The sequence below is a fragment of the Camellia sinensis genome, chromosome 4 (assembly GCF_055761805.1).
Source record: "Camellia sinensis isolate YWXY chromosome 4, ASM5576180v1, whole genome shotgun sequence".
Taxonomy (NCBI): domain Eukaryota; kingdom Viridiplantae; phylum Streptophyta; class Magnoliopsida; order Ericales; family Theaceae; genus Camellia; species Camellia sinensis.
Window position 1 is genome coordinate 137,672,805 of NC_138964.1, and position 60,948 is coordinate 137,733,752.

The 60,948-nt window shown below is 33.8% G+C and overlaps 4 protein-coding genes across 4 annotated transcripts; 2 read left to right on the forward strand and 2 right to left on the reverse strand.

Annotated features, from left to right (window-relative positions):
• The first annotated feature begins 32,532 nt into the window (after positions 1–32,532).
• Positions 32,533–42,953, forward strand: LOC114316200 (argininosuccinate synthase, chloroplastic). The gene is made up of 10 exons (XM_082922530.1): positions 32,533–32,867; positions 33,309–33,367; positions 33,532–33,613; positions 34,207–34,348; positions 34,800–34,848; positions 35,045–35,227; positions 40,566–40,640; positions 40,762–40,947; positions 41,886–41,974; positions 42,078–42,953. The coding sequence occupies exons 1-10, from the start codon at positions 32,801–32,803 to the stop codon at positions 42,622–42,624; spliced, it is 1,479 nt and encodes a 492-aa protein (XP_082778656.1). The 5' UTR covers positions 32,533–32,800; the 3' UTR covers positions 42,625–42,953.
• LOC145823175 (uncharacterized) lies at positions 36,480–37,470 on the forward strand. Its single transcript, XM_082922531.1, has one exon. The coding sequence runs from the start codon at positions 36,611–36,613 to the stop codon at positions 37,346–37,348; it is 738 nt and encodes a 245-aa protein (XP_082778657.1). The 5' UTR covers positions 36,480–36,610; the 3' UTR covers positions 37,349–37,470.
• A 667-nt stretch (positions 42,954–43,620) lies between the features above and the next one.
• LOC114316192 (putative inactive leucine-rich repeat receptor-like protein kinase At3g03770) lies at positions 43,621–49,641 on the reverse strand. Its single transcript, XM_082922532.1, has 7 exons — positions 47,450–49,641; positions 47,007–47,140; positions 46,178–46,421; positions 45,770–45,981; positions 45,645–45,670; positions 45,101–45,212; positions 43,621–44,223 (listed from the first exon to the last, which is right to left on the reverse strand). Exons 1-7 carry the CDS (start codon positions 48,798–48,800, stop codon positions 43,996–43,998), a joined length of 2,307 nt encoding a protein of 768 aa, XP_082778658.1. The 5' UTR covers positions 48,801–49,641; the 3' UTR covers positions 43,621–43,995.
• An 8,516-nt stretch (positions 49,642–58,157) lies between these two features.
• Positions 58,158–60,270, reverse strand: LOC114316188 (transcription termination factor MTERF15, mitochondrial). The gene has a single exon (XM_028262851.2). It carries the CDS (start codon positions 60,083–60,085, stop codon positions 58,709–58,711), a length of 1,377 nt encoding a protein of 458 aa, XP_028118652.2. The 5' UTR covers positions 60,086–60,270; the 3' UTR covers positions 58,158–58,708.
• Positions 60,271–60,948: the final 678 nt, after the last annotated feature.

Consider the following 60,948-nt stretch of genomic DNA (forward strand, 5'->3'; position numbering starts at 1 on the left):
TCACTAGATAAATTACATTGACACCCATCACATTTTAGAAATTACAATCTCCTCCCTAAGGTTTAAAGTAGCATCACCAATTGCCACATCGATTAGTATTAGTTCGAAAAAAAATTAATTGAAAAAAAAAATTAATTGGTAAAAAAATTATTTGAAAAAAAAAATTAATTGAAAAAAAAAATTGTTAGTAAATTTTTTTAATTTCTGTTTAAAAACCAACGTAAACTCATTTTTTGAATTTACGTTTTTTTCTCAAATTTACAAACTGAGACAACAATTTATAAACTAAAAAAATTATCAAACAAGTTTTTATAACAGTTTTTAAAATTTTTGTAAATATAAATTGAAAACAGAAAATGAAATAGTTACCAAACAAGCCTCAGATGGTGAAGATGTCATAAAATTAACAAATAATTAAATAAGTTATCAACGTAAGAAATAACTTATCAAAAGATTCTTAGGCTATGTGTGGTTTGATTTTTAGAAAAGTTTTTTAAAAAATTAAAAATTAATTTGGTTAAGAAATAAAAAAATAAAAAATAATTATCATTTAAGGGTGAAAAATAATTATCATTTTAACTTTTAGGCAGGTTATATACATACGTGTGACTGTTTCAATTTAATTTGTAAAAAATTATTTCTAGCCACTCAAAAGATAAAAATTATATAATAATGATAATTATTTTTTATTTTTTATTTCTTAACCAAATTAATTTTTAATTTTTAATTTTTTTTTCTAAAACTCAAACCATACATAGCCTAAGATTTTTTTGATAAGTCATTTCTTACGTTGGTAACTTATTTAATTATTTGTTAATTTTATGATATTTTTACCATCTAAAGTCCATTCGATAACCATTTCGTTTTCAGTTTTCAATTTATATTTACAAAAAAATTAAAAATTGTCATAAAAACTTGTTTGATAATTTTTTTGGTTTATAAATGGTTGTCTCAGTTTGTAAATATGAGAAAAAAAACATAAATTCAAAAAATGAGTTCACGTTGGTTTTTAAACAGGAATTCAAAAATTTTACTAACAATTTTTTTTTTCCAGTTAATTTTTTTTTTCAATGAATTTTTTTTCCAACTAATACTAACCGAGTGGGCAATTGGTAATGCTACTTTAAACCTTAAAGAGGGGATTGCAGTTTCTAAAATGTGAGGGGTGTCAATGTAATTTACCTAGTGAGGGCAAAATTGGTATTAAAAAAAATTAAATTGTTGTGGGAGGAATCTGTAATGAAACTTTAAACCTCAGGGAGGCAGATGCAATTTTCAAAAGGTGAGGGAGGGAACTGTAATAAACATAAACCTCAAAGGGTGTCAGTGTAATTTACCCAACTTTTAAATACTAGGATTTCATTGATGAAAATAAAAGATCAGTACATTCATAAAAAAAAAAGGAAAAGAAAAGAAAAAAATAATAATAATAATAATTTTTTTTTTCATTCTTCTACATAATCGAGGGGACTCTCTTACCCCATTACTAATATTTGTAAGACTAGGCCTTTACAATCAAATCACAACAAAATTGTTAAGCAACCTAGCCTACCCCTTTTCAATCCCTCTTAATTGAAGAGCCACAGACAGTGTTGATGCACTTGCCAAGCATACTCTCAGCTCTCATCGAAAATTCCGTAGCACCTCTAACGCACTAACAACCTAGGTCCTTTCAATCCCACGTGCTGGCTCAGAATCCTCACAGGGACCTCTTCGTAAGTGAGTGGGTCGTGGAAGTCCACCATCCCATTCGTAGGGATGATCTTTCTGGCCGGTGGGGCTACTAAGAAAATGTCCCGCTGGTGGAAGAGGTTGGTGTAATTGTCGGCCAAGGCTGGTGGTAAAGGGTCGACCTCGTACATGGCCCCAGCAAATTCCCGGACAACTCTTACAAGTCCCATGTATTTGTCATCTTCCCTTCGATGCTTCCACTCGCAAGGTATGATTGGTTCTAGCCTCACATACACCCTAAGTCCAACTGGAAATGCCACTTCTGGCTCCACATTTCCTGAGTCCGCCTCGTCTTCTTCAAAGGCATATTCTATAGAGGAGATGGGGTCCGACTCCATCTCGCTCTCTTCTCCTTCGGACTCTTCAGAGGGAAGGACGGCTAAGGGTTCCACAAAATTTATTTCCTCATCATCCTCCTTGTTCACCTCTTCCATCAATTCTTCTTCCAGCTCCTCTTCCTTTGGTAAAGACTCGGAAATCTCCGCCCATATTTCTGGATCGCTTTCAGGGTCCAAGAGCCAGTCATCATTGTGTGGTGGGTTCGACATCCTACAGAGGAAATACGACATTATTATACTTTTGGTAAGGCTTTAGATCATAAATGTTTTTAATTGAAGCGTAGTAAGAGACGTGTGCTTAAGTCTACCCAAGGTCTCAAGGGTGTCTAGACCTAAGCTCCGATACCATGTTGTGACGCCCCAAATTCTAAGGACATCATAATAAGATTTAGAACTTAAAATCAATGTTGCCACCAATATCACTAACATCCATTAATTAACAACCCAAAAATTGAAAGTTTTCAAATTACAATTCTAATAAAACTTCAAACTTAGTCTCAGTACAAAAAAAAAAAAAAAAAAACACAAATATAATAGGAAACTAGAGAAAAACTAGGAAACTTAGAAAATGGTTCGTGGAACTTGGGAACTCTTGAAGTTAACTAAGGCTGAATGTCGCCTTGCAAGGCCTCGATGTTTCCTTCATTTTCTTCGGTACCTGGCATAAAATGCCAGGGCAACGAGAATGCCAATGAACGACAAGCTCAATAATATACTACAACCCGAAAATACCTGCCCCGATAATAATACTCACAATTAATGAATAATGCGTAGTAACAGAATAACATGTAGCATTTAAAAAGCAGAACAGGAATGTCATCGGTTGAAATAATAACAGTAGATAAATAAATAAATAAAACAATGGCAAACGGAAGCAGTATTTTATCATAACGAAAATGTCCACTTTTCTTTTTAAATTCTCATAGATTTAGTTTATCAGATAAGTTTAAGTAACTCCCCGTGTAACACTATTTCCACTTAACCGCTAAGCAATGGCCACGGGCAATTCTGACTCCCCCTTGGTCAAATATTCAAATGTTACTTGTTGTAACTACCAATGATGCCCACACACTAGGGTTACGTACCTAAGTCGTGACATCACGGTCTGCCCCAAGGGAACGGTCTATGTTGTGACACCCACACCACCAACCTTATATCGCCTACACCGATAAGAGCCGAAATGCCTTCCCGTGCCATGCTAGGGTTTGCAACTCATTGGTGCAAGTTTCTGAACCGGGCTCACCGCATCACTTTTAAATTTTTAATGTATCGTCGGTTCAATTTCGTGTTTCTTTACTTCGTCGAATTCACATTTTTATGCATGTGCGAGTTTTAGTTTGAGAACCACAGTGACATAATGTTTATATAGCACAACACAATCATATATGGCAACCAAAATAAATGTGATAGAATGTCTTAGGAATCATCACAAAATTTCTTAAAAATTTGCACACTTCCTCTTTCAGCACTGTATAGTCAGACAAAAAAAATATGAAACCCATACCAAACGAAGTTCAACCATTATAATATTTTAACTAGTGCTAGTTCATCAAGTTAGTAAAATATTTTGAGAAGAATACCAGGGCTAAAAACGATTTTAAAATAGAGAAATAAATTTTGGAAGAAAACTGGTTTTCTAGGACAGTGAGTTACATTAACCTCCAGCACAAGTGTTCTTTGTTTGAAAAATAAAAAGAGGCCTCAAACGGTGTCGAAAGGAGGCATGGTCAGAACGGCTTGCTAAATATTTGAGTTTAGGACATATTTCCAGAAGAGTTTGAAGACTGAAAACCAGTGGAAGATGGTCAAATAATTTTTATAAGAAAACTAAACAAATTCTGTCACATATTGGAAAAATTGGCATTTCTCTCTCAATGCTTAATAAAAAATTATGAAACCAGCAGCATTTGAAAGGTAACTTAAAAATTTAACTTTTCCGATTTGAATCACTTGAAAATTCATTCTGTGGAATAAACGGTGACCTGGTAAAGTCAGCATTGTTGTTGCCTCAAAACAGCAATGAAGTTAAAAATATATTCAGGCCATGAAACGTTGTCAAATAATTTTCTTCAATATTCTAGCACCATGAAAACATGTTAAACTAACTCCAGTAGTTTCAAATTTTATGAAAGTGTCCTCGTGAGTTTGTTTAGGGTTTATTCAAAACGGATTAAAAATCTATTTTGCTGAAAGTTCATTAGTTTGCGAAAAACATACTTTGTATTCACCACGAATCACATGCAAGGCTAAAAAAAATGTTTCTTACTATTATTTCCATGTCAAACTCTAATCCTTCATATTTACTTTCATTGGTGGTAACAGAAAATAATATTTATGAAGAGTAAACACAAATTCATAAGCATGCAAGATTAATTCAACAATGAATAATATTTGAACACGTAAGGAGCAAAATTAGTAGCTAAACCATCTAATCCATACTTGTAAGAAAGACAGAAATCACATAATCATAAGATTATCATTCTATCCAAATGTAACATGCATTGAGCATTTGTTTATTATCAATACACACTCTTGCATATTTTTAATGTATAGATTTAGTTAAGAAAAACATCTAAGGAAGGATAGGGGTTGAGTATTTTTACCTCAATGAAGTAAAAAAAAAAATCCCAAGTATTGAGCCTTTCTTCTCCTCTCTTCTCTCCTTTGCCTCTTGCTTTATCTCATTCTCTTTCTCTTTCTTTTGCTCAGTTACGTGTATGTAATGGAAGGCTGAATAGTGCTCCTAGTTATAGGAGTTTGAGGAGCTATTTTATTATTATTATTTTTACTTTATTTCTATTTTAGCATAAGAACTATCATCTATAAGAGAAGCTTATAGCATGTTTGCATGCTATGGCGGTCTTGACAGAGAGGCTTGGAATTGCCATCTATGAGTGTAGGCTTTGGAGTGTAGTAAGCAAGCTTTGGCATGCATTGGCATGCTTGCTTAGCAGGGCCGAATTTCTCTGCCCAAAAATAAATTATGATTTCTTTTTTTTTTTCTTCTTTTTGTACAAAAATAAAAATCAATGAATATATATAACCTAGTCACTAGATATTTTGCTCCCTACTATTTTCTTACTAACTTAGTTATTATTTGTTTAACTCATTTAGTTTCCACAACTGTATTTAGATACAAAAAAAATTATCACATAAAGATAAATAATTTTATTTGAAGGAATCTAATATTGATATCAACCATGATGCTATTAACATTATAATTCGATAATTTAATAATCTCTGTTAATTGACTTAATATTATTATTAATCAAACTAATTAGTTGTCTAAAAATTCAGGTTCTTACAACCTATCCCCCTTAAATAATTTCGAACACGTACCTTTATCTTCAAACAACTGAGGGTAATTGGCTCGTATTGCATCATCTCTTTCCCAAGTAGACTCCTCCACTCCTCGATGCTGCCACAACTCGCACCAAGTGGATTACTTTGCCTCTTAAGTTCTTTTCTCATCGATCCATAATCTTTATAGGCCTTTCCTTAAAGCTTGCATCTTCATTGAGATCAATCTCTCCCCAGTTGATAACATAGGAAGGATGTAGAGGGTACATATGTTGTGTTTTGACTATGACTTCTGATAGTCTTACTATAGAGAACATCTTGGTAGTAAATGAATTTCCTGATGTATTTCTAACCGAATTGCCTGGGGAGTTAATTGATAGAGAAATTGAGTTTACTATTGATGTTGTACCTGAAACACAACCAATTTCCAAAACCCCATATAGAATGTCAACTTCTAAGTTGAAAGAATTAAAAAGCCAACTTCAAGACTTGTTAGAGAAGAAGTTTGTCCGATCGAGCACTTCACCTTGGGGTGCTCTAGTTTTATTTGTTAAAAAAAAAGACGAATCTTTGAGGCTGTGTATAGACTATCGGGAGTTGAACAAAGTGACTATCATTAATAAATACCCACTACCTCAAATAGATGACTTATTTGACCAACTACAGGGAGCCCAAGTCTTTTCAAAAATTGACCTTAGATCCGAATACCACCAATTGAAAGTTAAAGCTGAAAATATAGAGAAAACCGCCTTCGAGACTAGATATGGGCACTATGAGTTCCTGGTGATGCCGTTTGGGATAACTAATGAACCTGCAGCTTTTATGGACCTAATGTATAGGGTGTTTAAACAATTTCTTGATGAATTTATCATTGTGTTTATTGATGATATCTTGATTTACTCCAAAAGCAGGGAAGAACATGAACATCACCTGAGAACTACTTTATAGATGTTGAGAGAAAAGAAGTTGTGTGCAAAATTGTCCAAATGTGAATTCTGGCTTGACAGCGTAGCATTTTTGGGACATGTGATTGACAAGGATGGTATATCAGTGGACCTACAAAAAATTGAAGCCATTGTAGACTGGCCAAGGCCAAACAATGTGTCTGAAGTTAGAAGTTTCCTGGGGCTTGCAGGCTATTATCGCAGATTTGTGAAAGATTTCTCCAAACTTGCCTTGCCACTCATTCAACTGACTCAAAAAAATGTACCATTTGATTAGAATGATCAATGGGAGTCAGCCTTTCAAGACCTGAAAACTAGACTGGTAACTGCACTAATTTTGACCTTGCCTAATTTAACCAATGGGTTTCAGATTTACAGTGATGCTTCCTACAAAGGTTTAGGATGTGTACTAATGCAAAATGGTAAGGTGATGGCTTATGCTTCTCGACAACTCCAACCACGTGAAAAGAACTATCCGACACATGACTTTGAACTAGCAGCTGTGGTGTTTGCCTTGAAAATTTGGCGACACTATTTCTATGGTGTGACTTGCAAGATGTCTACTGACCATAAAAGCTTGAAATACTTCTTCACCTAAGAGGAACTGAACATGAGACAGAGGCGATGGCTTGAATTGATCAAGGATTATGACTTGCAGATTTTATACCATCCGGGGAAAGCTAATACAGTGGCAGATGCCTTGAGCCGAAAATCTACTGGAAATTTGTCTTGTTTGCACACCGGTCAAAGAGAGTTATTATGTGACTTGGAAAAGAATGAGATTGAAATTATATTGCGTGAACAGGGCGGGATCTTGGCTGCCATTTTTGCTCAACCTGCAATCATTGAAGAGATTAGAGAGAAACAACTGCTAGATGAATTTTTGAAAAAGATTGTGGATGAAATAGACTCAAAATCGAAGCCAGGATTTGTGTTAGAGAACAATGTGTTGAAATTCTAGAATAGACTTTGTGTTCCTGATTGTTTGGATTTGAGAAAACGTGTTATGACTGAAACCCACTCCTCTAAATTTTCTATGCATCCAGGGAATACAAAGATGTACCATGACTTGAAACAAAATTTTTGGTGGCCGGGAATGAAGAAAAGCATTGCTCATTTTGTGGCTCGATGTTTACAATGCCAACAAGTTAAAGCTGAATATTAACGACCTGCTAGATTGCTACAGCCGCTTTCAATACCGGAATGAAAATGGGAGCACATTACTATGGACTTCATTGTGGGATTGCCTCGTTCTTCTCGAGGTATGGATTCTATTTGGGTCATGGTTGATCGTTTGACTAAATCTGCTCATTTCCTACTTGTGAAAGCTTTTTATAATGCGGATAAGCTAGCTAACCTATATGTAAATGAGACTATGAGATTACACGATGTGCCAGTGTCTATTGTATCTGACAGAGATCCTAAGTTCACTTCAAGATTTTGGCAGAGTCTACAGCAAGCTCTGGGGACTGAATTGAGACAAAGCAGTGTTTATCACCCACAGACAGATGGTCAATCTGAACGAACCATTCAAACATTGGAAGACTTGTAATGGATGTGTGCCCTAGATTTCCAAGGCAGTTGGGAAACCTACTTACCATTGGCCCAATTTGTGTATAACAATAGCTACTATTCGAGTATCAGTGGAGCTCGACTTTTTCCGCGCCCCCTTTTGGAAGGTGAAATAAGCCCTACAGTACGGATTCCCGTGGTTCTGAATCTAATCTCACAAGTGCAATATGAAATTGATAAACACCAAAGAGTCCAAATCCAACAAATCTTTTGGAAAATTGATTTTAAATCAAAAATGCCAAAATTAGACTGCTTTGCCAGATACAGAGTAGCCACCTAAATATTTTTGGGAAATTTAGGAAACCCATAACTCATGCCAAAGGCCACGTGTCTGTCATCACCAAGATTGTCTCAACTCAAGAACTTAGGTACGAGAGGGGAAGGTCATGAATGCATTTGAGCACCCTCATTCGTCTGATCAAAGATCGACCTGTACTAATTATGATATATTCTTATTTACATTATATGCTCTTATTCCGATTTGTTAGGCTAGCATTACTACGTGATGCGCACAAACACAAGTATAGACTAACTTTGCAAAAATTGGAACATTTTGAATCATGTTTGTTTTGAAAATTGTTTCGAATATGTATCATTTGAAAAAGTGATCGCATATGGACATTTACTCAAATTATTCCAATTCAAGCAATAAGCCGTCATCCACAGGCATTCAAGTAGTTTAGCATTTAAGTAATTAGCCTTATGGCAAGATGCTAGACATGGCAACATCAACATTCATGCAATTATGCTAAGACGAGTAAAGGCTCACCTAGTACTCTAAGCCAAAACAAACAAAAGTGTTAGAAAATGCATGATCCTAACTTTATGCAATATGACTAATGTAACGCATGCAATATGCAATTAATAGGCTTGGCTACTAATATGGCATATGGATCAATTAAATAGCATGCGGTCTAAGTACGTATTCAAAGAAGTATTTAAACGATAATGCAAGTTAGAATGATGAACCGAGCCTCAGTGCATGCAATACAAATGGATGCAAACATGAAGTATGCTGAACAAAACGTGATGTCCCTAAACTAACCATTATAAGCTAGTAAATAAAAAGGAGAAAGACGTGGGGTTGGAAGACATACACATTATTACATTGCGTTCTCACGAAGGAGAGTCCAAATAAACTAATTAGCTAACTAACTAATTAAAGCTAAACTAATTATTACAAAACAAATTAAATAAACTAGCTAAGCTACTTAACTAATTATTACAACAAATTAATTAACTAACTAGTTAATTAACTAATTAAATAATTACAACGCAAGTGCATTTAAAATAAGTAATTAAACTAAACAACTAACCACTACGCCTCAGGAAACGAGGGATGTTCATGCACATGCTCGGTTTTCACCCGAAAAGACCACCATATTGCTTCCGAAGAGCCTCTATTGCACAATAGAACACTTACGCTTCTGCCCACTTCCAAAATAACTTTACCCTGCCAAAGGAATACACTGCTGAATTTTGCATCAGTGGCCGGCCGGCCAGTGATGAAGGTTGCCGGGCACCAGTGATGGCCGACCGGGCATCAAAAGTGGTCTGCTCTGCAACAGAGGACATACAGAGCATATACAGGGTATTTTCAAGGGTTTGTTTGCACAACTCATCCCTTTTTTTCATGAACAAATCAAAGGAGTAGCAAGTTTGGTTCACAAACCATTAATGGATACAATTTCATTGCATGATGGCTCATGAAACCAAGTGTGCAAGTTCAATAAATGCAACAAAACAAGATTCATGCCATCTCCCTATCATGGAAGATCAAAGGAAGTAGTGACCTTGGAGACTTAAATCATTTCATCACTAGTGAGCATGAAATGGTTCAAGCTTCCATGTGTTCAATTAACGCCCGATTGAACACAACCAAATTTTTATCTTTCACCATTTTAGTCCCATGTTTTAATTACTCCATTTGAACTTACCAACCATTCCTTAATTCATTGAGTCCAATGGTGAAGTTAAGTCCTCTAATGGAGTGAAGTACCAAACCAAGAGTTAACTTAAGACATGAAAGAGATGTCATGTTGTTGATAATGAACCCCTAAAAGGGATTAAACCATTAAGCATGACAACCTCAATCTCATGCTTAAAAGAATAAGAAGCTTGAAATAACTCTCAAAGCAAAACAAAAGCCAAGAAAGGAGGGAGGTTGCAGAGATTATTAGTGCTGAAAATGAGTGAGAAAATCATAAATAAATGCTATCAACTCAAATAAGATGGCGTCATAAGGCCTAGAACACCAAACTCATAAGAACTATTACACTACAAGCATGCAAAACAAAGCTCAAATGCAACCAATAGCCCAAAACAGTGCTAAAATAGTCTAAAAATAGTCCTAAAACATGTTGGAATTAAGACAAAAATAGCTAGATTAATATGCTAAAACATAGCACAAGCTAGGCTAGCAAGCAAGACACAAAGAGGGGAGGCTAACCCCTCCAATTTTGGACTTCAAAACATGATTTTAGCCACTAAAATAACTCTGCAAAATAGTGTTTGAAAGTTCAAAAAAAGATAGTACAAAGGTGGGAAACACAATGGAAAAGGCCTTGAGAGAAAAGTATAGAGAAAGGCGAATCACCCCTCCACCCTTTAAGGCCTTAAACCACAAGTTTCAGCTCAAAAATACAAAGTTTTTACAGTCCAAAAACAACCTAAAAACATTACAAAAATGTGCTGGAATGAAGAAAAAAGTTACAAATAATAAGCTAAAGCATAGAGCAATTTAAGCAAGTAAACAAGCCAAAGGAGAGGTGGTTAACACCTCTATTTTTGGAACTTCAAAACCACTTTTTTTAACCTCTGAAAACCTCTGAAAATCGGTGGTAAAAAGCTCAAAAAAAGTTGATGAAGAGATAGGAAACACAAGTGGAAAGGCTTAGAAAACAAGGTTCAAAGAATGGTAGTTAACCCTTCTACCTTTAATAGTCTTAAACCACAAGCTTCAGCATAAAAATAGATGAAAAACACTTCAAAATCAGCAAGAAAATACAAAAAAGAAGTGGTGTAGAGTTGGTACAAAAGCAAGAGAAGGTATACCTCTTGAAGAGGAATGAACCCTTAAGTCATCAACCAACAATTTCACACTCTCAAGTGCTTCAAGAGCTCAAATTCAAACTCAAATCACCTCAGCAAGAAGCTCTCTAGGTTTGGTTTAGAGTGTTTGGGCAAAGGCTATGCAAGTTGCAAAATAGAGAGAGAATTGTAGAGAGAGAGGATATTTTCCAAAATTATCTCCTTACTCCTAAATGTTTCTAACCTTCAAAGTAAAAGAGAAGTCCTCTATATATAGAAAACATGAGCCTTAGTCGAAAATATCTAAAAAGGGATAGCTGGAACTTTGTGGAAACAGCTAGAAAAAAATATATGGGTTTTACACTAGTAGTGGGCACATGACCAGCCGGCCACAAGTGTGCATTGCCGGCCATCTGCCGACTATGAAAAATCTACTTCCAGGTTTGACTTCAAATGGGCATATCTCCTTCATCTGGACTCAATTTTAGGTCATTCTTGAGTCTAAATTGAAGCCCCGGAAGTCTACTTTCTAATGGTGGTAGCCTCACATATAAATTTTAAGTGTTCAAATAGATATGTCTATTTTAGTAAACGTTTCTCAGTTTTGTCTTAATCGGATTGATACCTAACTTCAAACAGCCATATCTCCCTCATCTAGACTCGGCTTTAGGAGATTCTTGAGTCCAAATTGAAGCCCCAGAAGTCAAATTTCTAATGGTGGTGGCCTCATAACTAACGTTTAAGTGTACAAAGAGATAGGCCTTATAGCGATTCCGGGTTTTACCCCTTATTGTACAGTAATCCGGACTTGGTTCCGTGGATGTTAGCAGTTGTTTATATCTTGTTTACATCCTTTCGTACTTGGTATTTGAGTTATAGGATGTGTTGGGCGTGTTCTGAACAGGTAGGTTGAGGTTTGGTCTCAAGTGTAGTTGCCCAGGTTTTTGGTGTTACGCTCGAGCGGATCATTCTGCACTCGAGCGGAGTTTGGTTTTTGGTTGTCCGCTCAAGCGGGCCTTCTTGCACTCAAGCGGGATTTACACATTCCCAGTATCTCGTGTCCCTGTAAAACTTCTACAGGTGTATTTTTCACGCTCGAGTGGGTCACGCTCGAGCGGGTAGTGCTTTGTCTGTGAAAGTTCTAGGAGGGGGAAATCTACGCTCGAGCGGACTGGTTTTCGCGCTTGAGCGGATGCATTTTATTCTTGTGTCTTGGCGCTCGAGCTGGACTTTTTGACCTCAAGCGTGGTCAGATTTTCGTGCTTGACGCTCGAGCGTCCTATTCTCCGCTCGAGCGGGTCATACGTATATCAGAGGGCAGCTGGGCATTTTTGAATCACTTTTTACACTTTCTCTCTCTCTCTTACTTTCCCAAAATCATTTTTGAGAGCCTCTGTCTCTAGAATCTCCCTTCTCTCTAGGGTTTGATCTAGCTAGAGTGTTCCACTACCTTGTTGTCTTTGCAAAAGGTGTGTTGATCGTCGAGGGCTACATTTTGATCTGAAAAGGTTGGATTTTGGAGCACTTTGAATTTCTTCTTTTTCTCCGTTTGAGCTCTAACTTCGAGGTAGGGATATCCTACTCCTCTTTATGAGCTTTGTCTTTAAATTTTAGTATTTTGATATGTTGGGGGTTGTTGGGTAATTTTGAGAAAGTTTGGTCTTTGTGTAATTTTACAAAAGATGGGGTTTTATTTATATAAGCCTATATGCATGTTTAGCATGGAGAAATGAGATAAATGTTGGGTTATTGATAGAAATGGAACCTTAGGGTTGTTTTGTTAATTATGGGAAATGCCCTAATTACATTAATGAACTAATTTGTGAAATTAATTTTGAGAAATGAGAAGTTGAATTGAGAATGTTGAAATTGGGAACGTATGGGACTAGAGGGTGTAGTTGGATTATTTATCACTCACCTAGTTGAAATGTTGATATTTTATCCATTTGGTGCATTTATTTTCTGTTTAGAAATAACTGCTTTGGGTTAGCAGTGGAGGATAGTCTTGATTGTTGTAAACAATGCATGATGATTCGGCAAATTAAAACTAATCAATTGAGTATGCTATCGAGATAGCGGTTGGAATAATACCTTAACTTTATGTATTGATTGATTATGTATATGATCTATGTTTATATACATTGTGTGTGGGAGGAGATAGGAGATGTACTCCACGGTTTAGGGAAAGATAGGGGATTGACCTCTAAATCAGATTTTGTGTGACATTGATATAGCACTACAATGTGTATCAAGTGTGAATTATGGAAGTGTTTGAATTGATTTGATATAGCCCTAAAATGTATATCGTTATCAATTGTGGAGTATAGAAGTGTTTCTATGTGTTATTGATACATCACTAAAATGTGTATCCATCATGAATTTCGAAGGTGTTTTAAAGATGAGTCTTAATCTCATTAAGTTATTTGGCTAGGTTCTAAGTCTTGTTTTCAAACTCAAAGTTGAGAAAGAAATGGGAAATGAAATGTAATATAGACTTAAATGTCATGATACTGTAACGTGTTATAAGTGGACACGTAAGTGTGGACCATCTATCGAATGCTGTTATTTTAGTCATTGTTTATAGTTGGTTTAGTATATCTCTACTAGGCTGTGGCTCACCCGATATGGGGCATCATTTTCAGGTACTGGTAGCATGCCACCTCCAAGGACATAGCTGGGGAGGCTTGAGACTGTTGGGCTGTTTTGTGTTTTTGATTGTAGTACATGTATATCAAGCAAGGGCTTTCTTTGTATAGAGTTAGTACTCTCTTTTTGTAACCAAGTGTTGACTTGGAAAGTTATAAGCCCATAGGGCATTTACTTTTGATGTCAACATGTAATACATTTTGTAAAGACTACTCTGATGGAATAGATTTATGCCTTTTTCTCTTATGTTTAAGCATGCTATTGTTGGATGATTCAGGGGTTTATTTTGAAGGCGTTACAGGCCTAATTTAGTGAAGGCTGCTCAATTCTCTCATAACGGTTTGAAGCCCAACTTCTCCCTAACTAGTTTTCTTCTCTCTCCTCTAATTTTCTTCAACTCCAAACCTATAAATAAGATGTTTAAAAAGATTTTTTAAAGAGTTCACCTCCCTTCCATTTATTTCCACTTTGTCCTTGCTCGGTTTACCGAAAAGTGCAACATTTAAATGAAATGCGAGCCACAGAATATCGTAGAAACATTTTCAAAAATATTTTGAAAGAGAGGGTTTTAAGGTCTAAAATAGTTTTGGTCCAAAATAGGGTGCAAGGTTGGGATTTAGAAGCTCTTCTTGCTAAAGAAATTGAGTGATTGGACATCGTATCTTTCATCATCGAGTGATCAACCAGTGGCGCCCATGTCTTAAGAGCAGTCAAAAATGGGGTGTCTATAATCAGCATGGCTCCTTATGAAGCTTTGTATGGTAGAAAGTGTCGTTCTCTAATTTGTTGGGCCGAGGTAGGTGACAAACCATTGTTGGGACCGGAACTTGTGCAAGAAACAATTAAAAATATGAAATTGATTCAACAGAGATTGAAAACTGCACAAAGTCGCCAAAAGAGTTATGCGGACGTCCGAAGAAGAGATCGAGAATATGAAATCGGGGATCAGGTATTTATCAAAGTAACTCCTATGAAAGGCTAGCGGTTTGGTGTAAAGGACAAGCTAGCACCAAGATATGTTGGGCCATATGAGATTTTAGAGAAGATCAATCCAGTGACGTATCGGGTAGTCTTACCGCCAGTCATGGAGCATATGTATAATGTTTTTCACGTATCTATGCTTCGAGAGTATTTGAAAGATCCATTTCATGTGATTGAACCAACTCATGTGCTTCTAAAAGATGATTTTACCTATGAAGAACGACCAATTCAGATTGTGAATCGCCAGATTAAAAGATTGAGGAACAAAAAAATCCCATTGGTGAAAATGGATTGGCGGAACCACGGAGGGACATATGCAACATGGGAGACCGAAGAAGCCATAATGAAGAGATACCCTGAATTATTTTCGTTGGATCCGGTGTTCTTCCAAAACGAAGGTAATCCGAGTTTGGAGGACCAAACTCTTTATAGGGGGGAAGACTGTAATAACCCCGATCTGTGATTAGCTTAAAACATATGATTAAGAGTGATTAATAAGTAATTAAGATGAAATGTTGAATTAATTGCATGTGTATTGCATTGTTGGTGTTTAAATTTGTTCATGGTAGGAATATTTGTCTGTATTTCTGTTTTGTTTTGCGAATTGAAGGCCTTATCGGCATCCGATCACGAAATTGACTACGGTTATGTGTTATTTGAAATTTTAAAATTTTATGGTAGGTTGAATTGAAATTCGATTCAGAACGAATTAAATTAGAATAATTAATGTCAATGTGATTAACCTAAGTCAAGTTTAATTAAGCCTCTTTAATTGAGCCTATATAAGGCTACTTTGACTCCATTAGTTCATTTAGCACCTTCATTTCCTACTCTTTAAGCTCAAAAACGTGGGAGAGAGAGAGAGAGGTAGAAGAAAATTGAGACCAAAAGCTAGGAAATGGGGAATTGCTAGGAATTGTTGAAAAATTACAAAGAATTTGGGAGTTTAAGCTTCTGCACTTGCGCAATTAAGACCCTAGGTAAGAATTTTGTCCTTGAACTTTGTAATCAAGACTTCAATACATGAATTCTAGAGAATTAAGCTAAGATATGCAAGAATTGAGCTAATGAATTAGAAAGGAGGATCATTTCATGCATGCATGCATGCATAATTCATGGATTTTGAGTTTTAATTCCAACAATTTCATACATGCAAGAGCTTATCTCTGTTAGACTATGATAACTCACCATGGTTTTATACACAAACACTTCATTTGTACATGTTTTGGAAGGTTTGAATTCTTGACAACACATGCATGATATGTATACATATCATCAAGTTTGGTTTTGAAGAATTCACTCACTTTTGGGCCTTGATTTTGTGTATTGAACCTTAATTCATAATGTTTTATAAGTTTTCAAGTGTTTTCTCAAGTTTTTGGCCCAAAAGATCATGATTTGCAGCTTTGAATTTGAGTTTCAGACTTGGTAGAGCAATTTGGAAATTCCAGATTATGCCTCTCCGCTCATGCGACAGATCCTGCGCTCGACCGACCACTTTGTGTTTTGCACCTCTGCTCGAGCGACCTAAAGTTGGCTCGAGCATAAATTGCATGCTCCCAGAAGTTTCCATGTTTTGCAGATCACTCGAGCGACTGTCAAGCGTGCGTCGAGTGGGAAAATTAAGCAACTAGTACTTTTGTAAAAATTACAGACCGCTCGAGCGCGGTAAGTTGCGCTTGAGTGACCACTCACATTTTTGGACCTCTGCTCGAGCAAAGGCAGTTGTGCTTAAGCGAGGCCCCTGTTTTCAGCAAATTTGGCTAAGTGTTAAACAATATGTTTTGACATCCTTATTGCATCCTAGGCATTCCCCCAAGATTAAGACATAATAATAAGGATAAAGAGTTAGAAACACACTAAGAATGAATGTATTGGGTTAAGTTATATCCGGGTGTGTGTTTCAAGAATGTATCTGTTATGTTTGTGTAGGTCACGCACCATAAGTTCATTGAATTATCTGCTCTGTCTGTCTGCTTCTGAAGCCAACTGTGAGTAATAACTTAGTAAAGCTATGTTCAACTTTATTTATTTTCTGCATGATGTAATAAGATCTATTTTCTGAACTGCTATATGGAATGCTATTTGTGAATCATGAATAAATGTTCATTTTTTTGAAATATATTCGTGGCATCTATAGTTCACGAGGCCCTCGTCCAGGGGTAACAATACCGTGGCTGATATGCACATGGCCCTCGCCCGAGGGTAACAATACTATGGCTGGTATGCATGTGGTGAGTAACAATACTATGGCCTATGTTTATGTGGCCCTTGCCCGGGGGTAACAATAGCGAGGCCTATGTTCACGTGGCTCTCGCCTGGGGGTAACAATACTATGGCTACTTGTGCACAAGATGTGGACCTATGTGGTCGTCGGTACTGACTATGCAAATTTGATATGATAAGATAGCTAAATGGATGTACCACATATAACTGCTATAATCTATGGTTAAGTATGTGAAACTGAATTTGTTTCTGATTCGAAATCTACTATGGGACATCATTCATTAAATTCTTTACTCTGTTATTATTCACTGGGCTTCCGTTCACTATTTATATTATGTATGTAGGTGATCAAGTGCGTGACCAGGCCTAAGCTGCTGTCTGGAGTTTTGGTGTGTCAGCCACCTTTTTGTGCCTCTTGAGGAGGTTATAGATTAAGTCAAGCCTTGTGGCCATGTTTTCTAAACGTTTAAGACTTTCTTTTCTGTTGATGTATGAGCAAACTTTTGTTTATCTGTATATGGGGCTCAGTTCCCTTTTTGCTCCATCTGTAATGAATGTAACATAAGACGACTTTATTTTTGACGTCACATATTTGTATATAATGTTTTAAATTTATGTCCCATATACGTCAGCACAGCTCTATGGACAACGTGTTTTATATATTTGCTTCTGCAGCCCCTAATTATATGTTATTCTGTTCAGAGGCCTTTGGTAATCCAAGAATTACTGGCCGGTTACGATGCTAAGCCTATGGGGGCGGGTTTGGGCTGTGACAAAAAGGCTTAATGAACATATAGAATTTGATGAGAAAGGACATTTTGTTAAACCTAACCCAAGGGTCAAAAGTCTTTAGTAAATTTGATTGTAAGTTGGGATATTGGCAATTATAATTAACAGAAGAGGCAAAACCATTGACTGCTTTCAGTACTCCAAGAGGACATTATCATTGGAATGTAATGCCATTTGGATTAAATACTACACCACACATCTTTTAAAGATGGATAGATTCTATTTTTAACGAACTTAAAGATTTTTGTGTATTATATATAGATGACATTTTTATTTTTCCCAAATCAATGGAAGAACACAAGAATCATCTTAGGCAATTATGTAATAAATTCCAAAAATATGGAATTATTCTCTCTCCTAAAAAGATAGAGGTAGAGAAAGAAGAAAGAGTTCTTAGGATTAATCTTTACATCAACAGGATTAAAATTACAAGCACATATTATTTCAAAAGTAAAAGAATTTCCAGATGAATTAACTGAAGTAAAACAACTTCAAAGTTTTTTAGAAATTGTTAACTATGGGAGAAATTACATCAAAAATCTAGCAAAATTAGAACTTCCCTTATTAGCAAAATTAAGAAAGATGCACAATTTTGCTGGTCAAAAGAGTATACTAATTTAATTAAACAAATTAAAGAAAGTATTACAGTCACGCCTACAATTTATCTACCTAAAAAATGATATAAACTTATACTTGAAGTGGATGACTCATATTTATGTTGGGGATGTGTATTAAAAGCAATAACTTCTCAATTCTAGACCGAGTCCGAAGAAACAAATAGTTATGGAATTAAAAATAGGAAGAAACCTATTTCCATAAAAACTCAGAAACATGAATTAATATGCGGGTATAATTCTGGAAAATTTAAACCTGTTGAAACAAGATATATTATTTTTGAAAAAGAATTTTTATCAATAAAACTTGCTTTAAAAGGTTCTGCATATATCTTGCTCCGAAATGCTTTATTGTTAAAACAGACAGTCAAGCAATATAAGATTTTTTAGTTAACAAGAAAAATATTGAAGAAGGCCGCCAACTTCGATGGTATAATGAAATTGCTACATAAACTTTTGAAGTTGAACATTTGAAAGGATTTAATAATTTCTTGCAGATTTTTTTAAGCAGAAATCACTAAACTAGTGTTTTCTCTTTTCAACCATGAACAAGGGTAAACAGCTCGCTAAGTTCAATAAAAAATAGGTGACAGTTGCCAAAAAGCAATTCCCAAAACAAAAAAAAAGTTTATGTTGTTTTTTTAGGTAGACAACTTGGAATTTACACAAATTGGAAAGATTGCAATGCGCAAGTGGTGAGTTTCCCTAGAGTTTGCTATCAAGCATATGACAATATGACAAAAGCTAAAAAGGCTTTCTATAGTGGTCCATCAATGCCTATTTTTCAACAGCAGCAAACCAATCCAGTCCCTTTTGAATTTCAGAAATCTAAACCAGATGAATTTGAAATTAAAGACTTTTTTAATCCTGGTATTCTTAAAAAACTTTATAATGAATTAAATGGTGTGTGGAAAACCCACACTTCCTAAAACAAAAAAAGGTTTTAGATTACATATGTCTAACTTATCATTTCAATTAGTGGAACAAACCACTAAAATCAATGAGTTACAAAAACTTTGTTTCCAACTCATTAAACAAATGAATTGGGATCAAGATTTTAAATTTGAAAAAACAAATATTTTCTTCAAATTTCTGAATTCATAAACCATGAATATTCAAACCCTTCTTTTGAAACAATTAGAAGAATTTGTCTTGTCCAAAAAGTAAGAACAATTATTCCCTAAGAAATTTTTAAACTCATTAAAGATGAAGTAGAAGACCAATGTAAAAGAATTAAACAAATTCTTTCCAAATCAATTAATAAGATTAATTTACAAGATTGTTAGGTTTTATTTCTTGGCAATCCCGTTTGACAAAACTCCTTTTAGTTGTATTAATTTTCGTACTTTTATTTCAGTGAGGCTATGAGTATTTAGATGCAAATCCAACCCGAATTGTGCCTTTCAGAGAAGTTTGTGATGCTAATGCTTTCAAGATTGCCACTTCGCTGATTATGACAGGGATCGAGCTACCCGGTCAGCTCGCGGGGGTCCAGGGAGCAGCGCCCCTTGGCAAGTCCGGGGCAGCGCCCTCGAAGCAAAATGCAAAAATGCATTCCAAGTTGTCTGTCCGCTCGAGCGGACTTTACCCCGCTCGAGCGGAGAATCCCTGGTTCCAGAAGTTTTGGTTGCCTATAAAAGTACTGAGCTGTGTGATTTCGAGCTCGAGCGGGTTCTCTAGCGCTCGAGCGGACCTCTGTTATATCACATGCATATTTTGCTGAAGCTGCTCGAGCGGGCTGTTGGGCGCTCGAGCGGAGATCACGGGACAGATTCTATAAATTTGCATGTTGGGTCAGATTTTAGGATTACTACTCTAGATCTTCTTTTTGGGTTCTAGGGTTTATATCTGGGGATACTTTGTGAGTTTTCTTTGATGTTTTGATTGAGTATTCAACTCATGTTTTAAAGAGTATACATCAAAGGTTTTGTTTGTTCTATAAAAGAGAGAGTTGTTCTTCGGCGAATTCTGAAGAATTTGAGCCTGAAGCTTTGGTGGATTCCGGGGTGGCTCATCGTAAAGACAATTCCGAGGTGAAGAGGGGTTGGAAGAGGCACATAGAGATTGATTCAATTAGGTATGGATTCGCTAGGTAATTGAGAGTATACCTGTGTAATTCCTTTAAATCTTCTTAGTGGATTGTTTTATGGCTGTTGCCCGTGGTTTTTTAATCGCAGTTAGAGGTGTCCAATTGTGGTTTTTTCACGTTAAAATCGTTGTGTTGATTTGTCTTGATTGTTTGATTGGGATTGCTATATTCTGCTTAAAATTGATACATAATCACAAATCAACATCTAGGGGATTTCTAGAGTTTTCAAAGATGATATTCCAAAAATCACATTATTTTTAGATATCCAAGAATGGTTCTTTGAAGATAATGATTGGAGGGTCTCTAAAGAAATTGACTGGGGAATAACTAATCAAGTTATTCTTTAAAGTTCTTATCTTGTACAATGGAAAGATTTTCCAAAGATGATCAAGGCAATGCTCTCAAAAGTTATGAAAAATTACAAATGAAGCAAATATTTCACTTTTTGGATTGCCAGCACCATTGGATGGCATGAAAAAGAAAAATTCTATTAGCCATATCAAATTTGGTACCTAAAAAAGACTGAAGAATCAGAATTAGCTCATGAAGGACCATTAATAAATTCAAAGGGAGGTCATTAGTCCTCATGAACTAATTAATGTCTTATGTCCTTAGCATTATTGGGCAGACAACCTAATATTATTGTCTCAAGTGGCACAAAACATAAAAGGTTACAGTGAATTGCCTTTCATGGTAACTGATGGAAGAAGATTATTTGTTACTATGGAACCAATTTTATATACAAGAACTCTTACACAACAGAGTGAAGCAGAAGATTTTCTTAACAATCTGGCAAAAAGAAATTTGCTAGATCTTCCTTTAGATTTGGCAATGCAAGCTGATGAAGTGGAAGCTTTCAGAACATAGGAATGGAGTCAACCACAAGATTCTCCATTATCCAAAGATAGTGTCTTGATGCACAATCTAGATAATATGATGGAAGCATAGTGGGCCTATGAAGATAGATTGCAGATATACCGAACCGACCGCATCCTTATCTAGCACACGTGGTAGCATCTACAGCAAAAATAAAAAGATAAGAGTAACCAAATCTTATCCAAAATAGTATCTCTTTTTCAAAAACGAGGGAAGGGAATTGCATGTGCAATACATGTATGGAATAGAAAGTCATTGTAGTTATTATTTTTTAGACTTTTTGTATTCCATTGTATTTATTATGTTAGGACTTTTTATATTCTAGCTTCATAGACTTGTGAAAAAGCAATGAAGAATACGGTTAGCTTAGAAGACTTTTAGTCTTTAGCTTTTGTTTGTATCTACAAGTTGTATTCTATAAATTGGCCTAAAGCCAATGTAATGAATCATTGTAAATTCTCAGAAACTTTCTCATCTTTTGCTTACATATTTCTACTTCCACCATTATTAGTTGTAGTTAGAAAACATATCTACTAAATATTTGGTATCAGAACCTACGCAATGAACTTGGTGAAGAGCTTCATAACAAGATCAAGTTCTATGTAAGTATACTCTTTTAGATTGTATCTCCTTTTGTGGTATTTTTTTTGTTTCACTATTAGCTATCAAAAAACTCATACTCTTGTTAATCTTCAAAGCCCATATACCCACAGACTGTTAACCCAAAATCGCCAATTGAAGGCTCTTAGGATGTTAGTCATTTAGGGACACGATCTTAGGCACCTGAAGAAAAACAATAAGGTTTTAAGTACCATTGATAGTCTAATATGGCAAACAATACTCAAGAAAATATTAGATGTATAGCTAGGCTAGAATCTGAATTTGTTCATAGTATGCACATAGATAAGAGAAATAGTAATAACCTACTGGCTATAACCTCTACTGTTAACGGTATGTGTGATTTATTTTCCTCCTACTTTGAAAATACAGAAAAAAACACAAAAGCATAATCATATGTATATAGATAAGAAATTAGATGTTTTGCATCAGACTTTAGTAAATGTGGAACAAGATGTTAGAAATCTTGGTAATATAATTAATATAGATTTAAATGAAAAAACAAAAAACCAAATGGAAAATCTAATAACAAAAATAGGTTTTCTAAGTGAACATAATGAAGGTTAGGATCCTCATGAGGATACCTCAATACCTCGTCTATTTTATGGAAATGATGAAATAAACGTCATTGAAAATTCAATTTCTTCTTATAAAAAAGAAGAATATGAAATCTAGTTGAAGTCATCGACTATTGGAAAAAGCTTTACGCCGATCTAATATTAACTATTGAAGAACGCAACAGGTTGATTACTCAAATTCAAAACTTATATTTAGAAAATGAAAATTTGTTTACTCATTTCGAATATCAAGTTTTTATAGATGATGAATTTGATGATGACTCATCTTCTCATTTTATCAACGCAACCAGCGTGGTGATTAAAGAAGAACAGACCTCAGAATCTGAAATTTCAGACTTTGAAATTTCTGATGAAGAAACCAAACCTGCAGCTACAGGTAAAGGTAAAAGAAAAATAGATGAACCATTAGATCCAGAAGAATTTGAAGAAAAACCAAAATTTCATGAGTTCATAAAAACTACCGAACAAACGGTACCAGATACATCCACTAATGAAACTAAACCTAGTAATCATAAACCATCTTACCAAAGAAAAGATGATTTAAAAAAAAATCTAGTAACCCAACACGGTACTTATCTGTATTTATGTTGCTTTTAAAGATCAATTAAAAACAATTGATGATTGGGCACAATCCATGTCTATTTTAATAACCAATAATAAGTCGACATGGACAAAAGAAAGATTCTTAGATTATATTGCAGCAACATTACAAGGAAGTTGTTTGCAATGGCTAAGACAATGGGAAAAATCTAATTTTGGAAAAAACTAGAAAATAGTTCTTTATCAAACTTTTTAAGTTTTGATAAGATGTTAAGTGATTTTGTCACCATAATTAAAGAAAATATGTGTGGCTATTCTGGATAAATTAATTTGCAGGAAGATGCAAATTACGCTCTATCCAAACTAGAACTATGTAATATTTGTCAATTTGAAGAGTATGTGACATTATTCCAAAAATATTACTATGTTCTAGATCCTCCACAAAACACCTATTGGTTAGATCAGTTTTTCATAAACTCCCAAACCCATGGGATGAATTAACTCTTAAAAAATATCCAAATTTTTTAGAAAAATTAGAAAAGAGTGATAATCTTGGATTTAGAATAAACTTTGTCTGGAGATTGATAACAAATCAGTGCTTAACGATACAAGCAAAGAAACAAGTGAAAAATTAGATCACTAATTCTACAAAAGAAAAAAATTGTTGTAACCAAATTTCACGAGAAAATTGGAAAATTGGTTGCACATCGTCTTATAAAAGAAAGGGTAAAATTAAGAAGAAGAAATTTAAGTGGAAACCTTGGAAAAAGAAAAAAAATTCTAAACATAAAAAATATGTTAAGAAAAGAAAAACAACTTCTTCAAAAACATCTAACAAGAAAAAAACTTGTAAATGTTATATTTGTCATGAAGAATGACATTATGCACCTCAGTGTCCTAAAAAAGGAACAAGTGCTAAAAAAATGATAAAAGTTCTTGAAGAACAAGACTTTGAAGTTTGTTTTGGTGAAGAAATGTTAGATACAGAAGAAATACTTTATGAAATTTCAAGTGAAGAATATTCATCAGGTGAAGATGAAGAATACATCTTTATGATGAATACAATTACAAAAAATCCTAAGGAAGAATAAAAAACCCTTCGATTAGGAGATTGTATAGGTGAAGAAATTATCTTTTCCAAAAAACAATTGGCCAGGTATGAAAAACTTCAAGGAACTCGAAAATAAGAAATTTATGAAATTTCAAAATTCAAACTTGGTCAGTAAGAATATTTGAGCAACATGCTGGAAACACCAAGGCTCAATTTACCAATGAAGGAAATGTCAATATAACCTTATTCGACAAAAAGAAAATTGCTAGATGGAAAAAGAATAATCTTGAATTAAGATATATTCAAATAGGATTAATTAAAGTAAAAATCATTGCTTTGTTTAGACAAGGTACTGATACACCTATTTTAGCAGTCTTACTCGATAAAAGATTTCATGATCCAATAAGAGCAATTATTAGAGAAGTACAATCTAATTTAGTAAACATAATAGTTTGGTTTAATATAAAACCAAATTTCTTTGTGTCAATCAATGATCCGAATATAGAAAATGTTGTTAGGTTCATCCAAAAACAGAAAATATAGAAATGAAAAAAGATTCCTTTGATCTCGCAATTCAATGAAAAACTATCCATGAATTAATAAGGCTACCTGAAATATCAATTAAACCAATTGATACAAAAATAGTTGACATGTGGGAACCAAAACCATATGAGACAACAATTCAACCAAAGCTCATAAATTGGTCAGATTTAGAAATTCCAAGAAATTGGTTAACTTCTGAACTAACAGAAGAAAGAACAAGAAAATCAGTTAGCAATGTTGAAATACAGGCATATAGCAATAATCTGTATATAACAAATAACAAATTAAAACAACCAGCACAAAATTTATTAGCTGATTGGGAAAAATTCAATAAACTAAAAATTGCACATTATATTAATAGTAGTAGTTCTCAAATAGAACCTATTGGTATTAAGATAGTGCAAGTTCCTATCATTATGAAACAAAACACATCATAGATTTGAAGAACAAAAAATGTTTCAAATCTACCATTATGAAACAAAACAGGATGAAGTAATTTTTTCCCCCAACCAAGGAAAGCAAAAAATATACTTATGTTTTGGGAACTTTTAATTTTAAAGGCTATAAACCATATAGTCTTAGTGTTCTACTTGACACTGGTGCCACAATAAACACATGTAGAATGAATGCTATTGTTAGTAAAAATTATGTTGGGGTTGGATTGACAACAACCAAGCAATAATTCAAACTGAACAATTTAAACAGGAACAATCAGGCAATTGTGTTTTTGGTTCAAATGCCTCAAAAGAATGAGGATTTCTTTGGATCAATGGTAACAAAGTAAACAAGAAGAAAGAACACCCTTTTTAGATCAACTGATGGTAGCAAAGTAGATTTGAATAAACAGAAGTAATTTCAGATTGAAATTGCTGAAGTTCACTCAAAAAAGTACAAGTTACAATCGAACGAACTACTCCTAAATTGCAATTGAAACTACTCGTAAGTCTAAAACTAAGTTGTTGTATTGTTGTTGATGTCTTTTTTTTTCCTTCTTTTGCTCCTTTACTGCCTTTATAATGCCCCAAATCTCAGCTATCCCATCTTTCTTTTTAGCCACTATCCCATGATCTTTCAAATCAGCAGGCCACTTTCATTCAACTGCTCAAAACTACCTTGGCCTTCTTGAACCTTCAAACCTTCTTTGGTTCCTCTTTTTGAAGCAAAACCAACTTCCTCAATGCTACCACATGTCCCCCATGATCTCTAACACTGCCTTCGACAGAGGAAAACATTTTACTAAGGCCCATAACTGCTTGTAACCCCCTTTGCTTCTTTAAACTTTTATCTTTGACCCAACCCCGCTTTTAAACCTCCAACCACATTATCACACAATTTCCCTTTAATTAATGAGCATGATCAATAGAGGAAAGCTTTCCAATTCACAAATATGCCCTATAAATCAGTCTACCAAGCCAATTAACCAATTGATAACTAGCTCATGACCCTCTCAGCCAATTGATGCACACGATCAATTCCTTCACACCACGTAGCCCCTTGACTGCTGAAAGACTTCATTTTGACTTCATTGCCATGTGTCATCATCAGATTAATCCACATGTCAATAGGAATTTTACAAAAATGGGTGTAGACAATGCCACCCCTAACTCTTTAAGAATGAGAATACTCGAATTCTTGAAGAGTTTTATATAAAATTGATTTGTCAAAAAACCCTCACCCAAATAAATCTTTTTTACTAACCAACAAAAAATGAATATTATAAGCACATGTTAATAAGATAGCCACCAAAGGCCATATTATAAATATGTTGTCCATCCTTCACAAATGTAGTCCAATGTAGGCCATGCATGAGTTTTTAAATTGGTAATAGATTACTTCAATCGACAGTGTATTTACACAATCGACAGAGCAATGCATGAACCAATTGTTTAAACCATAGAGATACTTCAACAAGAATTGGCCTATTAGTTGGAGCACAATAACCTTCCAATGTCGACAGACATTCAAAACCATAAAGCAAATATTTGGGACATCAGATTGTTTTAGTTATTGATACTTCGAAATTGGCTAATCAAGAAATCACAATGGGTAACATATCTCCATAACTTTTTGAACTTTGTTCTCTTCTTACCCATTTCATAAAGAACAAACTTTGATGTGATTCAAAAATCCAAAAAGGATTTTGAATAATAAAAGCCATAGCATAAGGTGGCCTTAAAAACTCATACTTCACATCTTGAACAATGTTAAAGATTTCAAATTCATGAACATTTGGTTGTTCATAATTTTCAGCCATAGTTGGCTTAAGATCACACTTTTTAACCAAATTGTTTGCATTACTCTCTGGACTAAAAGTTGCAACAAAGGGCTGATTTTTTGTTTCACACATTAATGGGTTAGAAATATTTTTTGAAAACCTAGAAAATATATCTTCCTTGTGAAATTGCCCCCCTGCCATGGAATTTTGATCCTCATAGCCTTCTGTTTTTGCAACCATGACAATTGATGGAGTAACAACACCAACATTCGAAGGTGTCTTGTGGACCTCCACCCTTGTCTGACACTCTTAGAAAAATCATCAATAACACTTCTTAACTCACTAATCAACACCTGTTTTTCCTCAATTGAAAGAGATGCAAGAGCCTCCTTTAATTGTGGAACCAAACTGTTACTAGGCAGTACAGAAGGGCCACTCGTTTGACTCTGATGCCTCGTCTTTTCCATTGTTCCAAATTATGATATTGTCCCACTGGGCGTATAAAAAATTGTTAATAAAAATTATGTTGGGGTTGGTTCAACAGCAACTAAGCAATAATTCAAACTGAACAATTTAAATAGGAACAATTAGGCAATTGTGGTTTTGGTTCGAATGCTTCAAAAGAATGAGGACTGCTTTGGATCAATGGTAACAAAGTAAACAAGAAGAAAGAACACACTTTTTAGATCAACTGACGGTAGCAAAGTAGATTTGAATAAACAGAAGTAATTTCAAATTAAAATTACTGAAGTTCACTAAAAAAAGTACAAGCTACAATCGAACAAACTACTCCTAAATTACAATTGAAACTACTCCTAAGTCTAAAACTAAGTTATTGTATTGTTGTTGATGTCTTTTTTCCTTCTCTTTCTCCTTTACTTCCTTTATAATGCCCCAAATCTCAGCCATGTCTTCCTTTTTTTCGCCACTATCCCAGGATCCTTCAAATTAGTAGGCCACTTTCATTCAACTACTCAAAACTATCTTGGCCTTCTTTGGTTCCTCTTTTTGAAGCAAAACCAAATTCCTCAATGCTGCCTCATGTCTCCCATGATCTTTAGCACTACCTTCAACAAAGAAAAACATTTTACTAAGGCCCATAACTACTTGCAATCTCTTTTGCTTCTTTAAACTTTTATCTTTGACCCAACTCTGCTTTTAAACCTCCAACCACATCATCACACAATTTCACTTCAATTAATGAGCATGATCGATAGAGGAAAAATTTTCAATTCACAAATATTATCCCCTATAAATCAGTCCACCAAGCCAATTAACCAATTGATAACTAGCTCATGACCCTCTCAACCAATTGATGCATATGATCAATTCCTTCACACCACGCAGTCCCTTGACTGCTGAAAGACTTCATTTTGACTTCACTGTCATGTGTCATCATCCGATTAATTCACCTGTCGATAGAAAATTTACAAAAATGAGTGCAAATAGCTATACTTGAGGACAAATGGATTTTAATGAAACATCTCATCTCCAGTTAAAGGAGTTAGTAGAGTAGACACCTCCATAATTCTAAAAGCAAAAAATATAACTGTTTGGTTCAATAACATGTCTTTGAATTAGACAACATATAAAGGTTGTGTCTAACAATTTTTTTTAAAAAAAATTGTGATATCAAATTATTTTTTAAAAATAAAATATTTTAATTGTCAGAAACTTTTTTATTATATTTTTAGTGAAAAAATTGAACATTTAATAATAAATTATTATTCTTTTAAGACAAATTTTTTTTGTCTAAAAAAGTTTACATTTTTTAGAAGAAACTGTTCTCTCTAACAGTGTCTTTAATGTAGCTAAAGATTTTTTTTTTTTTGTGATCCTTTTTAACTTTTGATATAGCATGTTAGGAACAACTTGATGATAGAAATTAGTCCTGAACGTTTTTAACAATCAATTTTTGTCTTTTTGAAATGAAAATTTTTGAATCCTAGAACCTTATATGTTGTACCTTATTGTATCGTATAATGGATCATATGTTAACCTTTCTATTACTTGCTTACAGTGCCGGCACTGGGCATGAGCCAACCAAGCCATGGCCTAGAGCCCCTCAATATAGATAAAAAAAGGAGTCCCCTCCTATTATAGTTTAGTGTAATATATTATGCATGTTTTAAGTTCAAAAAAAATTTAAAGAAGACTCAAACTAACTTAAAATAAATTGACTCGAAAAAAGGGTTCCCTCCTATTATAGTTTATCGTAATATATTAGGTATGTTTGAAATCCAAAAAAAAATTAAGGAAGACCAAAACTAACTTAAAATAAATTGACCCATTAAAAAATTGAAAGACTCATTTAAAATAATTAGCATTATTATCCATTGAAAATGATTTTACAAAAAAAATTAGATTATGCAAGTATGATTGATTTATTTGCTTCTAAAAATGCAAGAAGAGCGAGGATCAAGAGACACTTATTAATTGTTGTGATGTAATGCTAAATATTTTTTATGATTTTGACACAAATCTATTGTCTTTTATCTTTTTTTTTTTTTTCATTCAATGAAAAAAAAAATGTGAGGGGCCTTAAAAATTTATTAGTTGATTATTGACTTTGGACTCCGAAAATATCAGGACCGAGCCTGATTACTTACTGTGATTTTGTTTTATGAGATAATATTTGAAATGTGGTATTAAAAATAGAATAATACTACTCTTGTTACATTCTATAACTTATTATACCATCTTATTTGTTAACATAAAATTGATGCGTACCACCATTAATATATATATTTTCTAATGGAGTGTTGTGTCTTGGTCAAATTATCAACATTACACTAATGGTAGGATTCAGGGATGGCAACGGGTAAAAAAATTTCGAATTTCATGCACAATTTATTGATTTTCAATTCAACTAGTTTAATGATATAATTTTATACTTTACTTTAATCCTAACATATAATAATATTTAAAAACATATTTAACAGATGATAAGTATAACACATCAGATGGTGCAAATGGTTGTTGCTGTAGGCCTTAGTTCTGGAGTTTTTTTTTTTCCTGCATGTCTTCTTTCACACCTCATTATTAAATTAATCATTGTGTTTAGTTTTAAACTTATCAAATACAATTTTTATTTTATTTTTGTATTTTATTATCTTTATTGAATTTTGAGAAAAAAGTTATCATTGATTTGATAACATTTTTTCCTATTTTTTCAAAGATACCTACACAATATTGCAACATGAATGTAAAATAGGCAAATGGGTTTCATTTTGTTTTGATATTCTTAACTATAATTTTTGTTAATTTCATTAAAAAAAATAAAAGATTTCAAACCAAGGTCTAAATCATTAATGGAATTATATTAAAATAAACATATAGTTCATAAAATGTATACCATGAATTTTTTCTATAAAATTTTAATCTTGTCAATTTTCATATGCTCTATCAAATGCTTTGAATTATCAAATGTTTTTATTATTTTCATTACAGACTCTGGGAACCAAATTTCAAATAACTCATATTTTTTATAATCATAAGTTTACTTCTTATCATTTTTTTATTGATTTAAACAATTTATTTAAAATTTGACAAATTTAATGTTTGTTTGAGTTTTCATAATATATTTTTTGAAAAAAATTCAAAAAACTAGTTTGGAAAAAAATAATAAAATAAAAAAACTCATCATTTTTATATAATTTTTTTTTGGGAGGGGAAACATTTTTTTAAAAATTTAAAAATATTTTCTATATTTATCAAAACAAATTTGTATTTAAAAGAATAAAACAATAGTGATAAATTACTTTTATGAGTGTATATGATATTAAATTCAATAATTGAACTAATGATATAATTTTTATTTTCACCTTTGTGCTTTTTCTATCTCCACTTTCTCTTTATTCTCGCACACTTCATTGTCGAGTGCTGCCACTTTGCCAGGTCAAGAAAAAATTGTTGTCGTGAAAATGTCCCCGACTGTGATGAATAAATAGGTAGAGAAGTGAACAAAACTTTCAAATTGGTGTTATATTTATTGATTGATAAAATAAAATTTGAGACATTATTCAAAAAAAATTAATTTTGAACTATTGATCTAAACCTTCGTTTGGAAAGTAATAATTTTAACCTAAAAGTCAGAAAGTTATAAAAAAAAAATCAAAAAGTCTATAACCTATATCAAAAAGTCAAATATTTCATTTTCTCTCTATTTTAAGCACATCTGTTAGTAAAAAATCAAATAGTCATTCTAAATATACAAGGTTTTTATCTCATATTTTAGCAAAAAAGCTAAAAAGTTATTAAAATAGTCTGTTCCTTTTTGGTTTTTTTTCAAAATTCATAACTAAACAAATTTTCTTTTTTCAAATCATAATACCAAAATTCACAAACTTAAAATACAATTATATTCTCAAATCATAATTCTAAACTCTACCAAACACTACCTTAGTTTTTTTTTTAAATATGTGAAAAAGTAGACAAGTGATGTGACCAAAAATAGGTTAAAAGTTAAAATTTCGTCTCCAAAAGAGGCCTAAATAAGTGCACTTATTTTGGTCACATCACCTTTTTACTTTTATATATATATATATATATATTTTGTAAAAAGTCAAAAAATATACTTAGGATTCGTTTGGAATGTGGGTTGATTTTTTAGCTATTTTAGCTTGGATTAAAATATCTCATTTGGGATGGACTTTTTGATTTTTTTGACTTTTGTGAAAAAAAAAATTGATTATGATTTAAATGTAGCATTTTATCTTATTGATTTTCTAACGTATTTTGTCTTTTTATAGCTATTTTAACCCCATAGCCTTGCGCCAAAGGAGTGTTTATTTAAATTATTCCAAAGAATCCTTTAAAATTGTTTTAGGAAGTCGGAAAAAAAATATTTTATTGATTTCTTATAATTTTTTTTAAAAAAATACACAAATACTCAAATAAGTCAATAAGTTGATTTCTTTTCATGTTCCCAAAAGAAGCCTTATTTTATTGAATTTTTTTGGTCATTTAGCAACCTTTAGTTTTAGCAAAAAAAAGTCAACAAAATTGTTACATCACTCTTTTTACTTTTCTACACATCTTTTTATAAAAATTTAAAAAATTATTAAAATAGTATGTTGTCAAATGAGGCCATTTAAAATTCAATAAAATAATTTATCATTTTGATCTAAAAAAATAATTTATATATTTGAAAAATATCAAAAATAAATATAATATTTTTTTTTCCAAATAACAGGTGCCGATTGACAATTGCCAAAAAAAAAATTGTACTATTCCATTCAAGCGAGCAGACGACCGAATAGATAAAAAATTTAAAAATTATCTAATTTATTAAACATATTTTCAAAATTCAAACCAAACATAACATTCAAATATAAGGATAAAAACTTGATTTGAAAATCACGCTAAACACAACCTAACTTTTAACCTATCTCTCCAAACAACCCCTTTTATATCAAATAGTGCCTAACTTACCATTGAAATAAATAAAGGGCCCAGCTTGTTTGAAGTTGAGATCAAGACTGGATCCGTCCAGTTCGGTCCATGGGGCCTATTTTTGGGGCCCATTTTAATAATCTAAACCGTTCAATGCGTAGAAATCTTCGAGTACTACATGCATATAGAAAATCACATTGATCGGATATCAATAGCTATGTGATCAAATCAGTTTTGTATAAAAAAAATGGACGGTGAAACAATTAATGGTTGATAAAAAACTATTTTGTTCACATAGCTATCGATATCCAATCAACGTGATTTTTTATATACATATAGTACTTGATGAGTTCTACATATTGAACAGTTCGGATTATCAAAACGAGACCTGTGATGAGCCTCCATAGGCCCAACAACACGATCTGTCCGATCTTAAACTGGACCAAAGCCGCTTCCTAAATAAAAACCCCTCATCCAAACGGATCCACACATTGGAGTTTTGAATTTGGACACAGCCAGCCAGGGAGCCAATAGTCTCCCGTGTCGTGTGCGTGGTGATCCTTGATGAGAGAAAACGGCGTCGTAACATATTTCAAACTCCGCTTCCCCTTAAAACCCTAGAATAGTAGTGCAGGTTTGGTCTTTTCAAAAAAAAGGTTAGGTCTTTTCAGCCTTGTCCACACCACAAGCACAGTGAGGTGAGAGAGCCAGAGATTCCAACAACAATGGCTCAGTTACAGGCCATCTCATCGAGTTCATCTCCCAACTTCATCTTCTACGGACCCAAGCAAGGTATTCTCACTCACTCACTCACTCACTCGTACATTTCTTTGTGTGTGTATGTGTTTCGTTTTTTTTTTTAACACTCCCTACATTTTGTTCTCATGTCATGTCTTTGTAATTTTAATTAGCTTGATTTTGATTTTAAATTTATGATTTTATCTCAACCAATTCAATGACTATTTTGTTTCAAATACCCTAATCATCGTTATCAATTAGACTTAAGTTGACACGAAATTAAAGGACTAAAATGACACACAGGAGAAACGTAGGGACTGTAATTTATCCCTCTTTTTTTTTTTTCATAGCATACATCAGACCAGAAATTGATGATATGGTGAGAAATTAACTATTTATGCGAATACAGACATTTAATTTCTCTTTTTTTTTTTTTTTTTTTTTGGTGGGTATTTGCTAAGCTTCTAATTGTAATAAAATTTGTTTCATTTACAGATCCATTCCTACATCCTGATAAAGTATGCTGTTCAAAGAAGTTGCCTTCATTCCAAGAGGTAGTAGTCTTTTATTTCCCCTCGATCAAGATTTGTTATTATTATTTATTTAAATTTTAATATTTTTTTGGGTGTCATACATGATAGATGGGTTATTTGTGTGAAGGTATTGATGGGATTATTTTATGCTATTTTGATTTTCTTTTTCTTTTTGGGTATGGCAGCTAGGGGCGAGAGCGAGTGAGCTTTATGGGCACACAATTGTTCATAGCAATGGGAATCTTACTAAAGCTTGTACCAATAAAGGTATCAAGCTAAGTGTTTGTGTTTCTATAGTCCATTTTGTTTGCAATTTAAAATTGTGGAATTCTATAATCTATATGTTGCCATACTTTTTTATATGATGACGATTGATGGAACAAATTCACACAACAAGGACAAGGGGGTTGCTTTTGGAGTTTCACAGATAAAAGGAACTCATGTTGATTTCTTTACTAGTGACAATATATTTTTATAAAGTATATTAGTGGCAATAGTTTTTTTAACGTATCATGTTAGGCCTTTTTATTGTTATTGTACTTTCCTTCTAAGTAATACCTTTTCTGTTTTGGGTTTTGTTCACCACACCTTCATTTTTCCACAATATCAGTCTTTTGTCTGATAAATCATAAGTATTGAGATACGGTTGACCCTTTTCAAATTATTACTATAGTTTCAGCTTGTTATTTTTCTCATCTTATTACATAACATCAAAATGGAACTAAAAAGACTCCAACCTTGGATAATTACTCGGTGGTATATTTCTTGTACATTTTCTAAAGCTCTTGATATATTCTGTTTGGTATTTCATTTATTCCTTTTTCTTGCATTTTCTTTAATTTTTGGCCTTAAAAGTGCAGCTATTCAAGCGATTTTGAGCAGTGAAAAAGAGACGGTAACCTCTTCAGCTGGCAGTGGGGGAGTTTTACGCAAAAAATTAAATAAAGTGGTTTTGGCCTATAGTGGTGGTTTAGATACCTCAGTCATTGTCCCATGGCTAAGGTAGGCTCAAAAATTTTGTCAAGGCATGTTTACTCTTGTGTTGTATCTGAAAATACATCGTTATTTGCAAGCACCTACATGTTATAGACATCCTATTTTTCAAAGAACAACTACCATTCTAAGTAGTGTGGTATATTCAGTCTTAAACTGGTGTTGATTTCTATTTGTTGGATGGGACAAAAAAGCACATGACATGTCCTGGTGTAACATTTCTGTTTAATGTCGAGTTTAAGATGTAACTTTATGGAGAGAGTGCCGGCTGCATATTCTTCAGTTCCATGCTACAAATAGCATTTTTTTTTTCCAGCTCATGTTCATGCTTGTGATATGTTCTATAATTTTGCTTTTACTTACTCATAGTGCTTCTTGTATTCTGGAGCATTAACTGCATATCCTTTTAAATTATTATATTCTCTGTTTGTGTAATCTTGTATCATTTTGCATATTGCAGGGAGAATTATGGCTGCGAGGTGGTTTGCTTCACTGCAGATGTTGGTCAAGTATGTTGTAATTTGAAATATTCACATACTTTAAGCTTTGAATTTTTCTTTCAATCTACTACTTGGTGATTTCTATTAAATAAAGAGTAGTTTAAGCTGAGGTTATATTCTTTTGTTTGTGCAATAGCATGATGAACTTCATATGTGTGTCATTGTTTTACCCATGCGTGTGATACCAAATGCTAATTTTCAACAGGGTGTAAGTGAATTGAAAGGTTTGGAAGAAAAAGCCAAGGCAAGTGGAGCTTGCCAATTAGTCGTGAAGGATTTGAGGGAGGAATTTGTGAAAGACTACATATATCCTTGTTTGCGAGCTGGCGCAATCTATGAAAGGAAGTACTTGCTAGGGACCTCAATGGCCCGCCCTGTTATTGCCAAGGTGAGCAACAAGGATGATTAAGAATTGAGATTAATAGTGATTATATGCAACTGCTTCTGTTAAATGTCTTTTACTTATGTAGATGCATAGCTGCAATTTTTAAGCTATCTTCATTCAGTGTCAGCTCTTATAATCGGTTTCACATTCACTTCAGCTCACTAAGAAAGATAGGCATGCATGTGGAAGCAAGTCCCTTTTGGTATTGTCTATTAAACCAAATGAGAAAGCTTTCTCTCCCCTTAAGAATCTGAGATGACTAAAAGCTCACATACTGCATTCTTCCATTTTCTTTTTCTTCTCTTTGCTAGTATAAGCTTCCTGTTGTCTCCATAATTTTCTACATGGTCTACATCTTGTTACTTAATGAATTAAATTACCCATGTTTTATGTGCTATTTCACGTGTCTGCGTGTCATGTTTGTTTTTATTTGAAATGTTACTGTTTGGTAAAACCTATTATTTGCAAGTACATGCATTTCTATTCGTGGGAATTAGAGTTAAACACTCTTTTGATAATGGGGCTGAAGTTTGGCTCTTTGGCCAACGACATTATGCCTCAGAGATGAATGCAGCACCCAATAAGAAGTTGGTCCTTTCAGTTGAATTCAGATGGACTTCTCAAAATCCTACCTGAACATCTAGGAAGGAAACATAAGCATTTCAGCAATTTTCTTTTTATTTTATTTATCCCCCCTTCTATTCATGGGAATTAGAGTTAAAACACCTTTTTGATAATATGGGGCTGAAGTTTGGCTCTTTGGCACGTGATATTATGGCTCAGAGATGAATGCAGCATCCTATAACAAATTTTCCTTTCAGTTAAATTCAGATGGACTTCTCAGAATCTTACCTGAACATCTAGGGAGGAAACATAGGCCTTACAGTAATCTCCTTTGTTAAAACCTATCACCTACTTCACCAACCTATCACCCACTTCACCCACTAAACCTAACCCACTACACCACTACCACCTCACCTACTCCACTAAACCCACTACACCACTACCACCTCCACTTCACCTACTCCACCTACCACCTCCACTTTACCTACTCCATCTACCACCTACTACCACCTACTCTTCTATATATAGGAATCATTGTAACATTCAATAGATCAACAATAACATTACACATAAATCAATAATACATACAATTTATTCTCTCTCTATTTCTCTTTATACATTAAATTTTACATGGTATCAGAGCAAGGTTAACAACCTAGTCATTCTGCTTCACCGGCGGGCGGCAGTCTCGCCTTGGCCGCCCGCCGGACCTCAACACATACCTCCTCTCCTTTCACCTTGGTCTCACCTTTCCGATGCTCTAGTCTATACCATTGAGGTGCCAAAGGGCTATCTGGTGGAACCCTTGTAGGCACTTCATTCATGTCGAAAGTCACTTTCGCTATAATATCATCACCACCTTCATCGGCGTCATCCAAGTCGGCAACGGCAGCTTCGAAAGCGTCCTCTTCACAATCATCCCTCTCTACTACCCTTTACTGGGTACACTCTGGGCACAGTACCATGCCTGACCGGTTCAGGCCCTTGACCAAGGAAGCCCCAAGCCCACTTGTTAGGTGGCCTTGGTTCATAGCTCTTGCTTTCCTTTTGTATGCCTGGAGAACAGTCTTGTGGGAGTTGTCCAACTGGAAAAAGGTTTTATCAAGTATTACCCAGTTAGTGGGATACCTCTTAAAACTTGCACTGGCCCTTATTTTCCATTTCATTGGTGATCCAGTAACTTCTCTGATCAGAGGAATAGAAACTACACTTTACACCATTCGAGCTTTCTACTCAGCAGTGATAGCATATACTCCTATTCCAGAGCTGACTCTGATCATCGTGTTGGTGTCTTCCGTAATTGCCATTGCTGAAGCTTCTGTTCCAGACTCTGTAGACAGCCAACCATACCTTCTTACAGTAGCTGGCTTAATCGGTTTTGCAGCCGTGAGAGACTTCATCTCCGAGCTGTCCTTCTGGACGCTCCTATTGGGATTGTTTGGTTTTGCTCGGTTTGTTAAGAAGAGGGATTATGTTTCTCCTGTGACAGCTACTCCGAATCCAGATGTTTTCATCTGTACACTGATGTTTTCCATCACTGAAACAAAGTTTGGGACGTAGATTTTGCTGTACCACTTGGCATATACCACTCCACTTCCTTTTCCTCTCATCTTCTCCGATGCTCAGATTCTCCAACCCATATTTTTTCTTTCCACACACTCCTGTTCCCCACTCAACTTTCTTTTTCTTTTTCTTTTTTTATTATTTTACTCCATCTTTTGAAAAGAAAACGAAACACAAATTGATTCTTTTTCTTATATATATATATATATATATATTTCTTTTTCTTCTTTCCACCGCCCAACTTTTCCTTGAACCTCAACTTTTTATCTTTTCTTTTAAAAATATATATATATATATATATATATTCATTCCCTCTCATTTTTTCTGCTGAGTCTTGTAGCTTCCAGCCATTCGGATTTGCACAATACACCCATATTTTATTCATCTCAGGGATCAACCCCGATTACAATTTTACACACACACACACACACACACACACAAAAAAAAAAAAAAAAAAAAAAAAAAACAAAACAAAACAAAACAAAACAAACAAACAAACAAACACCCACCCACAGTGGGATTTTTCTTCTCTACTCTGCCGCCGGTCTTTTCTTCTTGCCTCCGTCCTGGGCGGCCCTTGCTGGTGTTGTCTCCGTATTTCCCACTCCACTGGGCATGATCACTACTCCCTGCTCCTCCACTGCAGCATATGGCGGACCTCCAAAACGGAACATCACGGTGGCCTTCCGCTTCAGCTCCTTATTTTCTGCCTTTAGCACACTTATCTCTGCTCGCGCATCCTTATACATGCGTTGGAGCAAAGCCAGCTGGGAGTTTAACTGCTGCACCTCATTTGCCCTACTCTGCAGCCGGTTCGACAAGTTTGTAACCGCAGTCATGGTTTCCACACATGACTTGAATGTATACTGAAGCCTCGTTTGGGGACCATCCCTTTTAGCCAAAAAGCCAAAAAGTTATTAAATTAGCCAAAAAGCCAACAACTCATACCAAAAAGTCAAAGATTCTCTTTTCTCTCTACTTTTTGCACATCTTTTCATAAAAAGCCAAAAAGTCATCCCAAACATACTAGTTTTTTTTAGCTCATATTTTAGCCAAATAGCCAAAAAGTTACTAAATTAGCCTGTTCCCAAACGAGGCCTGATTGGCTTCCACATCCGACTGCACTGCCATTCTTTGCTCCACCGACCGCATCGGAAAGTTCAACGGAGCAAACTCCGGGGCGCTTGGTTGAGGTTCCAGTGCCACCGTACCAGTTATCTCTCTTGTTGACTCGTTGAGGTCGGGAAAGAGGGTGAGCAGACCGCGGGAAGACGAAGCCATTTTCTGGGTTACAAAGTGTTCCAAAGTTTCTCTCTCCGAAGAGGCAGAGTTTTTCAGAGACGGGTTGGTTTCAGCGGTTTCAGACTGGTATGCACAGCCTCCGCCTCACCCTTGGTTTAAATAGCCAGGGCCGATCCGCGCATCGCGCGCCATTTGCCGACAGACGACAACACGGGCGCGCAAGCCAAGGCGCTCACGTGCCTCGCCAACATGTCCGGCACATCTTTTTATGACTTGGGCTCGCCTTTTGATGGCACGCCTTTTTATGGATTGGGCACGCCTTTTGATGGCACGCCTTTTGAAAAATTGGGCACACCTTTTGAGGGTCCGACAAGACTCTATAAACTGTCCCGACATTGATTCCGGTTAGCTCCTTCAAGGGTCCGACAAGACTCTGTAAACTGTCCCGACATTGATTCCGGTTAGCTCCTTCATGGGTCCGACAAGACTCTGTAAACTGTCCCGACATTGATTCCGGTTAGTTTCTACATGGGTCCGACAAGACTCTGTAAACTGTCCCGACATTGATTCCGGTTAGCTCCTTCATGGGTCCGACAAGACTCTGTAAACTATCGGCAAGACTCTGTAAACTGTCACAACAACTGTCACCACATTGTCTGCTACAACGGTCCGACATGACCCCATAAACTGTCTTCTACATCGGTCTGACACCGCCATCCAGTGTCCTCTACACCGTTATGACACCACCATACAGTGTCCTCTACAACATTATGACACCCCCATACAGTGTCCTCTACAACGTTATGACACCACCATCCAGTGTCTTCACCAATGGTCTGACACGACCATACAGTGTCTCCTATCCTCTTTTATTTTTATGTATTTTCTTGTTTTGTTACTCTCTCCAAACTCAAGTTGGTTAGTTCCTATCCCCCTTGAGTTTGCGGGGGCTGTTAAAACCTATCACCTACTTCACCAACCTATCACCTACTTCACCCACTAAACCTAACCCACTACACCACTACCACCTCACCTACTCCACTAAACCCACTACACCACTACCACCTCCACTTCACCTACTCCACCTACTGCCTCCACTTTACCTACTCCATCTACCACCTACTACCACCTACTCTTCTATATATAGGAATCATTGTAACATTCAATAGATCAACAATAACATTACACATAAATCAATAATACATACAATTTATTCTCTCTCTATTTCTCTTTATACATTAAATTTTACATGGTATTACTGTATCTCCTTCTATTCATTGGAATTAGATTAAAAACACTTCTTTTTTTATTATTATAATGGGGCTGAAGTTTGACTCTTTGGCACATGATATTATGCTTCAGAGATGAATGCAGCACCCTATAACAAATTGGCCTTTTCAGTTGAATTCAGATGGACATCTCAGTATCCTACCTGACAATCTAGGAAGGAAACATATGCCTTACAATAATCCCCTTCTAATCAAGAGTCGGGATGTTTGGTGGCGGAAGGGATGGAGGGTAGTCAAATTACTAGTTAATGTAGAAGTAATGTTCTTTTCCCATATACGGATGCTTCAGTATAGAAATGTTTCTTTGATGGTTCAAATTGTCAAACTCAGCTAATTTCTTGGCAATGTGTTGGATTGAGGTAGTTGTGACAAGTGTAAAGCTTGTGAACATTTGTAGGTAAAACGATGCTCACTTGCCATTGTTTCTTTTAGAGAAGTGAATCATTTTCCTACCAGTGGCTGTTGTGTCATCTGTTTGCTGTTTCATATAGTTGGGTTTCTTCCCTATCTTTTAATGTATTTAGTATCTCAAAATGTAAAGCACAAGTTTTCTTTTCCGATGGAGGATCTGCGTTGCTGCTTGGCTTTTATGATCTCTTGAGTTTGAATTTTACCAGATTTGAGGATCTGTTTTAGTTGTCTTGTACAAGTTATACACTCTTATCATTCATCTTCAATGGTAGGCCATGGTTGATGTTGCTAGAGAAGTTGGAGCTGATGCTGTTTCTCATGGATGTACTGGGAAGGGAAACGATCAGGCATGCTTCTGCAACCAAAAAAAATAAAAAATAAAAAAAATCAGTGTTTGTTATTGTTTTTAAAAGTTAACATGGCAGATCTTGTAAATTACTCAACAGTCCTGCCTTTTTATATATACAGGTTCGCTTTGAGCTCACTTTCTTTGCTCTAAATCCTGAACTCAATGTTGTGGCTCCCTGGAGGGAATGGGAAATCAGAGGGAGAGAAGATGCTATTGAATATGCTAAGAAACATAATGTACCTGTCCCAGTGACCAAGAAATCCATTTACAGCAGAGACAGGAACTTATGGCACCTCAGTCACGAGGTATTCTGCAAGTTTTTGTTTTGGGTTTTTGGCTGCTTATAGTATATATCCTGTTGCCAACATTAGTTGTTGGCAACAATACCCCCACTCTCTTTTCTTTTTTCCTCTTTATTTTATTTGTTTGGTTTATGCTGAGCTCAATACACAGTTCAATTTCTGGAATTAAGGTTATGTAGTTTTGTTTGTTGATCTTGAGTGATGATTGTTTGGAGTTAAAGTCTGCAAGTCATTTATGAGGACTGGTGTCAAGACAGGTCGTGCGTGCCTTGTTTTTTTCTTGATTGTCACTGTAAATCTTATAGTTACTAATGTACATGTTAAACCTTTGAAACATGTTTGTTTGGAATTGTCAAGGAGAAAAAAATGGAGCCTCAATTTAGTAATTGTTATATAGATGTTCTTGTATGGTACTTTTTGCTGAATTTTTGTATACAAATTTCTTGATGTCAGTTATTTTGTTACAAGTCAAACTTATGGGATTTAGTTGACTCAATCTTGTTATTGTCTTCTTCCCTTGTTTTTTATTGTCCTTTTGTCTGAGGAGTAGATGTCAGATGGCATGGGAGCAGTTCCTCTCTGCCTTACATGCGTATGTGGAATGAGAGAAACCAGAGGTGTTTTGATAGTTGTGAGAAGTCTATTTTGTGTTTGAAAGGAACTATTTTTTTCTCCATTCTTTTTTTGGGCTTGGGGAGAACAGTCCTCTCTCCATACTTGATTTTGTGTCTTTTTAGTATTGAATACATGCCTACCTGGGATTTTTTGGTCTCTTACTTTTTGTATACGGTGTGTACAGTACAGTCTGCGCCCCTTTTGTGGCATTTGATTAGTGAATTTTACTTATTAAAAAAAATCCGAGGTCTTAATTCTTTCATAGAAGTATGAACTAAGAATTTCTTTGTTCTCTCTCTCTCTCTGTGTCTGGTTTTGCAATGAAGGGAGACATCCTGGAAGACCCAGCAAATGAGCCGCAGAAGGATATGTACATGATGTCCGTTGACCCAGAAGATGCACCTAACCAACCTGAGTAAGTTTCTTGTTTAATGTGCATTTCAATTCCTTTACATTAGTTGCTCTTTTTGATTTATTCACTTGTTTATTTCCTTTACATGTGCTCGAATCCCACGCAGATATGTAGAAATTGGGATAGTTTCAGGACTCCCCATTTCAGTGAACGGAAAGGAGCTCTCCCCTGCATCTCTTCTCTCCGAGCTAAACGAAATTGGTGGGAGACACGGAATTGGCCGCATCGACATGGTGGAAAACCGTCTTGTTGGTATGAAAAGTCGTGGAGTCTATGAAACTCCAGGTGGGACCATCCTCTTTGCCGCTGCACTCGAACTTGAATCTCTAACGCTTGATCGTGAAACAATTCAAGTAAAAGACACCCTTGCCCTCAAATATGCCGAGCTGGTGTACGCAGGCAGGTGGTTTGACCCACTTCGCGAGTCAATGGATGCGTTCATGGAGAAGATCACAGCAACTACCACTGGATCGGTGACTCTCAAACTGTACAAAGGTTCAGTTACTGTGACTGGACGAAAAAGCCCCTATAGTCTATACAGGCAAGATATCTCATCGTTTGAGAGCGGGCAGATCTATGATCAGGCCGATGCTGCTGGATTCATTCGGCTTTATGGACTTCCAATGAGGGTTCGAGCGATGCTTGAGAATTGAGACCACGTAGTTTTCTGGGTGGGTGTTGCAACTTCAGATTTTGGGCTTTTGGGTCGAAGTTAATAACAACTGGTGATTCTCTCTCTTATCTTTGTTGTTTACCAGCTCTGCCTATGAATGTAATCTGTCTTGGCGCTACTTAATAAATGTTATTTTAGTAGGTTCTGCTACTAACTCTCACCTGGTGAGCTTGTTTAATAGAGTTTTGGCTTTGCCAATTGCTGGTTGAATATATATAACAATGAGAGAGAATAATATTGAAGGTTGTAATATAGCTTTGGCAATTGAGAAGCCATGAAAATGGGATTTTTCTTGGCGTGACTTGCTTATTTTTCACTTGTGTTGATCTGAGCTAATTGAATTGTAATTGTAATTGTAATTATATATTATATATTATTTCATTAAATTCATCTTAGAAAAAAAGGATGACAGTATTTTAAAATATAATGTAATCAGTTTAAAGAACACCGCTACAGAGTTCGAAAAATCAAGGCTCGAATGGTTCGAAATCTCAAAACGACGTCGTTTTAGGACTTTTTTTTATTCTCTTAACGGTAAGATAATATTTTCCGTACCATTCGAGTCTCAGTTTTTCGCATTTTTGTCAATCTAAATTATTGAAATAAAACTTGCGGTTAGTTCACATGCTGCATTTTAAAGGAAAATTTTAGAATGGCATGGATCCGTCACTAAAATTGTGTTTAGATTATAAATTTAGATAGAAAAATGTACTATATTAAAATTCATGGGATAAATCATATTTACTGATATTTGATATGGTGTAATTAATTCTAAATTTTAATTAATCTTAAATTTTTATTTTTAAATTACAAAAAAAAGGTTAAGTGTGGTTCTAAAATTTACATTGACATGACATTTTATATGATGTTAATTTTAAATTTGATGATGGAAGTTAATTTTAAATTTGATGATGTGTTACAATCTCGCACTTTCAAAAATAGGAAGAAAAGAAAAGTCATCAAAGGCAAAAAAAAGTTTCAAAAGCTAAAGATTTTTTAATTCAATTTTATTTTTTATAATCACTTTATATCTCTGCATAATTCATTTTCCCTCAAATATTTCATACAGATCTCAAGAAATAAACACTTTATGGAGGAATGAATGCTTCAAACCTAAGTTTACATAAACTTCTACTCACCATTTGATCTCTGTTATGAGTAAGTAACTATGCATTCAACATATTCATATACATTACAATTCTTAGTAACTAAAACTAAGTACAAAAGTTGGGCCACGTTCATTCATGTGTTTTTGCAAAGCCAGGCATTCTATATTTGCTGACACTGGCCAAGAAAATTTTAGCCATTTTTGCGACAAAATAATGATGTTTGAACCAACTTTTGCAACAATTTATGAATGTAATGCATTGGATCTTTGGTCACCATCGGCAGTTGACTGTACTTGAGCTGCATACTGCAAGTTCCAGAGGACATCCTCAAGAGAGGGGCGAGTCGATGAATCAGGAGAAATGCATTTGTTTGTTACAGAGACGACAATTGACAATGATTCTTGAGCGCAAGAGGCGAGTACAAGGGGATCCACTACTCGCCTCTGGCTGTCCTGGCTTCCAAAGGACACCTATGAAATGCAGAACACAGTTTCACAATTCATGATTCAATTCATATATTCAATACGAGTTTCAACTAAGACTATTTGAATAATCTTGCTGTTATATCATCTAATTTAGTTTGCAGAGTTCACTATGATTCAATTATGCTTTTATTTTATTTACGTAATGCATGAAACGATGTAGTTTTAGCCTTTCTCAAAAAATAAAAAAGAATTTAATTAATTCCATCGATATACAAGGTTTTATATCTATATGAACTTTTGTTGGCCTTGGGAACAACAAATTTAGTTATATTGACATTTATTTCATTTCAAACCGCATGTATTTGTATAGAGTAATGTTAGGGATATAATATTTCTACCAAATATATAATCAAATGTCTTACATGAGTGCGGAGTCTACACCCATGTGGGACCCACACTCATGTGAGATATTTGGTAAAATATTTTGTAGAAATGTTGGGGCCTATGGCATTTTCTGTTTGTACATGTATAGACATATAATCCCTGGGTTCAATCTTAATAGCCCTTTTGAAAATTTTAATTTTTTAAGAGACATGTAATCATTACATTTGAATTCAAATTTTATAACTCAAATTTTATAACTTGTATTCCAATAATGCCCTTCTCTTTTTCAATTTTTAATATATTTCTACCATTTAAAAATGGTACTTTGACTTTTAAAATAGAACTAACAAAATGGGACAAAGGGAGTATGTAATTACATATTATATTTTAAACAAGATGAATCTAACGGTTCACGATTCAATACGATTTATTATTTTAGCAAAACAATTTACGATTCAGTTTGTGATTTGATAACAATGATCAAGATATTGATGGAAGTTGGGAAGACAAGTTAGGAAGGCCAAAGTTCAGTTAATACCATTTCATTTAGCAGAAATGCCTCCCTCTTCGCAGATATCGTTTGCCCAACAAGCGACTCGAGTAATATGAATCCAAAGCTGTAAACATCATCCTCCAAGCATTTCATTTGCCTGCAAAGATATGTTCATATTTAAATATCCAAGAAAAATAGCTACTAATACAATCAAATTTGCAACAAAGAAAACTAATAGACATGTTTGGTTATGTTTTTGTTATTTGTTTTCATTTTTCGTATTTTACAGGAACAAAAACATTGAAAAGTTTGAAAAACTCATTGTTTTCATAATATTTTTATTTTTGTGCTTGAACAGTTTTCAAAAGTCAAAACTTTTTGATATTTCCTAAAAATTGAAGGTTTTTCAAAAAAATAAAAATAAATTGAAAACTATTTTGAAACACAGTTTACCAGTTTTTTTTTTTTTTTTTGAAAACGAAAACGAAAACAAAAGTACAACCAAACAGGTTAAATGTTTTTGATCAAGAAGAATCAACGGCTCATCCCTTTCTTCACAGTAATGTTATTGATCCAAAAGAGCCTATACCATGATTGACGACCATCTCCCTTTGCCTACAAATCAAGAAAATCAGTTATTACAGTTGGTAGTGGGGACAAAAAAGACTTATCACAAGGCCAACCAACCAACCTACATACTAGGGAGACAAATACCTCGGATATATCAGTTTCTTCTGCAACAATAGACAAACCATAGTCACTCAGCTTTGCCATCCGATGCTCATTCAACAATATATTATTTGCTCTCAATCGATTGTTGAAGAAGCCGGGAATTATTCCAGTATGTAGAAAGTGCACGGCCTTGGCAATGCCAATTAGAACTGCCAGTCTGTCTGACCATTTGAGAGCCTTTTCGGGACTGTTCTCTACATAAATGAGTATAAAATAGTTGATATTTCAATTGATACATACGATCTATCTACCCTATAATTTGGGGTTCATGGTGTTATCCAATTCATGAAATTTCCTATGTTTGGTTGAGTTTTCATATGAAATTTGAAATTCTGTTTTTGGACTTTGAATGGCCTCTAACTATTACTATTTTGTTGTTTTCAAGATTACCTGAGAGATGTGTCCGATAATTCCCGTTGGGCACATATTCATATATTAGATAGACTTTATTCACATTAGGTTCCTCTCGCTTTCCACTATCAACGCAGTGCCCCAAGAGGCAAACCAAATGAGGATGCCGAAGCCTTGCAAGCAAGTCCAACCTGAGTTTAAGATTCCGGATTGTATATTTTTTCGACACAGTCAAGTATCGTATCGCTACTTGGGTCCCATTCTCTAATCTTCCTCTGTGAAGCTGCCAAAATAGAAGCGATGAGTTAAGAGGTACTATTAAAATGGAAATAGAAGTACAAATATTTGAGCCACCATAGCTGGATAGATCAGAGCTCAAGTAAGCTGAGCTTGAAATTTGATCCAAGTACAATTATTTGAGCCACCAGTTAGGCCATTACAGTAACTTTGACTATCATGCAGTTGACAGATTGCATGGCATAAAAGGGAGACTATGAAGCACGGACACCTCTCTGGAGGTCGCGTACTGGTGTTCAACATGGGTACATGCTCCGGACACACTAGAGGAAGTGTCCCATTTTCTTTTTTTCTAGTGGACACATAGGGGACAAGTTGGGACACACTTCTATTTTTTCACCATAGTAACATACCCAAGGTTGATGAATTTGATGATAATAAATATTTGAAATAGAATGAATATATAATATTCAAATATATGACATTGACATATACTAAATATTTGTTTTGCATGTGTCTCTTGTAACTTTCTTTGATTGTGAAATCACTAACAAAAGCAATTTAGACAAATAAATATAGTGAACAATACATTTTGTAAAGATGAAGAGCACAATATATGTTTAGATGTTACCTTCCCATATGAACCTTCACCCATCAAGGTAGACTTATCAAAGTTGTTTGTAGCTTCCATCAATTCTTCAAAAGAGAACAATCGACACAATGGGATACCTTCCATGCCTAACTTTGATGCTTCAGAAATAAACCCTGAAAAAAATAGGACATCACTTAAAATTGCCATTAAATGTGAAGAATTATATCCAAAAGCTTCTAATAAAACCTTCATGGAAAGGATATACATCAAACTAAGGTTCAAAAAGTGTGTTATTTGACGGGTACACGAAAGTGACGAAGGTGCTTTTTGACTAAAATTGAGAAATTTCTCAGTTTTAGAACTGAAAAAATAAAAGTATGCCTGGTTTAGTTCCCATGGGATGGGGGTTCTCAAGTTCAAGCGATCTAATGTGCATGTTATTTGTACTATAGATAAAAAATTTAATAGATCAAGGGACCTACTTGCATTTGTTAGGATATTGGAGGAGAATCCGTTCACAGAGTTATCCTGCTCTGCCTTATGCAGTAAATGGTGCTCTGATGTTCCACGATGGCAATACTGTCTAAAAACAAGAAGAAATCCAAACGCTAAAAGCACGATAACAACAATAATTCCTCCAATGACACCTACTAATAGTGCTACATCCATAGCTTTGGATTCTTTTCTCTTCATGTGGACTTGTATACAGTATGATTCTGGATGTTGATGTCCCAAATCAGTTGACAAGCAATTCCCATCATACTTCACAACTCTCTTATCCGATGCAACGCTCAAACAAGTAGGCAACCAACCTCGGATCCAATTGTTGGATATATCGATGAGTTGAAGATTGCTACAATTCATATGAATGGGAAGTGATCCACTCAATATGTTTGATGCCAAATTCAAATAACTAATGTTGGGCAGAGAGAAAAGTCCAGGAGGCGGCATTCCTCGTAGAGAATTGAATGACAAATCAAGGCGTTGAAGACGAAATAATTGGCCATATTGCTTAGGAATTTCACCTGAAAATGAATTGTTGCTGAGAAAAGCCATAATCAAAGCTTTGGGCATTATGGGCAGTTCTGATCCTAATTTGTTATCACTCAAATCCAGTACTTGTAAGCTAGTTAAGCCACTTAGATCCGGTAATTTACCGGAGATTTCATTGTGTGACAAAGAAAGAACAGTCACAGTACCAATTCTCTCTATTGAAGACAGCAATGGACCACTCAACTTGTTGTCCCTCAAGCTTAAATTGGTTAGGTTTGACAATGAATCAAACCAATCAGGGAAGGTACCATTGAAGAAATTGCCATCAAGCGCAAGATTTTGAAGATTCACCATTCTAGAAATCTGAGGAGGAATTGAACCAAACAGAAAATTTGAACTCAAATCCAAGTACTCAAGTGAATATAATCTATGGATCTTATCAGGAAGTGGGCCCCACATTCCCATAGACACCAAACTAAGAACTCTCAAGCTGGTTAGCCTTGCCAAGGTGGCAACAAATGAATCCATAGAGAAGTTGATTGATAGGGTTTGATTTGGAATTGCAAATCCATCAAAGTTTGTTACCTTTTTGGTCTTGTCACCCAAAACTTTGAGCTCAGTGACAAAGTTGTCTTGGCATGTCATGTTTGCTTGAGTAGATGACAAATAGCATAAATCAATGCTACTATTTTTTTTCCAAATCTCCAATTGTTTTGGATATTCCAATTGCTTCCTCAGCTGAAGAATTACTTGGGTTTGCGAGGATTGTAATTGATGAGTACCCAAGAAAGAAAAAGTCCAAGAAAGGAATAGTAGTAGGAACAAGCTAGACCACCCCATACCTTGTTTGATAAATAGTTTCCAAAAACTATTTTCGGGAATGTTTTAAAAACAACCCAATTTCCAAGAAACACTAAAAGCTGTTTTCGAACACAAAAATGAAAGTCATATGAAAATGATGTGTTGAAAACACAACATGATTCCTTGATAAACTAATGGAGTTTGAACAGATGGCACATTGGTGAAGCCAATGTGATGTGGAACATAGATCAAACATAAGGTAGGCAAGGTCTACTCAACAAGAGAACTCAGAAATCAGCAGAAGAAAAACCCAAGAAGAGAAAAAAGAATAAGTTAGGAACAGTGACAACCCCACGAAAGATGAGACAGGGTATAGATAGATTTATATTGAAATGTCTGATTTGATTGAGTGAAATTTCGAGAAAACCCAACAAAGATAAGAGACAAAAATAACAGAAAATCCTAACTTTGGAGATTAAGTGTGATATATAGCAGAAAAAAACTCCATAATCAAGCAAGATAAGCAAGACCCATGAAGGAAAAACATGGTTATCGAACAAACATTCTAAGAAAATGCAGAGAGAGAGAGAGAGAGAGAGAGAGAGAGAGAGAGATGTATGGGCTGTTCGGCAATGTAATCTTGAGATTTGAGAGGTTGTGGGATAAGTGAATTGTTAATGTATTTTAGTGCTTCCACATGGTGTTTTTCCTTGAAGATTGTGAGATTCGTTGCATTGATGAAGTGGGTCATTTCCAATGAATGAGAGAGAGAGAGAGAGTTGGAAGTTGAGTCTCTCTCTCTTGCTCTCTCTAACAGTGAACATTGAGTGAGCAGTGAGAGAAGGGAGTGGAGGGACCAACAGGAAAACGATTAAACAATTGAAGGGTCTGTTATTTATTTTGATTGGCTCCGTTTGGCAATGGATTTTGTGACTATTTTAGTTACAATAGATAAAATAAATTATTTTAAATATAATAAATAAAATATCACATTTAATTTATAATTTTTATATATTTTTCTCATAAAAAAAATTAAAAAAATTAAAAAATAATTCTCAAACTAAACTTTTTAACTCAAATTAAAATAATTAAAAAAAAATCAAAAAATCAAAAATTGACCCAATTCCCAAACAGAGGCTCAATCCATTGCTCTCCCCTGCTTTTGTTTTGCAACTGTGATAGTTAAAAAACTGAGTGTAATATTTTAGTACTTTAATAAAAATAGGGTAATATACATTGACACCCCTTAAATTTATATTTATTACAATTTTTTCTTTTCTTTTTAAAAATTACATCTCTCTCCCTTATATTTAAAATTTTATTACAGATTACTCCTCCCAGCAATTTAATTTTTTTAAATACTAATTTTTTCCTCACTAGGTAAATTACATTGACACCTCTCATATTTTAGAACTTACAATTCCCTCTCCAAGATTTAAAGTAGCATTACCAATTGCCCCTTCAGTTAGTATTAGTTGAAAAAAAAAATTATTAAAAAAAATAATTGGAAAAAAAATTAATTGAAAAAAAAATTAATTGAAAAAAAATTTTGTTAGTCAAATTTTAAAATTTCTGTTTAAAAATCAACGTAAACTCATTTTTTGAATTTATGTTTTTTCCTCAAATTTACAAACTGAGACAACCATTTATAATCCAAAAAAATTATCAAACAAGTTTTTATGACAGTTTTTTTAATTTTTATAAATATAAATTGAAAACTGAAAATGAAATGGTTACCAAACATGCCTCATAGGTAGCGTTTGGTAACGTTTACGTTTTTTATTTATATTTACAAAAATTTTATAAACTGGTTTTTGTTTATTTTTAGAAAAACTTAAATTACAAACGCGTTTGGTTTGAACAAAATGTTTAAAAAAAATTAAAAACATAAGCTAAAAAATATGTTTGTTCAAGTCTAAAATATTTATATTTATTTTTATTATCTATAACAATGGGATCACACACATTATAATTGAAAAAAATTAATTAAAAAAATAATTGAAAAAAATGATTTGAAAAAAAAATTAACTGGGAAAAAAAATTATTTGAAAAAATAATTATTTGAAAAAAAATTAACTAAAAAAATAATTGAAAAAAATAATTGAAAAAATAAAATTATTTGAAAAAAAATTGAAAACTGAAAACATAAACTCATTTTTTGAGTTTATGTTTTTTTCTCAAAAATTTAAGTTTGGTAACCATTCCGTTTTCAGTTTATATTTACAAAATTTTTTAAAATTATCATAAAAACTTGTTTGATAATTTTCTTGGTTTGTAAATGGTTGTCTCAGTTTATAAATTTGAGAAAAAAAACGTAAACTCAAAAAATGAGTTTATGTTTTCAGTTTTCAATTTTTTTTTCAAATAATTTTATTTTTCAATTAATTTTTTTTTCAAATAATTTTTTTTTCAATAAATTTTTTTTTGAAATAATTTTTTTTCCCAATTAAATTTTTTTTCAATTATATTGTGTGTGATCCCATTGTCATAAATAGTAAAAATAAATATAAATATTTTAGGTCTGAATAAACATATTTTTTAGTTTATGTTTTTATAATTTTTTAAACATTTTACTCAAACCAAACACGTTTATAATTTATATTTTTCTAAAAACAAACAAAAATTAGTTTATAAATTTTTTGTAAACATAAACAAAAAACGTAAACGTTACCAAACGTTACCTTAGTAACTTAATGTTGTGAACATTCACATTTATTAAATTTGATAATGTGAATGTTCACATTACAAAACATTCACACTACTAATGTGAATATTAATGCGTGCTTCACCCTATTATTTTTAGGGACATTTTGGTAACTATATCACCTATAGGACTTATTAGAATATAAGAAAATAATTTAAACTAAATAAAATATAAATAAATAAAGAGAGATTTATGAATAAATGTCCCATTAAATAGTAATAAAACTTATCATCCTATATAATTATTTTTTTTAAAAAAAAAAAACCCAAATAAAAAATAAAGAAAATCAAATTGCCAAATTGGTCCAATGATTCCTAGAACCTAGGATCTCTTCTATGTTTGGTCGTTCTTCAAAAACTTTGGACAAATGCTTTACGCAATAGGTTAAAAAACGTATGTGAACTTCATTTTGAAACAATTATTGTTTTTTTAAGTTATATTTGAATTATGAATTTATACAAAGATTCGTGGATTGGAAAGAAATGAAAGGAAAATGTAATAATAATAAAAAAGTGTAAATTTTGTTTACATTTTTCTCTCTATTTTTGTTTTCTTACACAAATTCTTCTTTAAATTTAAAATTCAAACACATTCTTATAATTATGAAAAATCCACTTTGGAAGGTAGTCCAAAAAATTGTCCTCATACTGTAGGTTGATTCACAATTTTTAGTCATTTTTTTGCCAAGAACGGTTCTAAATTAATTTGGACCAAGAATTGAACTAGGACAAATAAAGATATCCAATTTTCTTTTTATGAGTAATTGACAAGATGTTAAGACTTTGGATCATAAACCACTTCCATTCTTGCAAAAGTAAGCACTTGTCTAAAATAACCTTTTCAATTTCATATCAAAGCAGATTTGCGTAACTTTATGTAAACTCAACAAAATAGAACAAAACAAAAACCAAAAGTGTTTTTTTTAACACTTTGTTTGAATTGAATAATTCGGTGAGAAATGATAAAAAATGAAGAGAAAGGATAATGTTTTCTCATATTTGGTATATAAGTTTGGTGAGAAATGAAACTCTCTATTTCATTTATAACAAAAAATGATGAGATTTGGTAAGAAACAACCTCACCCATTGTATAATTTTCATAATATTAATATTACCTATCAAAACACAAAAGAAAAAATAGAAATTTCACTTATATTCCTATATTTCATGATTTATTTTCTTACTCATCTAAATATTAATATAATAGTAACGAAAGACATTTTTTTTTTCTCTCATCCCACCATCTAAACATAGTGTAAAAGATTAAACAGGATCTCTATGAAACTAATCACCATTGATGAAGGGCAAAATAGGAATTAAAATAAATGTACCTTTTTTCTTATTTTTTTCGACAATGCTACGTAGCTCAAATTTTGTGGCTCAAAAGTGGCTCAAATGGCTAAAACGACGTCGTTTTGAGTACAGAACAACATAAAATTTGAGCCACTTTTGAGTCACAAAATTTGAGTTACGAGACATTTTCCTATTTTTTATAAGGAAATATGAATAGCCTAGGAACTTGTGGTTGCTAGTTAACAAAACAAGACAGGCTGTCTCCAATATGAAATAAGTGAAGGAAAATTATTGGACCCAGAGTATTTAACTACAATTCAATAATTTTATTTTAAATTACATAAAAAATTTATAATTTTAAGACAAAAAGTGAATTCTCTCTCTCAATCTATTATTTTAGCAATCACTCTATTTGTGTTCTCTCTCAATCTCTTCATTTTTATAGAGATTCAAAAAGAAAATTTTTATTCATTTCATTCTATTTGTTCATATATTTTTCCTTTAGTAATCCAAATAGGTGATTAGTATGAAGAGAAATAGTTTTCTTTTGTTTTATTTCCAAATCACTTTTATCCCTTCATATTTTTTTTTCTCCCTCCAAATCACTCAATAAATTCAATATCCGAACATTTGTGAGAGGAAAAAAAGTGAATAGAGTATATAATGTTTTTCTTTTACAAATTTCTTCATTTTTTTTTCCCTTCGCAAATTACTGTACAAAGATAATAAGAGAATGGAGAAAGTATTTTATATAACAAGCTACGTCACATAGTCAAAATAACGTGATATCACTCTTTCACTCATTAATTGACATGTGATAAAAAATATAACTAAAATTTGATGTAACCAAACACTTAACATCTCAAGTTGAGTACAAAATGAATCCTCGGATTCTATTTTTATCACTTGTTAACTAATAAATAGAAAGTACAACACATTATCTCAACTAGGTAAGATAAATTCATGAAACACTTTTAAATTCATGAGATTTGAGAAAAAGACACAATACTAAATGAGGTGAGGGCCCTCCTACTTAAGCTAGAAACGTATCTTCAAAGATGACTAACTTTTTCTACATAATAAACAACCATCAACAATTAGCTTTTCTATAGATCATATAGATTATGACTCTTGGCCAACTACCAGGCATTATTGTTTATGATTTATTTATTTTTTCATAAACAAAATAATGTGTATGAGTAACTAAGAACGTATATTTTCAATTTTTAAGAACCACACTAACTTATTGATCAAGTAATATATGGAGAGGTAGGTAACATAGAAGAGACCAATAATTTTAGGACATGAGAAGGAGATAAAGTGAGCAGGGTATTTTTTATTTTTTTCCTCAAAAGACTCTTCCCATGCTTTCGGGAGCTTCTATTTACACACACTCATTCCCCTCTTTACACATCTTTTTCAATAAATAATTGGTTCGGAAGTAGATTTCCGAAAATAAGTAATTGGTTCGGAAGTTGCTTTCCGAAAATAAACAATTGGTTCGGAAGTAGACTTCCGAATTTTTATTATTTTTTCAACAATCAACTTCCGAATGTGTTTATTTGATGTCTATAATAGTAATTTCACTTAAAAAAAATTTATAATAAAAATAATTTTTATGAAGTGTGTGCAAAGAGGAGAAAGTGGATGTGTAAATAGAAGCTCCCCATGCTTTCCTATCATGCAACTTTTAAATTTACAAAAAGGCCATTTTGATTCATGGAGTAGATAAGGCAACAGGATATGACTATTAGGATAAATTCTAAGTTTGTATTTTGTGGCGTGAATAACTTATCAAGGAACTTTTATTTTATTTGGGATTTTTGTTTTGAGAGAGTGAAATAATTTATCTTCGGATAAGATTTTTGTAGAAAAATAATTAAACTATTTATCACAAAACAAATCATCTTAAATAAATTATTCATCTTATCTTATACACGATATAAATATGAGAATAACAAGTCGTACATATTACTCCTCGATTATGGAATTTAGAATTGGCTAACCCCAAAATGCCCCTCTTCCAAATGGCTAAAGGTTATCCGTTTCCAAATCTGTATATCCCATGTTATAATCTACTCGAATCGCACTTAAATCTCAAGATATAATTTAATGATTAAAAAAATTCAAAATAATGAGACCCAATATCTCTTGATGTTCCAGTTTATATCAAAAAGTAAATAAACAAAAAATAAAAATAAATTCTTAGAAGGATTTGGAACAGTGAGACAAAAAGATTTGTGAATAGAAAAACTCGTTTCTTAGCGAATATCTCCTATGTTCTATCTTGTATATAAATAAATAAAATTAAAAATTAAATAAATCAAATCAAATAAATCTTAAAGAAGTAATTTGGTGGGCCATGCCATGAGAGCTCAATAAAGAACAAAAATGGACTGTAAATATTAACCTTATGGACATGCCCCACCTATTAAGTTATACAGATGAAAGAGCATTTAAGATGAAATAAATGGAGAATGAGATGTTCTTATCAAGGGCGCACTAAAAATATGCAAAATGATCGACTTGAATGACTTTCACATCCAAATGCCCCCTTCTTTTGGTACAAATATAGACCCACATTTCATGGTCATGTCTTTATCAAAAAATAATTCGCTCAATTGTTGAATTATCAACTTTTGATATATCATTGAAGGATGACTACTTCTTCATCATCATAAGATATAACCAATTGTTGAGAAAGATGTTGGAGATAAGATCAAAAGAGTTGCTTTTTGGGATTTGGACCGGAGGATGTTGTTGGGCCTGTGAAGGCCTATCACGGGTTCCGTTTCGATAATCTGAACCGTTCAATGTGTAAAACTCGTCAAGTACTATATGTATGTAAAAAATCACATTGAGCGGATATCGATAACTATTTCATCATATCAGATTTCTGTAAACTGTTTATTTTTTTACCGTTCATTTTTTTTTATACAGAACTGATTTGATCACGCAGCTATCAATATCTAATCAACATGATTTTTCGCAGGCATATAGTGCTTGACAAGTTTTACACATTAAACGGTTTAGATTATCCAAACAGGACCTGTGATGAACCTCTACGGATCCAACAACACCATCCAACCCGATCACGGACGGGAGGGAACCAATCCCTCCAAGGAGATCATGATATGTTATACGCAAAAATGCAACACAACATGAGAACATGGCCTCAAAATCCACAATTAATAGAATCTCTATCTCACCCAATGTTACTGGGGTAACCTTTGATATGGTTGGTACGTTAAATTTTAATAATCTATAAGCAAAAATCAAAGGCATATTTTCTCAACTTCTTATGATTTGGTCAAGAAAATTTATAGATGCAATGATAAAAAGGAATAATATGATCACCATAAATAGAGATGTTAGATGGAGAGAAAGACTTGAACTAATATGGAATGTGGTAGTGGAAAAATATATGGATTTATTTAATTTAATTGAGCATACAACCCTTGATAGGGTAGAAAGGCCAAAAAGAATTCATATAGTCAACCCTACTTGATTGGAACACACAAGGTTTGGCTTATAGCTTGGTTTGGTTTTACCAACTTCTCAACAATAAATTTTTTCAGCCAAGTTATTTTGCCTCATAAACTGTAAAGAAAACCCGAGCAATATAGAGTGCTTTTAGTAAAGAAGAAAAAGAAGAAACAGAGAAATAAAGAAGAGGAAATTGCATAACCAACAGTAAGACTTGAACCCAAACATGACACCTGATAAGGAAACATCTTATCCATTAGGTCAAGCCTTTGGCCTTATTCCACATAGCGTATAGAGCCGAAGTTCTAATTACAATCACCATTGTCATGCTAGTGACAGTGGCTATTATAAAGAGGTTACCTATCACATTGGGAAATAGCATTCAAATTAATATTCATGGTTGATGAGAATTAACAAAGTAGTAAACATGTGCACAAAAAATAAAAAAATTTAAAAAGAAAGAAAGAAAGAGTAAACTTAATGAGGCAACAATTTGAATCTAGCTGAAGCGATGAACAATAAATAAGGTCAGCCTCAAAGAACAATTCATGGTCCCATGCCTCTATAGAAGACTGATTTGGGCAGTGTCATCTGTGTTACCTGGACTCCCCCCTTCCTCTGAAGATACCCATGTCCACGTGATATGACAAAGGTAAGTGAACATAATACATTTCTGACTTCCGTACTCAGATTAGACACTTAGATCTTCTATTTTTAATGATAATATCCCGACAAAGTAAGGGTATGGAATACATGTCTAACTTCCGTACCCAAATTAGGCACTTAAATCTTCTATTTTCTAATGATGATTGGAGAAGCAACATCTTATGTTTGATAGTAAATAACAATTTTGAGCCTCTCACATGGATGGAGGATAATTTTTTTTTTCTTCCTAAATCTCATTTAATTTCAAGTATAACTAAACTATGACATCATCTTATATCAAAATATTATATATACACAATATATTTAAATGATTATAATGTGTCCACGTACTCAGAGCTAACTTTTGGATATAAGTCCCTAAAATTAAGATTTAGAAAGATCTAGCACGTAAACACACTCCCATACCCAATGCTCGGACTTGAGTCCATGTAACATAGGTGTCTATGAAAAGGATCCAAAACTTCACCTGGTAAATATAGTGTAAAAGGATGGTCAGACCATATAGAAACTTGGTAGAGACTCTTTACCAAAGAGTGTAGCTGTAGGTCTGATGCAAAGCAATTATTGAAGGAGCAGAGAAGAGGGTGAATCTGAATTATTTATTTATTTATTTATGACTAACTCAGGAATGTTGGCTTATGCACTGAAGGACACAAAAGATAGGGTCTAGAAGTCAGAAGATGTGGAAAGTACTATTGTAGAAATTTCATACACCGATTTCTGAATAAAGCAGTAGCTACTGGCTGAGCATTAGCTAACAAAGTCTAAACTCTAATGGCAATGTGGAAATCAGCCAAGAAACGTAGAGAAGGTAGTAGAAAACAGAACTCTGAAAGAAGCTAAGAATGCCTAATGAACATGAGAAATGCCACTGCTACATCTGAGAGAGACACCATGATGAAAAGGACGTTCCAATCTAAACAAATCCCTAGTCAAATTGAGTCCCTTGCATCATGCCTACGAAAAATTCTAGCCTTCTCAAGAAATCAAATATTTTAAGGATTAATTTATAAACTCTAACATTCAATCTCGGAGCTTTTGAAGGTGGAGTGGATTCAAACCAGTACATAAAGAATGCACAACAATTCGGAAATCAATCACTAAAATTGACTTCTACAGAGACTATTTATGCAGAAAGCACAAAGAACAACAACAAAGTTACTAATAGCAACGGTCAATGCAAGTCAAATATTAGTTGACATAAAAAGAATTGGAAAGAATGGATTGAATGGTCTAGAGACCAACAACTCAATGTAAAAGGCTAATTATATATGAATTTAAAGTTAAATACAATCTAGAGCAAGCATGAGATACAAAAAAAAAAAAATGACAAAATGCTACCCATTGTCTGCAAAAATTACTTGGATTTATGATCCTTCAGTTAGTGTCATTCCTCCTCTGTAATTGGATGCCTGGGGAAATTTCTCCTGAACTGTATTTTATATTACCAACGGTGATACATCAAACGATTTCCATACAAACTCAATCTGGTTTCTTGCTAAAGAGCAACACTCCATTCAACTTAAATCCATTGGTTTCCGTAGTCCATTTTGAATTATGCATAATAGGTTAAATATGACAAAGCTTCGGCTAAGTATCAAGTAATGTACCCCAGCAATAGACCAACAATTTCTATCCCATCCCAACTTTCAAAAAAGGTAAAATATGACAAAACTTCTGCTATTCCATCAACTAATGCACCCAAACAATTTCTATCCCCAACTACACTTGCTTCAATAGAAAAGAACCAAATCCGAACTCAATATCTCAAACCAACATGTTGGACATCGCAAAAGATTTCAATTGTTTGTTTTCAGCTCAATGGGAAACCCTTGAAATTGTATCTTTCCCTGAAGAGCCTCAACAACTTCAGGAATCACATTCATATACTTGCTCACATACCTCTTCACAAACATCTTTTCAGTCATTGTCAATGCATAAAGTAGGCTTACATCTTTTTTGATTGCATCTTTTGACATCAGAAGTTGCAGAACTGAACACCTTGGAATAATCCTTTTCTCCAAGCTAAGAAGCAGAATATTTGGGTTCTTGGAAATCATGGAAGGCTTTAACTTCAACTCATTCACAAAGAAACCCATCAGTTTCTTGATCTTCTTCTCTGATGCAATCATACACATGGGTTGCAATTTGAATGCTGAAATAATCTCATCCTTCGACAACCCGAAACTACAATAAAGTCCCAATTTTTGTTCCCAAAGTGATTTACTCATGACCGCCAATGAACGGACAGCTAAAACAAATAGAAGATTTTTGGGATCAAAACCCAGTTTCTCAACTTCATCAACAACCTCACTAAACCGATTTCCTCTTAAAAGCAAAGACTTCGGTTGAATCAAGATCAATTTCAAGATTTTTGACTCAGGTACCCCACGATTGATCAGATTTGCAATGTTCGGCTCAAATACTTTCTCCAAATCATATTCAAGTATCCGATATGATGCCTTTATTGCTTTTAACACATTTTCATCGGAGCCTACGACACGCCTAATAACTTCAATGGAAGGCATAATCTTGTTTTGAAGGCTCCTTTCAAGAATATAAGGTTCAGATGACAAAATCTGGGCAATGTCAGCACCCGAAAACCCCAAAGATTTGAAATACTCCAACTTCGGCTTAAAAATTTTGGTTGCATTGTATATATACAATACCGGGCGCTTCATGGTTAATATATAAATTTGCTTTTCAGTAAATTCATAAGCCCTAAAGAACTCAACAACAGCATCCGCATCGGATTCAAGAACACGCGGCTCTTTATTGAGTAATTCCACAAAGCTAGAGCCTTTAAATCCCAGAGAACCAAGTAAATCAATATTGGGTTTAAGGGTTTTTATTGGATCAGCTAGAAGAATCAGTGGACGATTGGTTATCATATTTCTAATGTGGATTTTGCTTAAACCATTGGATTTCAAGAGGTTCAAGACTGAGTCAGGCTGGTCTGTGGTTTCAAATTGGACCTTCTTGGAAGCTGAAATAGCTGATTCTAAGGACAACCCACAAGATTTTGAGAGGTAAGAGACTGTTAGAGATTGTGGGTCAGTTGAATTTAAGAAATCTGAGGTGGGTTTGAGAGATGATGTGGAGAAGAAATAGGCATGAAGTGTAGTTGAAGATAAGGGTATTGTGTGTTGTAGTCTCTTGCAAATTAAATGAATCATTTTGAACTGGTATTATATGTGTGTATATATATATATATGCACATGTACTTACCAGGATAGAGAGATCTTCTACATCAATGGCGTCTTTCTCTGCGAATCTGCGTTTGGTTTTCGGTCGTTAAACCAGCTGCAAAACCCTAGCCAAATGGGTGAACTTTTTGGAGAGAGAGGAGGCGGAAGCTGAAAATGACGTCGTTCTCCGTTCAAGACGACGTCGTTTCACATTTTTTTTTCGTATTTGATTGTATATTTTAAAAAAAAAAAAACTATTCAAATTTTTTGTAAGTGTGTCTAAATTAAGCAAATCTAAAAAAATAAAAATAAAAATGATAAAAAAAATCTCTACAAATAAATAAAATATCTATACATATGAATTAAAAAAAATTAAAAAAAATTGAAAATTCAAACCAAACATAATATGTATATTGATAGATTTGTTAGTGTTAAATGCACCTACCATAATGTTGCATTAGGTTTCATTGTAACTTGTAAGTGTTTGATTCATATGTAAATCAATAATTGACATGTAACAATTCATATCATTGAAGTTGAATTTAAAAGTAAAAGAGTCTTAAGGTTTTTACTAAATAAAGTATGATAAAAATATAGAAAAAATTACACGCCAATGGAGTTTTTATAAAATATTTATAAATTAAAGAAAAAATTATAAATTTAATTATTAATATGTTAAAGTTTGAAAAAAATTAGTAAAAAAATCACTCTCTAATTTTAAATAGTAAGTAGAGTTGCAAATGAATCGAATTGTTTGTTAGTTGGTTCAGTTTGACTCAAATGAGCCGAGTTCGAATTCGAATATTAAACTTATTTAGTAAATGAGTCTAACTCGAGCTCAAATAAACTCA

What these genes read in the sequence shown, in the direction of transcription:
- LOC114316200 (XM_082922530.1), top strand. Translation starts at nt 32,801, where the DNA reads ATGGCTCAGTTACAGGCCATCTCATCGAGTTCATCTCCCAACTTCATC. An exon ending in GTCATTGTCCCATGGCTAAG is followed by an intron (nt 34,349 to 34,799) that starts GTAGGCTCAAAA and finishes TGCATATTGCAG; the next exon opens with GGAGAATTATGGCTGCGAGG. An exon ending in CCCGCCCTGTTATTGCCAAG is followed by an intron (nt 35,228 to 40,565) that starts GTGAGCAACAAG and finishes CTTCAATGGTAG; the next exon opens with GCCATGGTTGATGTTGCTAG.
- LOC114316188 (XM_028262851.2), bottom strand. Translation starts at nt 60,085, where the DNA reads ATGATTCATTTAATTTGCAAGAGACTACAACACACAATACCCTTATCT.
- LOC145823175 (XM_082922531.1), top strand. Translation starts at nt 36,611, where the DNA reads ATGTCGAAAGTCACTTTCGCTATAATATCATCACCACCTTCATCGGCG.
- LOC114316192 (XM_082922532.1), bottom strand. Translation starts at nt 48,800, where the DNA reads ATGGGGTGGTCTAGCTTGTTCCTACTACTATTCCTTTCTTGGACTTTT. An exon ending in TTATCGGACACATCTCTCAG is followed by an intron (nt 45,982 to 46,177) that starts GTAATCTTGAAA and finishes TCATTTATGTAG; the next exon opens with AGAACAGTCCCGAAAAGGCT. An exon ending in AAGAAACTGATATATCCGAG is followed by an intron (nt 45,671 to 45,769) that starts GTATTTGTCTCC and finishes CTTGATTTGTAG; the next exon opens with GCAAAGGGAGATGGTCGTCA.